The sequence below is a fragment of the Theropithecus gelada genome, chromosome 11 (genome assembly GCF_003255815.1).
Source record: "Theropithecus gelada isolate Dixy chromosome 11, Tgel_1.0, whole genome shotgun sequence".
NCBI lineage: Eukaryota > Metazoa > Chordata > Mammalia > Primates > Cercopithecidae > Theropithecus > Theropithecus gelada.
In genome coordinates this window covers 22,745,535-22,817,623 of record NC_037679.1, presented here as the reverse complement: position 1 = coordinate 22,817,623, position 72,089 = coordinate 22,745,535, and the positions used below count along the sequence as shown (strand labels likewise).

General features: G+C 39.0%; 1 protein-coding gene and 1 pseudogene across 3 annotated transcripts; both read right to left on the bottom strand.

Annotated features, from left to right (window-relative positions):
* Positions 1–6,880: 6,880 nt before the first annotated feature.
* On the bottom strand, positions 6,881–9,204 carry LOC112634599 (annotated as a pseudogene). The gene is made up of 2 exons (XR_003121795.1): positions 8,903–9,204; positions 6,881–8,569 (listed from the first exon to the last, which is right to left on the bottom strand). The product of XR_003121795.1 is annotated as a polyadenylate-binding protein 1-like (transcript).
* Positions 9,205–25,025: 15,821 nt separating this feature from the next.
* Positions 25,026–52,649, bottom strand: RXYLT1 (ribitol xylosyltransferase 1). 2 transcript variants are annotated; one of them, XM_025402230.1, is made up of 6 exons: positions 52,321–52,649; positions 51,271–51,426; positions 47,357–47,459; positions 30,770–31,084; positions 27,701–27,871; positions 25,026–25,460 (listed from the first exon to the last, which is right to left on the bottom strand). In XM_025402230.1, exons 1-6 carry the CDS (start codon positions 52,490–52,492, stop codon positions 25,043–25,045), a joined length of 1,335 nt encoding a protein of 444 aa, XP_025258015.1. In that variant the 5' UTR covers positions 52,493–52,649; the 3' UTR covers positions 25,026–25,042. The 2 variants fall into 2 exon arrangements, with proteins under 2 accessions (XP_025258015.1, XP_025258016.1); XM_025402231.1 differs by lacking the exons at positions 30,770–31,084; positions 47,357–47,459; positions 51,271–51,426; positions 52,321–52,649 and adding an exon at positions 27,957–29,460 and having other exon boundaries at positions 25,031–25,460; positions 27,701–27,899.
* Between the last annotated feature and the right edge of the window lie 19,440 nt (positions 52,650–72,089).

The window sequence follows — 72,089 nt, the reverse complement described above, 5'->3', positions numbered from 1 at the left end:
CTGCTGCCTTGGCCTCCTGAGTATCTGGGACTACAGGCATGCACCACCATGCCTGGCTAATTTTTGTATTTTTAGTAGAGATGGGGTTTCACCATGTTGGTCAGGCTGGTCTCGAACTCCTGACCTCAGGTAATCCATCCACCTCAGCCTCCCAAAGTGCTGGGATTACAGGCATGAGCTACCACACCCAGCTGAGGCTTTTATAGTATTCTCTGATGATAGTTTATATTTCTGTAGGATAAGTGGTGATATCCACGTTATCATTTTTTATTGTGTGTATTTGATTCCCCTTTATTAGTCTAGCTAGTGGTCCATCTATTTTGTTAATCTTTTCAAAAAAAAAAAACAGCTCCTAGATTTATTGATTTTTTGAAGGCTTTTTCTCGTCTCTATATCTTTCAGTTCTGCTCTGATCTTAGTTATTTCTTGTCTTCTGCTAGCTTTTGAATTTGTTTGTTCTTGCTTCTCTACTTCTTTTGTGATGTTAGGGTGTTGATTTTAGATCTTTCCAGACTTCTGTTGTCAGCATTTAATGCTATGAATTTTTCGTCCCCAGCTAATCAGCAGCACCCATTCCCTATCCACATGCACACCAAATTATCCTTAAAAACTCTAGCCTCTGAGTTACTGGGGAGCAGATTTGGGAAATATCTCCTGTCCTTCTGCTCAGCTACCTTGTGATAATTAACCTCTTTCTCTATGGCAACTCCTGCTGTTCTCTGTATCATCTTTTTTCGGCAGCAGAAAAGAAAAATCCATCAGACAGTTACACCCTTTTACCCCCCATCCTGCAAAAAAAGTTAACATCCTAATCCCTTGAATCTGTTGTAAGGGATCAGAATTTTCCGCCCCCAAATATTCTACCCTGACGTAAGTATTATTTCAAGTTGAAGGCAATTGAGAAAAAGTTCACTGCCCTCCTTCCATCTTCCTAAAAACAGGGTATACATTTTCCTTGTGAAGGTATCCCCCCCTTTCCGGTAGTAGAGAGAACAACCCTCAATGCCATAGACAGAAATGGTACCAGAAGAGTCACATAAAGAAACCTTACTGGCTAACCCTAGGGGGCTAACATGAATGAATCTCCTACATTTACCTTGTCACAAGTTACCACTGCTAGAACATTTAGAAACCTCTTTCCTTTGTCTTGTCATTTCTCTATACATTTGTCATCCTTTAAGTGGTAAAAAAAAGCCCCAAGTCTGGCTACTTCTTTGGGGTGGGTTGGGGGGGTTCTCTTCTCTATAATTTCTCCTTCCCATTTAAAACTTTTAAGATTAAATAAAATGTGTATGCTTTTCTCCTCTTAATATGTCTTTTATCAGTTTATTTCACAGACTCAGCCACTGACCCTAAGAGGGTAGAGGGAAATTATTATTATTATTTTTGCCCTGCATTGTGAATATGTTACCTTATATGGCAAAGGGGAATTAAGGTTGCAGATGGAATTGCTGGCTTTGAAGATGAAAGGAGAAGCCACACGCCCAGCAAGGCAGGTAGCATCTAGAAGTTGAATAAAACAAAGATATGAATTATCCCATATAGCCCTCAGGAAAAAACACAGCTGTCTTAGTCCATTTTGTGTTGCTATAACAGAATAGCACAGATCGTGTAACATATAAAGAAAAGAAATATATTTCTCATAGTCATGGAGGCTGGAAAGTCCAAGATCAAGGGGCCTGGCATCTGGCAAGGGCCTCTGGCTGTGTCATGCCATGATGGGATGTGAGAGGGCATGAGGGGTGAAAGACAGAGAGAGAGAGTGAGAGAGAGAGAGTGAGAATTCACAGCCTCAAGTCCTTTTCTAATCTGCGTTACCCTATTCATGAGGGTGGAGCCCTCATGATCTAAACATTTCCTATTAGGCCCCACCTCCTGACACTATTGCATTGGAGATTGAGTTTCTAACACTTACTTCTTGAGGGACACATTAACAACACAACAATCCTTCTGACATCCTGATTTTAGCTCAGTGAGTGCCATTTGGGATTTCGAATCTCTAGAAAGGTAAGAGAATAAATTTGTATTGTTTCAAGCCGTTAAGTTTTCAGTAATTGTTTTTGAGACAGGGTCTTGCTCTGTTGCCCAGGCTGGAGTGCAGTGGTATGAACATGGCTCACTGTAGCCTTGAACTCCTGGACTCCAGCAATCCTTCCACCTCAGCTTCCTGAGTAGCTGGGACTACAGGCATGCACCACCATGCCTAGCTAGTTTTTTCCTTTTGGTAGAAACAAGGTCTTGCCATGTTGCCCAGGCTGGCCTTGAAGACCTGGGCTCAAGCGATCCTCCTACCTTGGCCTTCCAAAGTGCTGGAATTACAAATGTGAGCCAATGCCCCTGGCCTATGATAACTTTTTTCTTTCTTTCTTTGAGATGGCGTTTTGCTCTTGTCACCCAGGCTGGAGTGCAATGATGCAATTTCAGCTCACGGCAACCTCCACCTCCTGGGTTCAAGTAATTCTCCTGCTTCAGCTTGCCGAGTAGCTGGGATTACAGGCACCCACAACCATGCCCAGCTAATTTTTGTATTTTTAGTAGAGATGGTTTCTAGTAGTAGTAGGTTTTTAGTAGTAGTAGGTTTCACCATGTTGGCCAGGCTGGTCTCAAACTCCTGACCTTAGGTTATCCACCTGCCTTGGCCTCCCAAAGTACTGGGATTCCAGGTATCAGCCACCATGCCTGGCCTGGTAACTTTTTAAATAGAAGCTGTAGAAAACTAGCACAGGATTTATTTACAGGTTTAGTTTATTCATTTTAATTGCTATCTAGAATTCCACTGTATGTGTCCTTTGCCTATTACTTCTCAAAATTGTATTTGGGAGATTCAATCATGCTGCATGTGCCCGTATTTTCTATAGTTTTATTAGCTTTCTGTTGAATGACTATACAGCATTTTATTTCCATTTTATTTCTTTATACTCCTGTTGATGGACATTATTTCCATTTTTTTTTGTTATAAGCAATGCTATGAAAATTTTTGAATTTGTTTTCTATGTATATGCACAAGAATTTCTCATAGGGGCTGGGCACAGTGGCTCACACCTGCAATCCCACATTTGAGAGGCCAAGCTGGGAGTATCACTTGAGCCCAGGAGTTCAAGACCAGCCTGGAAAACATAGCGAGACCTCATCTCTACAAAAAATTTAAAAGCTAGCCAGGCATACTGACATGCACCTGCAGTCTTAGCTACTCAGGAGGTTGAAATGGAAAGATCTCTTGAGCTCAGGAGGTCAAGGCTTCAGTGGGTGTTGATCGTGCCACTGTACTCCAGCCTGGGCAACAGGGCAAGACCCTGCCTCAAAAGAAACAAAAAGATTTTCTTAATAGGCCAATGGGTTGATAGCCCACTGGGATAATGAATCTAATGTGCAGCCGGGTTTTTAACTGAAGGGGAGTGGAACTGCTGGATTGTAGGGAGTATGCATCATTAACTTCATTATATGGACTAAATTGCTCTCCAAAGTGGTTCTACCAATTTAACCTCCTCTGGCAATGCATAAAGGCATCCATTTTCCTATAAATTCAAATTTGACTTTAAACTTTTTGCCAATATGATGAGCATAAATGGCTTCTCCTTTTTATTTTAATGTGCATTTCCCTGATTACTAGAAAGGATGAACATGTTTACATATGTTTATTGGCCATCTGCCTTTCCTGTTCCTTGAATTGTCTGGATAATGTGGAACAATATAAGAGACAGACCCGACATGCAGGACAACGCCAATGTGAAAATGTAATTGAACTTCCACAGGCCTTGATGGTTATTTAAGTAGTATTTATTAAATTTAAGTAACTTTAAGTGAAATTTATATGAGGAACTCATGAATGTATTATTTAATAAAATGTATCATGAATGTATCACTTAATAAAATCTAAGTAATAATATTTGTCTTTTCACGTGAAGAGTAATTTAAAGCTATTGAAACTCTGAGAAACTTTAATATGGCTCTTTTGACAAACACTTCCTACTTTTTTCTTTTTTTTTTTTTGAGATGGAGTCTCACTCTGTTGCCCAGACTGAAGTGCAGGGGCGTGACCTCGGCTCACTGCAACCTCTGCTTCCTGGGTTCAAACAATTCTCCTGTCTCAGCCTCCCAAGTAGCTGGGATTACAGGTGACTGCCCCCATGCCCAGCTAAGTTTTGTATTTTTAGAAGAGACAGGGTTTCACTGTGTTGGCCAGGATGGTCTCGATCTCCTGATGTCAAGTCATCCTCCCGCCTTGGTCTTCCAAAGTGCAGAGATTGCAGGCGTGTGCCACCGCATTCGGCCAACATGTCCTACTTTTTGTTTCTGATTTAGCACTCAAATGTCAAGAACATGAACCCATTTTTCATTAAATAATGAACACATGTTAGATTCTAACCAGTTTATTTAACAATGAACACATTTTAGACTCTAACCAGTTCATTTAAGAAGAATTAAAAACTTCTAGCAACAAGGATATCATCTTGATAATTACTGAATGTTTGGAAGTATTTAATTCTTAGGTTAAAGGAAAGGACTTAGGAAACCACAGAGGGGCATTGGTGGCTGGGCATTCTGCTCAATGGCTCTAAAGCTGCAGTGTGCGAGACAACCGCTTACTCCAAAGATCTGTTCATCCCACTGCTGATACTCTCCTTTCCCAGTTCCCTACTCTCCTCTGGCTCTTAAGTTGAGAAATATCAGAAGCAAAAAGTCAGAAAAACCATGATGCTATCTGTGATTTCACTGCTCCCTCTTTCGGACAGAGACTGCACCTGCACCATGAGAGTCATCCACTTTCCACGGCATAATAAAATAAGTGACTTTCATTTCTGTATTTCTACTTTGTAACCAAAACTATCAAAAGGTATTTAGTACATAAAGACTTCAAATTAATATCTTTTTATACGTTTACCTATTTAATTTAGATATATCTATCTGCCATAGCGATATAAATATAGACAGGTAGATGGATGAAAGAGAGATGGAGATATGGCTAGAGAGATAGATATAGGTGATAGGCTTGTTTTCCTTCTGTTTGTTTTTTCTAAGTCTTTGTGACATGGAATTTCCCTCCACAAAGCATTTAAAAATATTGTTATCAATTGACAATTTACCCTTGACTTGATGTCTTTTTATCAAATTCTATTTCATACCTTTTATTTTTTTTTATTTTTTATTTATTTATTTTTTTTTTTTGAGACGGAGTATTGCTCTGTTGCCCAGGCTGGAGTGTAGTGGCCGGATCTCAGCTCACTGCAAGCTCCGCCTCCCCAATTCACGCCATTCTGCTGCCTCAGCCTCCCGAGTAGCTGAGACTACAGGCGCCTGCAACCTCGCCTGGCTAGTTTTTTGTATTTTTTAGTAGAGACAGGGTTTCACCGTGTTAGCCAGGATGGTCTCCGTCTCCTGACCTCAAATGCACCCATCTGGGCCTCCCAAAGTGCTGGGATTACAGGTGTGAGCCACCACGCCCAGCCATATTATTATTATTTTTGAGACAGGCTCTGTTTCAAAGGGCTGGAGCTGCAATCACGGCTCACTGCAGCCTTAACCTCTTGTGCTCAAGTGATCCTCCCACCTCAGCCTCCTGAGTAGCTTGGTCTGCAGATGTGTGCCACCATGCCCAGCTAATTTTTGTAATTTTGCAGAGATGGGGTTTCTCCATGTTACCCAGGCTGGTCTCAGAACTCCTGGGCTCAAGTGATCTGCCCGCTTTGACCTCCCAAGGTGTTGTGATTACAGGTGTGAGCCACCACACTCAGCACCAACTTTATTATATCAGCCTATATTTTATTCCTTTCCTTTCTATTCTTCCCTCCCTCCCTTCCTACCTTTCCTGCTTTCTCCCCTATTTTCTGTGATCTTTTGTAACTGCTGAAATGATCACAGGTATTCCTTGCTACAGTGCAAGGTATATTGGGATAACAAAATATATGGGGAAGATAATAGCCATATATAAGTCAGAGGGTCCCTCTATTTTGTTATTCATTAAGTTGAGCCAAGGTTTTGTTGGCTTTACAATTCATTGGGAGATACAAGCATATGATGCAACATTCATGTGGTATCAAAATGTATACAGTGAGGGAAAAGTCTGTTTTACACATCAGCTTCCCGCCTAAGGGACAATCTCCGTTGCCTGTTCCTTAACACATGTATTTTGAAAGCGAAATCCTCTGCACATGGTTAACAAAATGAAGTGGAATTTCAGAGCGATATTATGTTCCTCATTTAATGGAGAGAAAAAAGAATATGCCCTCAAATATCCTTCTGCCTCCCCTTCCCTCTCTCCCTTCTTTCCTTCTTTTTTGAGATGGAGTCTTGCTCTGTTGCCCCGTCCCTCCCCTTCCCTTCCCTCCCTCCCTCCGTCCCTTCTTTTTTGAGATGGAGTCTTGCTCTGTCGCCCAGGCTGGAGCACAATGACACGATCTCAGCTCACTGCAACCTCTGCCTCCTGGGTTCAAGCAATTCTCCTGCCTCAGTCTCCCGAGTAGCTGGGATTACTACTGGCACTGGTACGGCATAGTGGCGCGTGCCACTATTCCCGGCTACTTTTTGTATTTTATTTATTTTTCACTGTTTAAGGAATTTTTATTAAAGTAATAATTTTATAATCTGAATTACGTTTCCTTGCTCAGTTAATTCTGTTACTTAACACAGAACTGACATTTTGAGCTATTCCACAGTAAAGAATTACAAAATTAAAGAAAGGAATGCTTTAAATTGTTGTACTTTACTGAAAATTCTTTTTCCCAGACTCTATAAAACATTAATGTGTTTTCATATTTTACTATTTTTGTGTGTGTGTGTTTTTAATTTTTAAATCAGTAAGTAGTCTAGGACTAGTGTTATGTTTGCTAGACTTGGCATTTGCTTGGTACATAAGGTTCAAAGTTTCTTTTCCTTTTTAAATTTATTTTATAATTTGCAATGTTTTTTCCATAATATTTACATTTTTCGATGTTTAGATATTTTTCTTCTGTGAAGTACAAGTTTCTTTTCGTGGTCCCTGATCAATTTTAAACAGTTGGAACACGGGTGGCACTGTGAACTGCTTTCTGGGCAGCCTCTTTAGCTTGGTGGGCTTGTAGTACAGCTACAGCTTCATCAGCCTTCGAACGGAGTGACTCTGGAGACTCCAGCATATGAAGAAGTTCTGAATTACCAATCTCCAACAACATGCCAGTGATTTTACCAGCGAGAGTAGGGTGCATGGCTTGAATAAGAGGAAAGAGCCGTTCACCCAACATTTGCTTTTGCTCTTAAGGATGGGCAGATACCAACATGGAAGCAGTCAAAAGGTTCCTGACCTTGTACATGAACAGCAGGCTGTTGCATTGTAACTTGTGGCTGTGCATTACGATGTTTCTGAGGATTTCGAACTCCTGCAGCATAGTTATAATGTGGAGTTGCACAGCAGCAGCTGCAGGACATGGACCCATTGTCTGTGTTGATGTGTTAGCAACACGCTGTGTTGACATGACTCGTGGAACCTGTGAAGAAGCTGGTCTTATAGTACCAAATGGTGGTCTAGGAGCAGCTGGGCGGATAGCACTGGGCATATTTTGGAATGGATGAGGTCTGGCCCCCTAGGCAATCCAGCGAGGACTTGGTCTTAGTTGAGCAATTTGGCTAGAAGGATGGTATGCAGCACCGTTCTGAGTCTGTGGGAGAGCTGCCATGAAGTAACCTGAAGGAGGTGCTGGCTGGTAGGGGTTGATTACAGGGTTGGGCATAGCTCATACACTTGCCATTCTCTGCATATACTGGTTAGTGAGGTGAGCCTGGCACTCTTCTTTGCGCTGAGCTAAAGCTACATACAATAGCTTTGTGGCCACAATTCTACCATTCATTTCTGTAACTGCTTTAGTAGCTTCTTCTGGTGAGGAGAAACATACAAAACCAAACCTTTTGCTGCGATCACCCTCCATCATAACCTTTGCACTAGTGATTGTACCAAATGGAGAAAACTCTTTCCGGAGACGTTCATCATCAATGCCATCATCAAGATTTTTCACATAAAGATTAACACCGTGGAATCTGGTGATCCTATCTTGCTTCATCTGTTCAAACTTGCGCTTAAGTTCTGTCTGCCGTTTCACTTTTTTCTGAGCTCTACCAACATAAATTTCTTTCCCACTGAGCTCCTTTCCATTCATTTCATCCACAGCTTTCTGTGCATCTTCAAGCCTTTCAAAGCTTACAAATCCAAATCCTTTGGGTTTTCCACTTTCATCAGTCATTACTTTCACATTTAAGGTAGGCCGAAACTTGCCAAAGAGATCCTTAAGGCGCTCATCATCCATGTCTTCTCCAAAATCCTTAACGTAAACATTGGTGAACTCTTTTGCCCTAGCTCCAAGTTCAGTTTCTCGTTCTTTATGAGACGTAAATCGTGCAACAAGTACCTTGCGATCATTTAGGAGCATTCCATTCATTTTTTCCATAGCTCTTCCAGCTGCTTCCTGTGTCTCAAAGTGTACAAATCCATAGTCCTTGGAATCATTTTCATCACAGACCACCTTACATGAAAGGATGTTACCAAAAGGAGAAAATGTATCATACAGTGCTTATTATCAATGGATTTGTCCAGATTTTTTTTTTTTTTTTTTTTTTTTTTTTTTTTTTTTTTTTTTTTTTTTGAGACGGAGTCTCGCTGTGTCGCCCAGGCTGGAGTGCAGTGGCGCGATCTCGGCTCACTGCAAGCTCCGCCTCCCGGGTTCACGCCATTCTCCCGCCTCAGCCTCCGAGTAGCTGGGACTACAGGCGCCCGCCACCACGCCCGGCTAGTTTTTTTTGTATTTTTAGTAGAGACGGGGTTTCACCATGTTAGCCAGGATGGTCTCGATCTCCTGACCTCGTGATCCACCCGCCTCGGCCTCCCAAAGTGCTGGGACTACAGGCTTGAGCCACCGCGCCCGGCCCCAGATTTTTAATATACGCAGCCCACTCCACTTCTGTGAAGTGATGGATCACGCTGAGACCACACGATGCCTACTGCCTTGCCCTTTATAACATCAAAATTCATAGTGTTCACAGCATGCTCCGCGTCCGCTGGCTGCTGGAAGTTCACATACGCGTAGCCCAAGGAGCAGCGGGTGATCATGTCCCTGCAGACCCGGATGGAGAGGATGGGCCAGGCCTGGCTGAACTTTAGAGCATCGCGTGGGTCACGTCGGGATGGAGGTCCCCCACGTAGAGCGAGGACGTGGGGTAGCTGGGGGCACTGGGGTTCATCTCGGCATAGCTGCCCGCAGGGCCACAGGCGGCGACCTTTCCGTGAGAGGAGGAGAGCCAATGCCGGGGCTGGGGGCCGGAGACGGGAGGCGGTGAGCGGGGGCAAGCGCAGAGGGCCAAAAATCACCCGGAATCGAAAACTACTCAACCGCCCCAGAGCGGTGTTGATCCGCTGCCGCTGGCTGCGGGCGGGGGTGGCGGTGTCAGTCCGGGCAGCGGAAGGCCTCGGTCGCTTGGTTCCTTCTTGGAGCTGCTGCGGGCGGGCGGCTCGGCTTCGGCTGCTTCAAGGCGTTATTTTATAAAAGAGGAGGAAAAAAAAAATAGAAGTGTACAGCAGGGGAGAGGCAGATTTTTTGTACATTTTGGGGAAGTTTAAAAAATTGTTTTTAGTTTTTTGTTTTTGTTTTTGTTTTTTAAATAATAAGTGTATGTTCCGAGCCTGGTGCACATACTCCGCACTCTCAGCCCTAACCGCCGGGGAGAAGGGGCTAATTGTGTATTTTCAGTACAGAAGGGGTTTCGCCATATTGGCCAGGCTGGTATGGAACTCCTGAACTCAGTTGATCTGTCCGCCTAGGCCTCCCAAAGTGCTGAGATTACGGGCGTGAGCCATCACACCCGGCCAGTTTTTCTTTTTTTCTGATGTAGGCACTTGTAGCTATAAAATTCCCTCAGTACTTACTGCTTTTGCTGTATCCCATAGATTTTGGTATGTTGTGTTTCCATTATCATTTGATTCAATAAATATTTCAATTTTCTTTTTAATTATTTCATTGATCCACTGGTCGTTCAAGAGTATATTGTTTAATTTCCATGGTGTTTATATAGTTTCCAAAATTCCTCTTGTTATTAATTTCTAGGTTTGTTTCATTGTGATCAGAGAAAATGTTTGATATTATTTCAGGTTTTTTTTTTTTTTTTTTTTAGACCGAGTCTTGCTCTGTCACCCAGGCTGGAGTGCAGTGGCGTGATCTCGACTCATTGCAACCTCTGCCTCCTGGGTTCAAGTGATTCCCTTGCTTCAGCCTCCCAAGTAGCAGAGACTACAGGCATGCGCCACCATGCCTGGCTAATTTTTGAATTTTTAGTAGAGATGGGGTTTCACTATGTTGGCCAGGCTGGTCTCAAACTCCTGACCTTGTGATCTGCCTGCCTTAGCCTCCCAAAGTGTTGGGATTACAAGTGAGAGCCACCACACCTGGCCCAGTATTTTTTTTTTTTTAATGTTTTAAGACTTGTTTTGTGACCTAAGAGTTGGTCTATTCTTGAGAATAATCTATGTGTTGAGGAAAATAATGTGTATTCTGCAGCCATTGGATGAAATGTTCTGTAAATATCTATTGGATCCATTTGTTTTATAATGCAAATTAGGTCCAATTTGTTAATTTTCTATCTGGAAGATCTGTCCAGTGCTGAAAGTGGGGTGTTGAAGTCTTCAGGTATTATATTGGGACTTATCTCTCTCTTCAGCTCTAATAATATTTACTTTATATATCTGAGTGCTCCAGTGTTGGGTACATATACATTTAAAATTGTATCCTCTTGCTGAACTGACTCCTTTATCCTTATATAGTGACTTTCTTTGTCTCTTCTTATAGATTTGTCTTGAAATCGATTTTGTCTGTTACAAGTATAGCTACTCCTGCTCTGTTTTGTTTTTTATTGGCAGGGAATATCTTTCTATCCCTTTATTTTCAGTCTATGTGTGTCTTTGTAGGTGAAGTGTCTTTCTTGTAAGCAACGGATCATGGGTCTTATTTTTTTTTAATCCATTTAGCCACTCTGTGTCTTTTGATTGGAGAGGTTAGTCCATTGGGGAGTTTGCATTCAATGTTATTATTGATAAGTAAGAACTTAACTTTTGCAATTTTGTTACTTGTTTTCTGGCTGTTTTGTGGTTCTTCTTTCTTTCTTTTCTTCCTGTTTTCCCTTAGTAAATGTTATTTTCTCTGGTGATATGATTTAGTTCCTTGCTTTTTGTTTTTTGTGTATTCATGGTATGTTTTTTGGTTTGAGATTACCATGAGGCTTGCAAATACTATCTTATAACCCATTATTTTAAGCTAATAAAAACTTATCACTGTTTGTATAAACAAACAAGCAAAAAGAAAGCTAATAAAAAGTTTACACCCTAACTTCATCCCCCCTTTTTGATTTTTTGTTGTTTCTATTCATATCTTATTGTACTGTTCATGTCTTAAAAAGTTGTCATAGTTATTATTTTTGATTAATTCATTATTTAATCTTTCTGCTTATGATAAGAATAGTTTACCCACCACAGTTACAGTGTTATAGTCTGTGTTTCTCTGTGTCCTTACTATTACCAGTGAGTTTTGTACATTTTCTTTCAAATTGAAGAACTCTCTTTAGCGTTTCTTGTAGGACAGGTCTGGTATTGATGAAATCCCTCTGTTTTTGTATGTCTGGGCAAGTCTTTATTTATCCTCCATATTTGAAGGATGTTTGCACTGGATATACTATTTTAGGATAAAACATTTTTTTTTAAATTCAGCATTTTAAATATGTCATGCCACTCTCCCTTGGCCTGTAAGATTTCCACTGAAAAGTCTGCTGCCAGATGTATTGGAGCTCCATTGTATGTTATTTGTTTCTTTTATCTTGCTGCTTTTAGGATCCTTTCTTTATCCTTGACCTGTGGGAGTTTGATTATTAAATGCCTTAAGGTAGTCATCTTTGGGTTAAATCAGCTTGGTGTTCTTTAATCTTCTTGTACTTGGATATTTATATCTTTCTTAATGTTTGGGAAGTTCTCTGTTATTATCCCTTTGAATAAACTTCCTACCCCTGTCTCTCTACCTCCTTCTTAAGGCCAATAACTCTTAGATTTTCCCTTTTGAGGCTATTTTCTAGATCCTTTAGGGATGCTTCATTGTTTTTTTTTTTTTCTTTTGTCTCTTCTGACTGTGTATTTTCAAATAGTCTGTCTTCATGCTAATTCTTTCTTCTGCTTGATTCATTCTGCTATTAAAGGCCTCTAATGTATTCTTCAATATGCCAATTGCATTTTTCAGCTCCAGAATTTCTGCTTGATTCTTCTTATTTCAATCTCTTTGTTAAGTTTTTCTTATAGAATTGAATTCTGAATTCCTTCTCTGTGTTATCTTGAATTTCTTTGAGTTTCTTCAACACAGCGATTTTGAATTTTTCATCTGAACATTCACATATCTCTGTTTTTCCAGAATTAGTCCTCAGTGCCTTATTTAGTTTATTTGGTGAAATCACATTTTCCTAGAGTGTCTTGATACTTAAGGATGTTTGCTTGTGTGTGGGCATTGAAGAGTTAAGTGTTTATTGTCTCACCTGAAGCCAGCAAGTCCCAGAGGTTCACTGTCTGGGCCAGACTACTGCAAGTGTTCCCTTAAGGCTCAAGGGCTCTTAAGTCAGCTTTTTGTTTGTTTGTTTGTTTGATGGTTCCTGGCCTGGGACTTGTCCTTCATGACGATGTTCTCCCCTTGGCCCAAGGCAGGTCCAGAAATGCCCACCAAGAGTCAAGTCCTAGAATTGGGGACCTCATGAGCCAACTTGGTGCTGCTCTACCCAGCTATGGCTGTGCTGTTATCTAAGGCGCAAGACAATGTCCCTTCATGTTTTCCTCTGCTTTTCGCAAGCAGAAGGAGTTTTCCCTGTAGCTACCACAGCTGGTAATATGCTGAGTCTCACCTGAAGCCAGCAAGTCCCAGAGGTTCACCAAGGCCCTTGATGTAGTACCTGGGTATAACTGGTGGTTATTCAGAGCCCAAGGGCTCTTCAGTTAGCAGGTGATGAATGCTACCAGGACTGGATCCTTCCCTTCAAAACAGTGGGCTCCCTTCTGGCCCAGGGCACGTCTAGAAATGTTGTCCAGGAGCTACGGCCTGGAACAGGGGCCTCATGACTCTGATGCTTTGTCCTGCTGTGGCTGACCTGGCATCCAAGATTCAAGACAAAGTCCTCGTGGTTCTTCCCTCTCCTCAAGTGGAAGGAAGGGGTCCTTTTGGAGCTGTAAGCTGTGCATCCTGGAGTTAGGGGAGGGGCGATGCCAGCACTCCCTTTGCTATGCCAGCTAATTTCTCAGTAGGTCATGTGAGCCCGAAGTCCACTGTCTCTGGGCCTAGTTCAGCACTAGGACTCACCCAAGAATTGCAATCCTGTGGCCAAGACTTCCTTTCAAGTTTATTTAGAGACCTAGAGCACTTTAGCCCTCAGTGGCAAGGTTTGTGGGAACTCAAGTTCAGATTGCTGGGGTTGGCAATTCCCCTCTGGCTAGGGCTGGTTGAAAGGCTCCCTCTGTGGGTGGATGCCAGCTGAGTTTGGTCTGGTTTTCCTTTCTGCTCCAACAGGACAGCACGGAGTTTAGTGCCTCATAATTGCTCTGTTTTCCCTCCCCCAGCACTCAAAGATGCTCTTTGCACCATGCCACAAATGCCATGGGATGAGGAGGGGTGGCACTGATGATTCAGAACTGTCTTCTCTATCTCTTCATTGCCTCTTTCAGCAATACAAAGTTAAACCCAGGTATGATGAGGGCTTGCCTGATTTTTGGTTCCTATGAATGTGTTCTTTTCTGTGTAGACCATTGTTAAATTGGTGTCTTTGCAGTGGGGGGTGGGAAGGAGATCGGTGAAGACTTCTATTCCACCATCTTGCTGTGCCTTCCCATATGCCATTACTGATAATGTATTGATCACTTGGTTAAGTTGGTGCTTTCTCGACTGTAAACTTGTATTTTTTTCCTTTGTAACTAGTTAAGTATACTGCGAGGAAATACTTTGAGACTATGTAAATCTCCTGCTTCTTATCAGACCACTAATTTTAGAAGAATTGGTTAACCTATCAGAGAAGAGTGATTATCTTTAATTTCCTAGAAATGCATAAGCCAGACAATAAGGGAAAGCATCCCTGAAAGCCAAATGTGCTAGTCAGGATGGGCTGGGTTATGCTGTGACAACAAACAACCCTCAAATCGCAGTGACTTAATACAGTAAAAGTTTATTTATCTCATTTTTCATGTTCATTGTGAGTTGCTGGGGGGTTCTTCCCACTCAGGGATGCAGGCTGACTGAGGTCCATTTGGACACAAGCTTCCCTAACTGGTGAGGTAGAAAAAGAGAATGAGAGACCGGGCATGGTGGCTCATACCTGTAATCTCAGGACTTTGAGAGGCTGAGGCAGGTGAATCACTTGAGGTCAGGAGTTCGAGACCAGCCTGACCAACATGGTGAAACCCAGTCTCTGCTAATAATACAAACATTAGCTGGGCATGGCGGCACATGCCTGTAACCCCAGCTACTTGGGAGGCTGAGGCAGGAGAATCGCTTGAATCAGGGAGGTGGAGGTTGCAGTGAGCCCAGATCGCACCATCACACTCCCGCCTGGGCAACAAGAGCAAAACTCTGTCTCAAAAAAAAAAAAAAAAAAAAGGAAGAAGAAAGAGGGAATGAGGTTGATCGCACTTTGGCTTCTCCCAAGGATTGAAACACGTTACCTACGGTATACTCTGTTGGCTAAAGTAAGCCTCAACAATAGTCCTATCGTCCAAGAGGTCCACTGAGTGTAATCCTAATATGTGCTCAAGAGAGTAGAACTGAAATGCTTGTGAATAGCCTCCAGGACTTTAACATCACGTCTCCTGTACTTCAGGTTTCACTAGTAGGGTGTGGTAACTCAGACTATTTCCAATATTTTCCCTCTTTCAGAAGATGGAGTATACACCTCCATCTCTTTGAGTTCAGGCTTGACCCTGTGACTGCTTTGGCCTTTGGAAACTGGGCTGAAGGGACAGGGTGTCAGTTCCAGGGAGAAACTTTGAGATCCAGGGCATGACTCATCACAAGGTACATCAATGATTGTCCCGTCTGGTTTTGACACTTCACTGTGAGAATAAAATATTTCAGAGAGGGGCTACTCCTTCCGCACGGGTTTTGGAAAGACTAAGACGTGTGGGACCAAGTTGAGCAGGGCCCAGCCGTGCCCTGCACAGTTGCAACAGATAGGCAACCTCAGTGTAATGAGGACAAGAAATACATGTCTGTTTTTGTACGCCACTGAGATATTGAGGTTGCTTATTGTCAGGCCAGGACTAGGGTACTGAGAGTAAAGCCCTCTCCTTGGGGCAAGCTTCAGAGGGCACCAAACAGCGTAGTAATCAAGGTGAGTGATATTTTCATGCAATTACTACCACCAAAAGTAATGTAAAATAATCCACGATGAACAAAATATCCAAAGTCGGAATCAAGACCAGATGAGCAGTATAGCTTAGCAAAAGCTCACTGAAGAAGAGTTTTTACGCAACCAAAACAAACTCTAGCTGGAGTTTTAGCAAGAGAAGGGAAGGAACAGAAAGCTGTTAGGAAATAATAAATTGTCAACAGCAGTTAGAAATGTGTTTCTGAGTTAATTATTCATTATTACATTTTCTGTTTTGTTTTATGAATTTTTAAAAGCTTTAAACATGTAAAGCATCTCAAACAACAGATTGCAAAAAGACAGTAAATCAAAGAGAGAAAAACACAAACAAGGAATGTTTTAGAAATTTAGGCCCAAGACTGGCACGGTGGCTGATGCCTGTAATCCTAGCATTTTGGGAGGCTGAGGTGGGTGGATCACCTGAGGTCAGGAGTTCAAGACCAGCCTGGCCAACATGGCAAAACCTCCGTCTCTACTGAAAAAAAAAAAGAAAAAAAAAAAAGTAGCCAGGCGTGGTGGCACATGCCTGTAATCTCAGCCACTCAGGAGGCTGAAGCAGGAGAATTGCTTGAACCCAGGGAGCAGAGGTTGCAGTGAGCTGAGATTTCGCCACTACACTCCAGCTTGGGTGGAAGAGCGAAACTCCGTCTAAAAAATAAAAAATAAAAAATTTAGGCCCAAACTGCACCTCCCTGGAAAGAATTAGGAGCCAATTTGGGGCGAGGTAGTGATGGTTTAGTGAGGCCCCTCCAGCCTGGCAGGGAAATTCCTCTTCTGCTATGTAGTTTTTAAAACCAAGGCTTCACTACCCAGGAAGTTAAGTTGCAACAATAGTGTTTTCCATTTTCATCTCAGAAAGGTAAATAAGATAATTTATTTAAAGCAATTCAAATCTATCTCAAGCAAGACAGACACATAGAAACCATAGTTGAATCAAAGATAAGTTTAAATACCAGGTTGATTTAGCCATCTGGATATTTTGAGCAATCAACAAACGGAAGCTTATTTGACTAACTTCTTTCAGTAAACAATCTGAGAATCTGTCATTTGTGTTGGGATTGATACAACCAGTTATCATAATGAAAGAGGCAAAATGTGTATTCTAGAAAGTAAATAAAAGACAAAGGCTTCAGCATCTGAGAAGATTTTCAAGTGCTTAATGTGTCAATGTGTGACTTTTTTTTTTTTTTTTTTAACCATTACAGACTGCAAAATTTAAAGGCCAACAATGAGTTTAAGTCCTAGAAACTGTGGTTTGCTGCCTAGAGCAGTACCTGCAACACAGTAACTGTTCAACAGGTTTGCGTAAAAGGAATGTTTTAGTGAAACTTTAGTGGAAGTTTGCCATACACCAGACTGTAAAAAATGTACTATATTCACTTGCATAATTTGCTCCTTTTTGGAAAAAGTTATTGTAACAGTAAAGAAGGACACATATGAATCTTTGCAATAAGATGTAGTTCAACAAAAACGCATCTCGACAGTTGAACAGCCTAGACCGTACTGTCCCCTGTTTTGGCTGCTTTGGCAACAACTTCACCTCTAGCACAAATGTAGGACTCCTAGGGAGTGAGACTGCAAGTCAAAAAGAAAGAATGCAGTTTCCTTTCAACTGGTAACTTTTAAAAAATCTGTATTTAAAAAAATCTGTATTTCTGCTACAGGAAATAACCCAACTACAATGTACAAAGCTAGAAGACACATTTTTGCCTAATTAGCTTACTTAAATAAAATAACTATAACTCTTAAAATAGTGTTTTAGGCCAGGTGCAGTGGGTCACCTGTAATCCCAGTACTTTGGGAGGCCAAGGTGGGTGGATCTCTTGAGGTCAGAAGTTCAAGACCAGCCTGGCCAAAATGATGAAAATCCGTCTCCAATAAAAATAGAATAATTAGCCAGGTGTGGTGGTGGGCACCTGTAATCCCAGCTACTTGGGAGGTTGAGGCAGGAGAATCGCTTAAACGCAGGAGGCAGAGGTTCCAATGAACTGAGATTGTGCCACTGCACTCCAGCCTGGGTGACAGAGACTCCATATTAAAATATACATATATAGTGTTTTAATTACTGCTTTCATGGTAACAAATATAATGAATGACTATCAATAATTGGTGATGCTTGTGAATACTGATTTTTCATAGACACTTAAGCTGTTGTTTTATATTTATGAAGGTCTTATGTTAGAAACTATTGATACTGTATTAAACTTTATATTTCAGAAGTTCTACTTGCTAGTTATGACTTTAAATCTCAAATTATTTTGTAGATTACATAATATATCTCATAGGTAAGATTTTTTTATACAACACCTGATTGTTTCTTCAATTTGTAATTAATCTCAGTAACATCAAATTGTTTTTGTGGTAGAAATTTACTACCTGAAAAAAAAATGACTATATTATTTAAAAATTTGCCTAAATATAAATTTGAAAAACAGTACAAGATTTCATGAATTTATTTATGTAATTTTTTTTTTTTTTTCCCCAGACAGGATCTTGTTCTGTTGCCTAGGGTAAAGTGCAGTGGCACGATCATGGCTCACTGTGGCCTTGACCTCCTGGGCTCAAGTGATCCTCCTGAGTAGTTGGGACTGCAGGCATATGCCACCATGCCCGGTTAACGTTAGTGTTTTTGTAGAGATAGGGTTTCACCATGTTGCCCAAGCTGGTCTTGAACTCCTGGGCTCAAGCAATCTGCCTGCCTTGGCCTCTAAAACTGCTGGGATTACAGGTGGGAGTCACCATGCCTGGCCGATTTCATCAATTTAAATGTATGAGTGTTAAAGAAAAGCACGAGTGCTGTTTAAGTTCTTCAGCTTTATTGTTACAAATAATCAAAAGGGAGAGTCGTTTGATTCATTCTTTCCCTCTAGGACAAAACATAGTCTCTGTTGTGAAATAAGAATTCACTCATGATGTGGACACATCTTCTTGGCCACCATGCTGATTAAAACATACTTTTAGAATATAATACCTCAAAAAATATGTTTAGATGTATTTGTTATGCTATAGATTCCATTACTTTGTTAGAGACTCAAAATTACAGTGGCTTATACGTGGTAAAGCTGAAAAAAAGTTCAAAGCTCCTTTTCTGCTAGAGTTTTATATTACAGTGGAAGGAGGTAAACTAACAAAGAAATATATCTAGTAACTGAATGAAACAAATGTTATTTAGCTACTAAAATCGTGGTATGAATGACACATTTTTATTTCAGAAAGAGAAAAAAGCTTATATAAAAGTATGCCCAAGAGAGTATGTTTACTGAACAGATAATGAGGGAAGGCTAGAGCACTTGTTGAGGGGTGGAAGAAGATAAGGCTGGAGAAATAGGTTGGAGTCAGATTGTGAAGGATCTTGGAATAACAATTTATAAAATGTTAATTTTAGCTGGGTGCAGTGGCCCATGCCTGTAATCCTGGCACTTTGGGAGGCTAAGGCAGGTGGATCACTTGAGTTCAGCAGTTTGAGACCAGCCTGGCCAACATGGTAAAAACTCCATCTCTACTAAAAATACAAAATTAGCTGGGCATGGTGGTGCACGCCTGTAATCCCAGCTACTCAGGAGGCTGAGGCAGGATACTTGCTTGAACCTGGTAGGTAGAGGTTGCAGTGAGCCAAGATTGCGCCACTGTACTTCAGCCTGGGCGACAAAGTGAGTGTCTGAAAAAGAAAAAAAAAAGGTAATTTTATGTTATAGGCAACAAAATGCCACAGGTGCCTTTAATTAGGATTGTGACCTGATAGTGTTTATATTTTAGGAGAATGTATATGTCTCCTTCTCCTCCTTCTTCTCCTTCTCCTTCTTCTTATTCCTCTTCCTCCTCTTCTTCTCCTTCTGCTTCTTCCTCTCTTCTCCTTCTCCTCCTTCTTCTCTTTTAAATACGAGATCTCACTCTGTCATCCAGGCTGGAGTGCAGTGGTGTGATCTTAGCTCATTACTGCTTCAGCCTCCCAAGTAGCTGGAACTACAGCTGCATGCCACAAAGCTTCACTAATTTAAAAATTTTTTTGTAAAGATGGGTCTCACTGTGTGACCCAAGCTGGTCTTGATTTCCTGTCCTCAAGTGATCTTCCTGCACTGGCCTCGCAAAATGCCTGGATTACAAGGCACAAGCCACCGAGCCTGACCTATTATTATTCTTTCATGGCATTTTTCCTTCAATGAACTTGACATTTCAGATTTAAAGTTTGTTGAAACTGGAAATGATTAACTTGCACCCATGAAACTAAGGCAGCGCTGGGAGTTGGAAAGGCAGGGAAGACACGCTGTTGTGGTTGTCCCACTGAGATGAGACAAAATCTGCAAATGAGGGAGAGGTGGGGATGGAGGGAGAGGTCTTATTCTACGAAGACTTGAGGGTAAAAGGCACAGAATTTGGTGATTAATTGGAGGAATAGGGAGGAATAAATATGATGTTACAGATTGTAGCTTGGGAAATAGCTAGTGAAACCATTTACTGAGATTAAAATGTTTGAGAGGAAACAGGTTTGTGTGTGTGTATTTTGGAAAAAGGCAATAACGAATAGTTTTAGTTATGTGGTTTAAGTGCCCAAAAGACATATAGGTGGGACTGAAAGAGCCATTTGAGGGCCTATGACACACTGAAGATGCCAAGTCTTATGCCAGAAAACTTACAGCAAGCGGGACTCTAATTCTTTCTGAAGATGCTAAAGAACTACAGTCATGCGTGGCTTAATGATAGGGATATATTCTAAGAAACACATCCTTACATGATTTTGTCATGCAAACATCATAGAATGTACTTATGCAAACCTGAATAGTACAGCCTACTACATACCTAGGCTACATGGTGTAGGCTGTGGCTCCTAGGAGGCAAACCTATATGTACAGCATCATGTCACTGTACTGAATACCATAGGCAGTTGTAACACAAATGTAAGTATTTGTGTAGCTAAACATAGAAAAGGCACAGTAAAAATATGATATAAAATATTAAAATGGCACATGTGTGTAGAGCTCTTATGAATGGAGCTTGCAGGCCTGGAAGGTGCTCTGAGTGAGTGAGTGAGTGAGTGGTGAGTGAATGTGAAGATCTAGGACATTACTGTAAACTACTGTAGACTTTATAAATACTGTGTATTTAGCCTATGCTAAATTTATAAAAAAAATATTGTTCTGGCTGGGTGTGGTGGCTCATGCCTGTAATCCCACCACTTTGGGAGGCTGAGGCAGGTGGATCACCTGAGGTTAGGAGTTCAAGACCAGCCTGGTCAACATGATGAAACCCTGTCTTTAAAAAACATAAAAAATTAGCTGGGTGTGGTGGCGGGTGCCTGCTATCCCAGCTACTTGGGAGGCTGAAGCAAGAGAATCGCTTGAACCTGGGAGGCGGAGGTTGTGGTGAGCTGAGATGATGGCACTACACTCCAGCCTGGGCAATAACAACAACTTCGTCTCAAAAAAATAAATAAATAAAAATAAAAAGATAAAATATTTTTCTTTCTTGATGAATAAATTAATGTTAGCTTACTGGCTTACTGTAAATTTTTACTTTATACACTTTTTAACCTTTTGATTATTTTGTAATAACACTGTTGAAAACACACATTGTACTGCTGCACAAAAATATTTTTCTTTTTTCTATCCTTATTTTATAAACTTTAGTCTATTTAAAAATTTAAAAAATGTATTTTGTTACTTTTTATTGTCTTACTTTTTGTTAAGAATGAAGACACAAACACCCGCATTGGCCTAGGCCTAGACTGAGTAAGAATCATTAACATCACTGTCTTCCACCTCCACATCTCACCCCACTACAAGGCCTTCAGGGGCAATAATAGGCATGGAGCTGCCGTCTCCTGTGATAGCAGTGCTTTCTTCTTCTGGATACCTCCTGAAGGATCTGACTGAGGCTGTTTAACTTTTTTTTTTTTTTTTTTAATAAGTAAAAGCAGTACACTCAAAAATAATGATGATATGGTTTGGATCTGTGCCTCACCCAAACCTCATGTAGAATTCTAATCCCCAGTGTTGGAGGCAGGGCCTGCGGGGAGGAGAGCGGGTCGTGGAGGTGGATTTCCCCTATGGTGCTGCTTTCCTGGTAATGAGTGAGTGCTCGTGAGATCTGGTTATTTAAAAGTGTGTAGCACCCACCCCCTTTTCCTTCTGCTCTGGCCATGTGAAGCCGTGTCTGCTTCCCCTTCACTTTCTGCCAGGATTGTAAATTTCCTGAAGTTGTCATGCTTCCTGTATAGCCTGTGAAAATGTGAGCCAATTAAATCTCTTTTCTTTATAAATTACTCAATCGCAGGCATTTATTTATAGCAATGCAAGAACTAATACAAATTGTAAAAAGTATAGTATAGTAAATACATAAAGCAGTAACATAGTCATTTATTGTCATTATTAAGTATTATGTACCGGACATAATTGCTGTACTTTTACTTGACTGGCAGTGCAATAGATTTGTTTACACCAGCATCATCACAAACACATGAATGATGTATTACACTACATATGTCATCACTAGGCTATGACATCACTACGTGACAGAAATTTTCCAGCTCCATTATAATCTTACGGGACCACTATCATATATGTAGTCCACCATTGACTGAAATGTCATTATGTGGCACATACATGTGTACACATGTGGTGCTACCACAATGAATCAGTTTTTGGTGATCCCCTCTATGATAAATTCATCCTCATGGATGGAGATGACTGCAGTTCTGTGCCTGCACAGATCAATGGTTCTACAGACCTAGAGGCAGTTAACTTGAATATCCTATTCTCATCTCCGGGAGCCTCAGTCTCCCAAACAAATGTACCTGTGCCTGGAAGTTCTCAGTCCTAATTAATTAGTTAATTAATTTTTAATAAACAGAGTCTTGCTCTGTCATCTAGGCTGGAGTGCAGTGGCACAGTCATAGCTCACTGCAGCCTCAAACTCTCGGGTTCCAGGAATCCTCCTGCCTCAGCCTCTTGAGCAGCCAGGACTACAGGCACATGCCACCACACCTGGCTAATTTAAAAAATTGTTTTCTTTTTGTAGAGACGGGGTCTCACTGTGTTGTGCAGGCCTTGAGCAATCCTTCTGCCTTGGCCTTCCCAAGTGCTGGGATTATAGGCATGAGCTACTGTGCCCGGCGCCAGTTGATTTCAGAGAAGAGAAAAATAAATGCTGCTCCAATATCTCTTTGCTGGTACTGAAAGATGCAACCAATTTATTCATCCTTTAAATTCCACTCAGGACAAGTCTGAAATCTATACCCCTGAACAGCCATTTCTCTGAGTTCCCACAGCTCTTCATAAATGTCTACACAAATTCTTAGAATGAACATTCTGTAATACTTACATAACGATCTTCCCCATCAGGCTGTGAGTCCTTGAGGACAGGACTAGTTTTTTTCTTTTTAAAAAAATTCCTAACATTTAGCTAAATTCCTGGTACATAGTGCGTATTATAAAATATTAAAAAATTAGCCAGGCATGGTGGCACATGCCTGTAATCTCAGCTACTTGGGAGGCTGAGGCACAAGAATTGCTTGAACCCAGGAGGCAGAGGTTGCAGTGAGTCCAGAGCACTCCAGCCTGGGTGACAGAGCAAGACACTTGATCTTAGCCAAAAGGCCAGGAAGAGATGAGATATATATTCTAAATAGCCATTAGATTTGAACCCAGATCTTGATGAGTTTTAGCGCTTCAAACTTTACGGACTCCGATTTTGTAATAAAACCACCAAAACTATGCAGGCAGATTTCTCACTAGTTTTAGAACCAACGGATGGCCTGGAGTTGGCCTCTTAGTTATCCAGAATCTCTATATAGTAAGAAAAGATGTTAGAGAACATTGGGAAATTTCTTTTGATATAATTCACTTTCTCTTGCCCCATGGTCTTGACATTGCAAAGACTTTGCTGGCAACCAATACATCAATGCAGAAAGCATTCTTGAAAAGATTATAGGCAACAGTAAGTCTCATATAGAGAAAGATGGTACAGTCTTGTTGGTGAAATACAGTACAGGGACTCCTTCTAGTCAAAGATCTGTATTAAAGCCTTAGACCCGGCACACATCCCTGTTCAAGGGGAAGGCAGAATGGAGACTCCGGAAGATGGAATATGTGGTCACTGTGTTGGACTCTTTTGGTTTGGAAGTCAGCTCAAGTAACCAAGGCAAGGAGGGACAGAAAACATAATTCTGATGACTTGCATGGGGGTAATAAAAATGCAGTCTCAAAACTCATGGGGGCTGGGGTAGTAAACCCATGGGGGCAACTCTGGGCACAGGATTGTCCCTCTCCTTGACCTTGTTGTTATCTTTACTTCTTTCATAGCCCTGATGCTAGTTCATAGCTCCTACTCCATTGCATCCTGTTTTGCTCTTATAGTTGATTCCCAGGTCCTCAGTATTTCCTAGTTCAAAATGCCTTGAACTTGTTTGCCTCATTTCTTTTTTGTTTCAATATCTGGGATCACTAGGAAGCCTATCAACAGGATGCCCTGAGTCAGTGCCCACAGCTGTGACATAAGGTGGGGACAGAAGCTGAGAGTCATCTGTGTGCATTGCCATTAGCAGGGGCTGTAGATGGGGCAACTTCCCTTAGAATTGGATAGGGTTGCAGTAGGCTCTCTGACTCTCCAACAAAGTTAAGGTCCTTTGCATCCAGGCTTCCAGACCTTCTGATGACGGGACACACATTTTTTTTTTTTTTTTTAAAAAGACAGGGTCCTGCTCTGTCCCCGAGACTGGAGTGCCTCTTAGTGACATGGCCATAGCTCACTGTAACCTCAGACCCCTAACCCTAAAATGGATTAAAAATCACTATTTTAGTTACGTGTGTGTGTATACACAAAGGACCTAGTGTATGTGCCCAGTGTGTAATATACACACACACGAGGTACTTTATATTTCATTTCATATTTACAACCAAACCTGTGAAGATAAATTATCTTCATTTTATAACAAAAGGAAGACTCAGAATGCTTAGGTGGCTTGCTCAAGGTCCTTGGTTAGAAGGTACAGAGGCAATGTTTTAACACAGATTTTGTCTGACTCCAAAACATGGCCTTTCAACTACATAATGCTGTGTCCTAGAGTGGGTTTATTTGTATTCTGATAGTTATTTACAAATTGACAGATAAAATAGTATGATTTACCATGTACAATATGTTTTGAAGTATATATATAGTTGATTGACTATAGCTAATTAACATATGCATTACCTCAGTTCTGTGGTGAGAACACTTAACATCCAATCTCAGCATTTTTCAAAAATGCAATATATTGTCATTAACTATAGTCATGCTGTTGTATAACAGATTTCGTGAACTTATTCCTCCTGTGTAACTGAAATTTTGTATCCTTTGACGGACATACCCCCATCTCTGCAACTGTTTCAATAACCCCAGCCCTGAAGCCCCCATTTTATAGAGTGGGTATGCATCGGTGAGAATAGTTGGTAAATGTTGACTCATTCAACTCTGTAGAAGTGAATCTCAGTAACAGTTTAACTACATTTTTAGCTTGTACACAGGAGTGGCCTAATAAGGGAGCACTTGGTCAGCGTGACATACATCATCTAGAGTTTTCAAGGCTACCTTAAAGAACATCTATACACACACAAAAACACACTTATACACTCAGTAGTCAAAATGATTTTAAAAATCACATCTTAGCTCAAAAAGATAATTAACTTTTATTTTTCATTAAAAATGAACTTTCTAAAATATTAGTAAATTTCATTTTAAGCTCTGCCTTGAAGTGCTGATACCACTGAAGTAACATTTTTCTTCTTTCAATTTTTTCTTGTAAAATTATAGTTTTCTCTTTTTCTAAAACAGCAGGGAGTTCCTTCCAGTTCTTGATAAAGATAAAGGGAGCGCCCATGGACTTGAGTAACTGCAGAGGAGCACTGTGGTGCAGAGATGTATTCCCACAGCTGCCAGCTGTCATTACGTCTTCCACCACAGGAATGGAGCCATAGGAGCAAGCCTCATAGATTCGATAGCATTCTGTGTTTACTCCGACCGGGCACAATGTGAGATCACTCTGAAGCAAGGCATCTTGGTAATTCTTAAGACTTTCATTTGTTTCCTGAGGCTGCCAGCTAAAAAATCAGAAAAACAACTGTAGTTTTCACTTTACTAAGTATGTATTTTGTGAACAGAAATACCTTATCTTTTAATAAAATCAGTTTCAGGAAATGGTGAAACTTATAGAGATGATAGGCATAAGAGATATCCAAAATCCTGGCCCAAATAGATTTCTTAAAAATGCTGAAGAATTTGAACATTTTACAGTTGTACATTTATAAAATCCAGTAGTCACCGTAACACTTCTGAATGGATAATGATAATTCAACCCATACTTTCGGAGTGCTAGGTCCTCTCCTCCCTACCTTACCCTCATGGAGCATATATTCTAGTTCTGGTGGTGGAGATGGATAGTGACCAAGTGAAGTCAGTAGATTATTTAGATGGGGTAGAATACTGTGAGAAAAAAGCACAGGAGTAAGTAGAGCAGGAGTTTCTGAGGGGGTAGGGTTGCAATCTTAAATAAGTGATGAGGGACTGTCTCACTGTGGCAGCATCTGAGCACAGAGTTGGGGATGAAGGAGCAAGCCATGTAGATCTTGGGGGATAAAAGAGCAAGCAAGAGTGAAGGCCATGAGACAGCATGTGCCTGGCATGCTCAAGGAGCTGCGGGGAAGCCAGGGTGGCTGAGGCAGGGTAACTGAGGAAGCAGGCACAGAAGATAAAGTCTGAATGGTCACACCGGACTCTATCATATCAGGCTTTTGATCGTGGGGTGACATGACCTGATATAGGTTTCATCAGAATCAATCTGGCTATTGTGTTGAGAATGGACTGTATAGGGGCAAGGGTAGAAGCTGAAAGATCAGTAAAGAAAGATAGATGTGGCTGGGCGTGGTGGCTCATGCCTGCAATCCCAGCACTTTGTGAGGCTGAGGCAGGTGGATCACCTGAGGTCAAGTTCGAGACCAACCTGGCCAACAAGGTAAAACCCCATCTCTACTGAATACAATAGCACAGGAACAACAGGGCCAGTATGTCTGGAGTAGAATGAATGAGGACAGTATAAAATAACAAAGATTATTATGGGAATAATTCTTGTAACTCCTCTCATACCATTGAGCCAGAAGTTGAGTAGATGTTTTCCTTGTTTCTCATTGTTGCTTCTAGACTATTCTCCCCTTTCCCTCCCTAATAATCCCAATTTTGAATCTCATGTCAGCAGACAAAACCATCCATCACCCTTACTCTCTGAAATCATGCACCTACCCTTGGGTGCATAAATGAAACCTTCTAATGAATGCCTTCCTTGGCTATTCCAAAATAGCAAATGCTCCACCACCAACACCCAAGCCCTCTCTATGCCATTCTTCTGCTTAATTTTTTACAGGGCATTTATCATCTTCTGACACACAATATATTTGACTTGCTTGTCTCCTCCAACAAGCATTTAAGTGCTAGGAAGGCATGGACTTTGTTTTGTTCACTGCTGTATTTACTGTGGGTAAACAGTTTCTGGCATAGAGCAATTGCTTGGTAAACACTGACTGAACGAATATGATATGGTTACATTAGCAATAAAGAGTACCTGTTATCATTTAAAAAGTAAAATTCCAGACCTAACCGGACATTTTTTAAGGCATTACTTCCCTGATGACTCTGCATTATGCTTTATTTGAAAACTTGATTTGCCTATTTAAAAACAAAATAAATGATTGCAAATTTACTTCCTTCACACCATGAATACCTGTTTCCTGGTTACTACACAAAAGAAGAAATTTAACCCTATCAAGTCTCCCTATCCAACCATTCATCTACTCACCATTTATCCTAGGCTGACTTGGTGCAAGGTCCTATGTTAGATCTGGGTATTCACAGAAGAAGAATACAATGTCCGTGTCCTGAAGATGGTGTCAGATTCCTGAATTCCTGAATTTGTGAGGGGTGCTGCACACCAGTCTTGGAACACTTAATTGGTCCATTGCACATCATCTCAGGGATGAACCTAAGTATCTCGTTAGCATTTATAATCTCCTGTGTGACTAACAAATATTACTGAGGAAACCCTAACAACTGAAATTTGCAAATGACAGTTGCCAGTGTTCCTCTTCAAGATGGACTAGTCATAGGAGGTTCTCCATATTTTAAATGTGTACAACCCAGTCTCTTCATAGTTTTAATTACTAATGTATCCTCTGGGGAAAGACTGGTACAGACAGAGTTACCCATGCCTCTTTGGAAACCTGTGTTTCTACATAAAGCAACTTTCAGACTGGGCAACAAAATGAATGAATTAAATAAGCATAGAACTTACTGTTCTCTTGCTGAAACCCAACAAAGCTTATCGTTCCCATCTTTTTTCAAAATGTTCATTAGTGCCTGTCTGGATGAATTTTCATAAATCGTTCCTAAGAAATTACATAAATATGGCCTCTCATCATGCAGCATTGACCAACTTGCCTCCACCACAGGAAAATTCCTGTATCTATAAAAATAAATACACATGAATTAATGTATCTCCACCACAGGAAAACTCCTTATTCTCTAAAAATAAATACACATGAATTAATATATGATACAGAATTGGCAAAAAATCCCCCTAACCCAACCTCTTAGGTAGCAAGAAGTACATAAAAGAGGTTTAAAATGTGATTTCTAAATCTCAAATTGTAATTTTCCATGCATACTTTGCAAAGCTCCCTGAATCTAGTAACTTAAAAAACTGAATTTCACATTGACATCTCTTATAAAATTGTCATAGAGATTTTGTGCCTAAAGTTCTTTGTTTTTGACATTCTTTAACTTGCATTACTCATCTGCAGCTGTTAGGCATGTTACATTCAAAACCTTCAAATTATAAAGACTCTTCTGTATTCATAATGATCGTGATTTAAGCAACATTTTAGCCAGGTGATGAAAAGATTACAGAATGCTCCAGGGGAGGCAGATGGATGGGGAAAAGGAAGATGTTGATCAAAGGGTATGAAGTTTCAGTTGGACAGGAGGAATAAGCTTTAGTGATCTATCACACAGAATAGGGTGACTATAATAAATAATAATGCACTGTATATTTCAAAATTGCTAAAACAGCAGATTTTATGTTTTTACTACAACAATTGTTAAGTATATAAGGTGATGGATTTGTTAGTCTGATTTAAGCATTCTACATTGTAAACATATTTCAAAACATCATTTGTACCCCATTAACATATACAATTACTATTTGTCAATTTAAAAAAAAGGAAAGATTTTATATTTTGCTATTGCAAAGGGCTCTGATAAATTAATCCCAAGGGCTTTTCAAGTAGATTAAAACAAACCGACAGATAACAAAACATGGTATGCCATACAGGAAAAGTTACCTCTTTTTATAAGCATTTGGAAATACCAGGGATTAAAAATGTGTACCTGAAATATAACCTTCACACGAGAACAAAATTTTACCTAACAGTTAGTATATAGCAGGGTTTCTTAACCTCAGCATTACTGACATTTTGGGTTAATTTTTTCTCGTGGAGGCTGTCCTATACATTGTGGGGTGCTCAGCTGCATCCCTGGGCTCTATCTGCTGGATACCAGTTTTGACAACCTCTTTCCTCCAGTTGTGACAATCAAAAATGTCTCCAGGCCAGGCACAGTGGCTCATGCCTGAAATCCCAGCACTTTGGGAGGCTGAGGCAGGCAGATCACTTGAGGTCAGGAATTTGAGACCAGCCTGGCCAACATGGTGAAACCCCCTCTCTACAGAAAATACAAAATTAGCCAGGAGTGGTAGTGCCCACCTGTAATCCCAGCTACTTGGGAGGCTGAGGCAGGAGAATCGGTTGAACCTGGGAGGCAGAGGTTGCAGTGAGCCGAGATTGTACCACTGAACTTCAGCTGGGGTGACAGAGCAAGACTTCGTCTCAAAAAAAAAAAAAAAAAAAAGTCTCCAGACACTGCCAAATGCCTCCTGGTCAGCAAAATTGCCCCTGGTTGAGAACCACTGACCTATATAAGAAATATACTGGCCTAGTGAAACAATACCGTGATTACCAAGAGGTTCCATCTTATACTATATGAAAACATTTTACAAATGCAGGCTCTGCCAAAAAATAGATTTTTAAGAGGGTCTTAATCCTGGCTTTACTTAACAAAAACCTTTTTGTCTGGCCCTACCCCAAACCTACTGAGTCAGGATATTATAGGAGTAGGCCTGAGAATACATCTCATTACTGGCACAGATGTGCCAGTGACATCTGTGTCACTAACTAGGCAGCAGTCTAAGGCCACATCCAGCAACCAGTGACAGAATAATGAATAATGAATGTATGATTCAAAAATCATGTCAGTGAGATTTTTCATAATTCATCCACTCAACAAATACAGAATGTCTACTCTGTGCAGGTGCTGTTTTAGGCTCTGTGGATAGAGCAGTGAACAAAAGAGAGAAAAATCCCTGCTCTCAGGAGGTTTATATACTAGTGGCAACTTACCTTAAAGTCAACTTGCTCTTAATTAAAAACATCCTATTAACAGAAAGATAAAAATATGCTTTTCATTTTATAGTTGGAGAAAAACTGTATCTTTTTGTTTTTTATTTTTTTTTGAGAGACAGTCTCATTTCACTCTGTTGCCCAGGCTGGAGTGCAGTGGTGCAATCTCATCTCAGCTCAATCTCCTGGACTTAAGTGATCCTCCCACCTCAACCTCACGAGTAGCTAGGACTACAGGTGCCATACAGGAGTCCATGCCACCATGCCTGGATAATTTTTGATTTTTTGTTTGTTTTTGTAGAGATAGGGTTTTGCCATGTTGCCCAGGATGTTCTTGAACTCCTGGACTCAAGCAATCTACATACCTTGTCCTCCCAAAGTGCTGGGATTACAGGCAGTGAGCCACTGCGCCTGACATAAAAGACTGTATCTTGAGAAACCTTAGCTATCATTTAATTAATCCCTCCTTTTATAGAAGGGATTTGTATAAATTCAGCCAGTCTCAAACACAATGGTACAGTATATTCCTGATATAATAATATTGCCTTTTTTTTTTTTTTTTTTACTATAAATAGATACTACCATTGTTTTTAAAAAAAGTCAATCTGCCATTTCTCTGCTAAATATCTTTTTATGGTACTCCTAATGAGCTTGAAAAATCCATTCTATGCCTTGGGGTTTTAAAAGAAAAAAGTAACTTATCTCCCCATTAAAGAATAAAATACTCTTAAAAACATCATAATTGTTATTGAAGGATGCAACCACACCCTATTTTTATCGCTGAGAAAGACTGTACCTGGCCTCAATAATCCCGGAAGAACTAAATTTATTACAATTTTGAATAAGTCTTCCTGGTTCAGAAATTCAGGTGTTAGGGTCTAAGAATGTTTCATCATATTTTTACTTACGTTGCTACTCCTAAAGGCCACTGAAAAACATCCACGTCATTAATCCAGGGGCTGTCATATATTATGAAAAGCAGCTCCACGAAGCCTCCATTTCTTTTGAGGAATGGGTTTATCCACTCATTATTACAATGTTCATTTCCGAGCAAAACAACAGCAAGATGCTGGAGTTTTTGAATTTGCACTAAATTTTGTGCATAAAGTAACCACTGGGTGGCATAAAAGATCTTTGCTTTTTCTCTTCCATTTAAAATGAGTACCACATTATTCACATCAACGGAGAAGTACCCCGGTATTACAGCTGGACCAGTGATGAAGCTGTTAAAAACAACACAACAAAAACAAGAGACAAAGCCTGAACAAAGGTATTTGGTATCAGAAGTTCATCATTTTATACAAAATCTACAATGAGATTTAATCCATATTCTTTCTAGAAGTACAATTTCTATAATACAATTTCTTTTGAACAAGTTTGAATGATGGGGCATAGCTGTAGATTAATGGTAAGCTTTGGTTGTAGACAGATCAATTTGCATATCATACAAAATGTGATTTTTTTTTTTTTTTGAGGCAGTGTCTCAACTCTTGTGGCTCAGGCTGGAGTGCAGTGGTGCAATCTTCGCTCACTGCAGCCTCAACTTCCCTGGCTCAGGTGATCCTCCCACCTCAGCCTCCCAACTAGCTGAGACTACAGGTGTGCACCACTACATGCAGCTAATTTTTTGTAGAGATGGGGTTTCACCATGTTGCCCATGCTGGTCTTGAACTCCTTGGCTGAAGCAATCCATCTACCTCAGTCTCCCAAAGTATTGGGATTACAGGCATGAGCCACCATGCCTGACCTTTTTTTCTGTTGTTGTTTTAACCACACTGAAAATAAATGTTGGCTAGAATTTAAACTCTTAAGCAAAGAAATATAATAGAATAGTATGGAACTCTTAAAATAATGGTGTAGTTCAAACCAGAAAGGTATTTAAAGCCAGTAGTTCTCAACCCTTTTATAGTGTGAGCTGCTATTACACTCTTCATCTGAATCAATGGATGAGAAACTGTTGACAAATTGAAAAATGAAGAATGGCATTATAAACATTCCATGAATGTTATATCTCAAAAATATAAGGTTAAAAAAAGCAAGGATTAGGACACTCACAAAATATAATTACACATAAACTTGAAAGTATAGTCATAAAAATTATTTATGCATATATATTTAGGATCAGTATTAATAGAAAAATTTGAATGAGAGGATCCACATCAAATTCATAATAGCGATTCTATCTGAGGAGGAAGGAAGAGGAAAGGGACTAGAAAAAAGTATAAAGGGAGCTTTACCCTTATTGAAAGTATTTAATTCTTTTAACAGGAAAGTTAAATATCTGAAGCATATATGACGGAGAGATGAAATTTGTTAGTTTTGAGTAAATGGGAATTTGTTGTATTACTCCTTTTTTTTTTTTTTTTTTTTTTTTGAGACAGAGTCTCACTCTGTTGCCCAGGCTGGAGTGCAGTGGCATGATCTCAGCTCACAGCAGCCTCCACCTCCTGGGTTCAATTCTCGTACCTCAGCTCCTGAGTAGCTGGGACTGCAGGCACCTGCCACCATGCCCAGCTAATTTTTATATTTTTAGTAGAGACAGGGTTTCGCCATGTTGGCCAGGCTGGTCTTGAATTCCTGACCTCAAATGATTCATCTGCCTTGGCCTTCCAAAGTGCTGGGATTACAGGTATGAGCCACCGCGCCCAGTCTACTCTCTTGTTTAAACTGTATTTTTAAAAAGTTATCATTAAAGGAATAGACATGTATCATAACTCATTTTTTTTTCATATTAAGTGCTGCCTAGAACAACCAGTACCATTGAAATATTTCCACCAGTATGAATTAAATGTAACAAATACCATTTAATTCATCTTAAAATCAGTCACTCTTATCCTGGATTCTTTACAACCTGCTTAAACCATTTCTTTATATCCTGATAGAATCTTTTAATTTTCAGCACAAACATGCCCAAATCCTGCTTTCATTGCTTCTTACTGCTGGGGATAAAAACTAACATTTGTTCAATGCCTTTTATATACATGATACATAAGCACTTTGCATGGGTCATCATCAACCCCCACAACAACTCTGAGGAGTTCATTATTCTCTCATTGGCATTTGTGAAATTGCACTTTAGCTGCACAGCCTGTAATGGCAATGCTGAGTTCTCAACCAAGCTCTGTCTCACTTCAGAGCTTAAGTTTTTCCATAACACCATGGTTAACAAACACTAGAGTAAACAGACATTAGTTAAAACACAAAACCTAAATATATATTTTACTATGTATACATGTACCATATGATTTATATGACATTATTCTAAAATTATATAACATACAGGGACCAGGACTATGTTTTCAGGACTATATTTGCCTTGGACAGTATCTAGCACTGGCAATGACTAATGATTCAGTGATCATTTAGTAATCTAAGATAATATGCAGAATCTGAGGGGCTAGAAAAACTAGCAATGATGATGATAATTATGGTAAGTTTAAAATATTTATTATTGATAGCATTTGAATACTTCATATTTCTCTTTTAGAAATATAAGCAGGTATAATTCTTAGAGCATGAGAAAGTCTTCCAGTCCTCCTTCCCCATGTTAGGCCAATTTTATGAAGGAAAAAAAGGAAATCGTGAGAGAGCTTCTATGACTTGCATAAAGCTAGCTGACACTAGATAGGAAATGGTACAGGTTGGACTCAAATTTGGTTGACATTAAGCCCATATATATCATGTGCCCAAACAATTTTAGAGTGCCATACAGCTGGGTGTGGTGGCTCATGCCTGTAATCCCAGCACTTTAGTCGGCTGAGGTAGGTGGATCGCTTGAGTCCAGAGTTCGAGACCAGCCTACACAATATGGTGAAAACCCATCTCTACAAAAAATACAAAAATTAACTGGGCATGGTGGTGCATGCCTGTAGTCCCAGCTACTCAGGAGGCTGAAGCAGGAGGATCACTTGAGTCCAGGAAGTTGAGGCTGCAGTGAGCTGAGATCACACACTGCACTTCAGCCTGGGTGACAATGAGACGTTGTCTCAAAAAAAAAAAAAAAAAAAAAACGGTTTTAGTCAATGTATATATGAAGTTATTCTCAAATGTAAGTTTCATGTGAAAGGAATATCTTTCTAATTTTATTGATCCACACAAATTAACAAAATGAAGTATGATTTGTTCAAGGGCACATTTATACTGTCTTGGTCTTGGATGTCCACAGCTCCCTGTGTTTTGGTAATGGTGAGAGCCAAGGGGTCAATACTGGGAAGCTAAGGTGTAGGTCAGAGGTTCGCAGCACCTTTAGTGTTCCTGTAAATTTTTCAGTGTCTCCCAAGCTAAAAGAAATGCTTAACAGTTCAATTTTTAAAGTCATTAGGTCTAAACAACCTAGTATCTATGTCCTAACAGCTTAAAAGTGACTTAAAAAATAATACACAGACACTGAAAGAAAAAATCATATTCCTATTTCATTCTTAACTAATCACAAGTATTTAATAGCATGTGTGCACCTGCTGAGCACCATACAACTTCTCAACCTTGAAATTCGTGGTCACTGTCAGTGTCATTTCCTATTTCACTATCACTTGAATTTTAAAACAGTGATTTGCTTTTCTCAATGTCTTGACATATATTTAATAATTAGAACTTATAATTTTTAGTATTCTCTCTTCTGCTACTGATGTAGTTAAAAACTTTCCTCCTAATAAGTACTTTTCAATACTTAGAAAGTCCAGAGAAATCATTCAAATACTGAGTTTAATGCTGATTGTGGAAACAATATATTTTTGGAATCCAATATACAGGTGACCCTTAACACAGGTTTGGAATGCACAGGTCCACTTATACACTGATTTTTTTTTCAACCAAATTGATGGGAAATACAGTATTAGCAGGACGCAAAACCTTACTAAAAGGTAGGACCAACTGTTCCTATACTGCAGAACTTGATTATGTGCAGATTTTGGCATACTGCCCCCGAATCAATCCCCCACATACACCAAGGGATCACTATATTGATTCATTCTTTTTTTTTTGAGATGGAGTTTTGCTCTTGCTCCCCAGGCTGGAGTGCAATGGTGCGATCTCAGCTCACTGCAACCTCTGTCTCCCAGGTTCTAGCCTGCCTTAGCCTCCCAAGTAGCTGGGATTACAACCGCGCACCACCACACCCAGTTAATTTTTTTTTGTCTATGTTTTCAATAGAGACAGGGTTTCACCATGTTGGCCAGGCTGGTCTCGAACTCCTGACCTCAGGCGATCCACCCACCTCAGCCTCCCAAAGTTCTGGGATTACAGGCGTGAGCCACCACACTTGGCCTGTTACTTACTTTTTAAAAAATTTTTTGCCTCCTAAACGCTTTTTTTTTTTTTGAGACAGCATTTCACTCTTGTCACCTAGGCTGGAGTGCAATGGTGCAATCTCCGCTCACTGCAACCCCTGCCTTCTGCGTTTAAGCAATTCTCCTGTCTCATCTCCCAAGTAGCTAGGACTACAGGTGTGTGCCACCACACTTGGATAATTTTTGTATTTTTTATAGAGACAGTTTCACCATGTTGGCCAGGCTGGTCTCAAACTCCAGACCTCAGGTGATCTGCCTGTCTCAGCCTCCCAAATTGCTGGGATTACAGGCATGAGTCACTGTGCCTGGCTAGCCACCGTACCCGGCCCTAAACTCTTCTAATAGTTGGTTTTTTTATTTTATCAATTTCTTCTTTTTTTATTGACAGGACTATTGCAGTAGGCTTTTTTTCTAATGAATGGTCAACACTAAAGTCTTACTGGGATTGCACTTTATTTTAAAATTTTTATCCCGTAATTCTGAGGTTTTTATGAGGTTTTCTTGGTTGTTTTTTATGTATTTATTTGCATATAACAAACAATTTAATTCTTTGTTCCAAAATAATTCATATATTCAAATTATGTGCTTTTATTTTGTTTCTTGAAATCAAAACGTTTAAGACTACTAAACATTTTACTCCTTGCCCTGAAGATGAGGCCTAATTTAAGAGATGAATAATCAGCTGATGACTGATTCAACAAATGGCATTTGTTTCATTATTTGTCTTTGGGTATTTATGTGGATGCTAAAATTTGCGGGTGAAAGGGAGATACTCTGGGACCTTGTAATCATATTGAAAAACAGGTTATTTACATGGTCCCAGAGAATCTCATAGTAAAAATGACAATGGAAAAAACAGTAACTTTACAGTGAACAAACCAGGCAGACTGCACCTTAGCCAAGTGATCAAAGTTAACATAATCAGTAATGGGAACAAATATGACACACCGAGGATGACACGATGTTGTTTCTGAGGTATTCGGAACCAAAATACATAACCTGAATTGAATTGTGAGGAAACATCAAACAAACCCAAACTAAAGGACATTCTACAAAATAAATGGGCAGTACTCTTCATAAGTCACAAGGTCAACAAAGACTGAGAAACTATCACAGACTGGCTGAAGCCAAGGAGATATGAAACCAAGCACACCATGTGACTCTGGATTGGAAACTGGGCCAGAAGAGAGACAGCAGTGGGAATGTGAGTATGTGTAAATTAGATAATAGTTTTGTATCAATGTTGTTTTCCTGAAAAAAATAATTATACTGTAATTATGTAAGATGTCAGCATTTGAGGAATCTGGATGAAAGGTATAACGGATTTTTTTGGTATCATTTTTGCAATATTTTTGTTAAGTCTAAAATTATTTCAAAAATAAGTTAAAAAAATTAAAACATTAAAAAACAATTTCCTATAATTTTATAGGAAATAATTTGGGTATATTTAAATATTAGCAGTTTAAATGGCTGTAGATTAAAGTTCATATAGATAAATGCTCAAATAGAGGAGAAATGAGTTTGGCGTTATATTTAACATTGGGTTCAATTATTATACATTTTGAATGACACAGCCTGTAAATTCAGCTCTCATTAAGGAAAGGTGTTACAAACATAGAAATAGCCCAACTTTTATATTTTAATAGTTTTTTTTTTTTTTGAGACAGGGTCTCGCTCTGTCACCCAGGCTGGAGTGCAGTGGTGCAATCTAGGCTCACTGCAGCCTTGACCTCGCAGGCTCAAGTAATCCTCCCTAGCAGCTGGAACTACAGGTTTGTGCTGCCACACACAAAGTTTTTGTGTTTTTTGTAGAGACAGGGTTTCACCATGTTTCCTAGGCTGGTCTTGAACTCCTGGGCTCAAGCAATCCTCCTATCTCAGCCTCCCAAACTGCTGGGATTCCAGGTGTGAGCCACTATGCCTGGCCCTTCTTCTTCATTTTTTGGCACAGGGTCTGTCGCCCAGGCGGGAAAGCAGTCACGTGATCACAGCTCACTTGCAGTCTTGACCTCCCAGGCTCAAGCTATCCTCCCACCTCAGCCCCACAAGTAGCTGGGACAACAGGCACTAATTTTTGTATTTCTTGTAGAGATACAGTTTCGCCATGTTGCCTAGGCTGGTCTCAAACTCCTGAGCTCAAATGATCTGCCTGCTTTGGCCTCCCAAAGTGCTGGGATTACAGGCGGGAGCTACCACGCCCAGTCTATATTTTGATATTTTAAAAATAAATTTTTAGCCGCCTCTGCAGCTTGTTCTATCACCCATATATTAACATACCAAAATACAAGTATTTTTTGCTTCCTAGGTGAGGTTATCATAAGATCTTGCTTTCACATATTTTGCTGACAAATCAGATATTTATTTATTCTACTACAGTGAAAACTATGGAAAGGCCCTCTGTTTTATTTTTAATTTTTTTTTAAATGAAAAAACATGGGGTTTCACTATGTTGCCCAGGCTGACCTCAAACTCCTAGGCTCAAGTGATCCTCCTGCCTTGGCCTCCCACAGTGCTGGGATTATGGGAGTGAGCCACCATGCCCAGTTGAAAGGCCCTTTAGGAATAAGATATTACGTATGTTGCTCCAAGCAGTACATAAATTAATAACTTTATAAATAAATCCACTACCCCCTTCAGTTATTAGTTTGTCTGAGTTTGCAAGGAGATACTAATGCCCATTTCCATAGACTAGGAAGGAGGAAAGGGGAAATTAAACATTAGGAGGTGCTCAACAATTATTTAGTAGAAAATGAATTAATGGATACTTTGATCTCTCAATTTATTTAATATTTTAATTTTGAAGAATTATACATTTAATGCCAGTATAAATACATTTTCCCAAGCTAGGGAGCAATGATATTTTGGTGGTCAAAGTTTTAAGCAATATGACTGACAACTTAGTAAGAAACTGAGAACAAGAACTGTGGAGAAACCATTTCCTTGGGTAATGAACAGAGCAGAGTGGACTATAATAGAGATCTGAGTGTCCTACAGCAGCTACACATCAATAGAGAGAGGAAATGGGAGTAAGGGCTAGACCTCCAACTGTGAATAGTCTACCTTATGATGTGGCATTTTGGAATTCATGCTAGGTGGATTTAGCTGGCCCCAGAAAATCCTACTGGAGTGTACCAGTAACATGAAAAGTTATCACTTAAAGGCTACAAGAAAGACCTTTCACTGATGGCGACCTCCTTTCTCTTATATCATACATAACCCTCCAAGCAAGGATCTCTTTGCTCTGTAGTTGAGGCCTAATTTAAGAGATGAGTCATCAGCCGATGACTGATTCAAGCAATGGCAATTCTCTTACTAAGTAGGCTTCAGTATTGTAAGAAGTTGTTTACTTGATGTTCTAATTTTTATCTATCCCAAAGTTCTTTTTAGGTAAGGGCGATAATCTAAAAAAATTATTCAGTGTTCATTCAGACTATTTATGATCCATTCTATGACAAATTGTGTTCTGAAGAGAAAATAAGATAATACTATCCCATATGAATCAAATTTATCTTTTCAAAGACAGCTAAGTTGTTATTCCTTTTGGTTGTAAATATTTGTTTTCCACCCCACTTCTCTCCATTTCTACTGCTATTTAGGCAGCTTACCTGTAGCTAAAGGCAATTTTAGTTTCCTAAGTATATAAAATCTCTTAAATGTATCACCAAGAGATGAATGTCTATTGTAGAAATATTATATATTAGATTTAGGGGAGAAAAGGTTTTCTTTTTTATTTGCTTCTATTATAATTTCATGCATCAGGTATGCTTTTATTGCAGCCCACTTCTCTTTTTTTCATAATTATGAGTATAGCAAAAGGGGGCTATTAATTTAGTTTGTGTAAGCAAAAGCATCAGAGAACCCTTCAAGTATATACATGCACTGTGCACCCTGTGCCTAAAATTCACTAAGTAGTAAACATAACCCTGAAAAGTCACACAGTTAAAAAAATTAAAAACATTGAAAGATAATCAAGAATTGGGCACATTAGATGTGCAAAAGTTAAATCACAGTTAACAGGGATTATGGCAAAATTATAATTAAATTACTATAAAGAGGATATTAAAATCTAAAAACATTTAAAAGTCAAGATGAGGTTATAACTGGGTTGTAGCAGATTAGGAAAAAAATTCTAGACCCAAAGCATTGATAAGAATTTCTAAAAATGACTCCATTTAAGAATTCAGCATGATGCCAGCCAGTGTTGCATACCTATATTCCCAGCTACTCAGAAGGCTGGGGCAGGAGGATCTCTTGAGCCCAAGAGTTCGAGGCTGTAGTATGCTATGATCTTGTCTGTGAACAGTCACTGCACTCCAGTCTGGGCAACATAGCAAGACCCCCATCTCTTAAAAAGAAAATAATTCAACATGAAATTATAGAATCGAGTATATTTAATATTGGAGGTGACTTCTAGATGATGTGGATTAATCTATCGTGTTAAAGGAAGGACCATGGCTCAATCCCATCTTTACTGTTTACTAGTCATTTACTCTCTCAGAACATCAAGGTTTTCATTTGCAAAATGGGAGTAATACCACCAGCTGCACAGGGTGGTTGTGAGGATTAAAATTCACTGAGCTAATATCTGTAAAAGCCCCTGGAACACAGCAACTACTTCAATGTTGCTGTTGACTCAGGATTCTTTCCATTTTAAAATAAGACAATAAGACCCCAGAAGGCTGGGAAATCTCATAGCATGCCAGCAGCAGACCTGGGACATGACTGTGGGCCTCAGTGTTTACTCTGCCAGGCTGGAAGCAAATCTCACCCACAGCTGGATGCCTTCTAAGCAGCCTGAGTACTCATTAATCTTTGAAGAGGCATAAGAGCCAAGAGCTGGCAATTTCTCATTTCTTTATCTTGACTACATGGGTTTGGGTGAGACTTTGGCTGAACAGGAGTGATGAGAGAGAAAGAGTTTCAGCAGCTGTCTTCTGTCAAACCAAAAATATATCAAAATAGTGCATTTTTAAAACAAGGTTTCTAAATATTACACTGGATAAAGTGTGAACTCAGAGTTGCTACTCTAGGACACTGCTTAGTTCATCAGTTCTTAGATTTCAAAATTCCACTTACTACAAAAAACTGAAAATGATCTTTAGGGACCAATACAGAATCATCAACTTTTTAAGACATTAAAAATAAAAATCCCGACTGCCTCTTACTCAGAATAGTCCCTTAGTCAAGAGTGTAGTGCTTGACTTTTGGCTTTACCCACTAATTAGAAGTACGTAACCTCACGCCAGGTACTTAGCCTTTCAGTGCTCAAACGAGGTAAGCACAGTACCTGCCTCATGGATCCCTGTGAGCACTGAATAATAGAGTCTCAAACATAGTAAGAACTAGGTAAATGTTAGATGTTATTTGTTATAATTATTAGTTTGTGGCTGTGGGGAAGTTATTTAATCTCTTTGTGTCTTAGTTTCCTAACTTGCAAAATGTAAACAATGATACTTCATTGGGTTGTGGTAAGGATTAAACAAATTAAGTTATTAAGTGTATATGTTTGGCGCATAGTAAGCTTTTTATAAGCATTGGCCTTCACTATCACTACTGTTTTTTAAAGGATATTTTAACATTAAAAGAATAAATGTGGCATTTTGAAAAACTGTTTTGTCTTTGTTTACCAATGAAATTTTATTTGGGATCTGCACTGATTTATGCTCCAGCATTTGACCTAAATAAATGTCATGTCATTAACCATTAATGTTATCTATAAATGCTTTCATTCATAGTGAGCTAACTTCTTACGAAAGTAATGTCTGGAAATTCTAAAAATGCCATCCGACATGTTTTATTCTATCATGATCTTTGGAAATAAGTTCAACTCTTTCATCAGCAGCAGATGCTCACTGAAGATGTTATAATCGAATCTTGATAACAATTAATAATTTATGATCTACCTTTTGTTTTACCAAATGGGTAGACATTTATATAGCCTGTGGTAATGACTATACAGAGAAATGATAGGATTCTGAAGGCAGTCTTTGGGGGATGAGCAAAAGCCACACTGAGTAGAAGTAAGGTTCCTCCTAAGAAATTAAAAATAAAATTGTCCTATGAGATTACACTATAAATCAACATATGATGATTATGAGTAGTGGTAGGCAAAGTTCCTTCAAGAGACAGAATGAGTCTCAGGCTAGCTTAAAACTGAATTGAACATATTAATATAAAGAATGTATCGGTAAGGCATTTGTGGGCAGGTACATGATGGAGGGATAAGAGACAGAACTAGAAACAGAAAAAGGAGAACTGCTTGTAGGAAGATGTTGCAGTACTTAGTTAAGTAATACTAAAAATAAGAAAATAGCAACAAGATTTCTATAGTGATTATTACGTATTAGATACTATTGTAAGCCCTGTAATTTATTAACACATTTAATATTTGGAATAATCCTGTGAAATATGAACTATTATTTGCCTTAAACGTGAGGAAACTGAAACAGAGAGGTTAAGAAACTTGCCCAAGGTCAGACAGCAAAGTGACAGAAGAAGAATTTGAACTAGGCCAGGCGTGGTGGCTCACACCTGTAATCCCAGCAGTTTTGGAGGCCGAGTCAGGCGGATCATGAGGTCAGTTAGCCGGGAGTGGTGATGGGCGCCTGTAATCCCAGCTATTTGGGAGGCTGAGGCAGGAGAATCGCTTGAACCCGGGAGGTGGAGGTTGCAGTGAGCCGAGACTGTGCCACTGCACTCCAGCCTGGGTGACAGAGCAAGACTCTGTCTCAAAAAAATAAAAGAATTTGAACTAAGATAGTCTCACTCCAGAGTCTGTGCTCTCAATAACTGAGTCACATGCGACGCTGCCCAGAAGTGACGGGGCTTCATCAGGCTCCTCCAGAAGTTCAGTTTGCCCTGTATGTATTCATGTATTAATATTCTGAGCACAGCCTATGGATGATGTTACGATTCAGCGGTGAACAAGGAGTCATATTTCTGTCTTTCTTTCTGAAATAGAGTTAAAAGCACTACATATAATTAAATCCCATATTATGGTTCCATATGTAATCAACCCTCAAATAATTGGTTATCACTTGTAGCCTGCCTATATTGAAAGAATGTGTCAGTCAAACCAATACAAACACATGGCCTGACTGACAGCTCTCTCTCCATTCTATATCATTTATTTGGTATGCTGGAATTCATTCTTTGGGCCTATGTGTTGATGAAAATCAGCATTCCTGAGCCTGATGAGCCCTGCAACACTGATGATATCCTTTCTACTTCTGTCTTAGAATTGTCTCGAGGCTACAATTAAATGATATAAGCTCATTTGTTTATTTAAACAAAATATATTTACACTTATTTTCAACAAGTATCTTAACAGTACTTAGAAATTCTTCCAATATCTTCAAGGTGAGCCATTACTTCTGATTCACTTTTGGTCAAATAAGGATGGTGAATGTGTGGAAACACTTAAGTTAGTACCCATGTAGCTGATTCAACTCAAGAATGCATAAAAGCTTATTAATTTTGGATAAATTATGTACGCTATTTTTCACGAACCTAACACTTTAATAAGCTGTTTCAAAAAACCTCATACAATGGTGACCTTTCTTGAATATAGTTCTCTTAAATCCTAAGAGGAAACGGTATTACTCTTTGGCCGTAATACCAGCACACCTTATTTTATTGTGCTTCACTTTATTGTACTTTGCAAATAAAGAGTTTTTTTACAAATTGCAAGTTTGTGGTGATCCCCAGTCAAGCAATTCTATTGGTACCATTTTCCAACAGCATGTGCTCACTATGAGATATGGTTTGGCTGTGTCCCCACCCAAATCTCATCTGGAATTGTAGTGCCCACAATTCCCACATGTTGTGGGAGGTGCCCGGTGGGAAGTAATTGAATCATGGGGGCAGGTCTTTCTTGTACTGTTCTCATGATAGTGAATAAGTCTCACAAGATCTGATGGCAAACTTAATAGATAAATGCTGTGTGTGTGGTCTAACTGCTCCACCAACCAGTATTCCCCCGTTTCTCTCCATCTCCTTGGGCCTCCCTATTCCCTGAGACACAACACTATTAGGCCAATTAATAACCCTATAATACCCTCTAAGTGTTCCCTATAATTAATAACCCTGTAATACCCTCTAGGTGAAAGGAAGAGTCGCAAGTCTCTCACTTTCAGGAGTGTCCGAGGGAGAGAATATAGGCATGGATTCTTAGTTTCTGTTTCGGGTTGGGTCAGTAAAGCCCCTTCCTTATCTCTCTTTTCTGCTTATTACTAAAGACAGAAACTAAAAGCCATGGCTTCAGGCTGCTAAAAGCCTAAGACAAAACAAAACAGAACAACAACAACAACAAAATAAAGTGGGTTGGAGAAGCTTGCAACCAAAAGCTAGAAATAATTAAGCTTAGTGAGGAAGGCATGTCAAAAGCTGAGGCAAGCTGAAAGCTAGGCCTCTTGTGCCAAACAGCCAAGGTGGGAATGCAAAGGAAAAGTTATTGAAGGAAATGAGAAGTGCTACTCCAGTGAACAACATGAATGATGTGAAGGTGATATAGTCTTACTGCTCATATGGAGAAAGGTTTAATAGTCTGGATAGAGGATCAAACCAGCCACAACATTCCCTAAAGCCAAAGCCTAATCCAGAGCAAGGCCTCCACTCTTTTCAATTCTATGAAGGTTGAGAAAGGTGAGGACGCTGCAGGAGAAAAGTCTGATATTACCAGAGGTTGATTCATGAGGTTTAAGGAAAGAAGCCATCTCCATAACATACAAATGTAAGGTGAAGCAGCAAGTGCCAATGTAGAAGCTGCAGCAAGTTATCCAGAAGATCTAGCTAAGATCTTCATTGCTGAAGGTGGCTACACTAGACAACAGATTTTCAATGCAGATGAAACAGCTTTATATCAGCAGAAGATGGCATCCAGGACTTTCATAGTTAGAGAGAAGTCAATGCCTGGCTTCAAAGCTTCAATAGACAGGCTGATTCTCTTATTAGGGGCTAAATGTAGCTGGTGGCTTAAAGTTGAAGCCAATGCTCATTTATCATTCTGAAAATCCTAGGACCTTTAAGAACTGTCCTAAATCTACTCTGCCTGTGCCCTATAAATGGAACAAAGCCTAGATGACAGCAACATCTGTTCACACCATGGTTTACTGAATATTTTAAGCTTACTATTGAGAAGTACTGCTCAGAAAAAAGGATTCCTTTCAAAATATTACTGCTCATTGACAATGCACCTGGTCACCCAAGAGATCTGATGGAGACGGACAGATTCATGCCCTCATACCTGCTAACAAAATATCCATTCTGCAGCCCATGGATCAAGGAGTAATTTTGACTTTCAGGTCTTATTTAAGAAATACTTTTTGGCCAGACACAATGGCTCACGCCTGTAATCCTAGCACTTTGGGAAGCTGAAGCGGGTGGATCACTTGGAGACAGGAGTCCAAGACCAGCCTGGCCAACATGGTGAAACCCCATCTCTACTAAAAATACAAAAATTACCTGGGTGTGGTGGCGTGTGCCCATAGTCCTAGCTACTTGGGATGCTGAAGCACGAGAATCACTTGAACCTGGGAGGCGGAGGTTGCAGCAAGCTATTACGACACTGCCCTCCAGCCTGGGTGACAGAGCGAGATTGTCTCAAAAACAACAACAACAACAACAACAAAAGAAATACTTTCATAAGGCTATAGCTGCCAGAGACAGTGGTTCCTCTGATGGATCCGGGCAAAGTAAATGAAAACCTTCTGGAAATGATTCATTATTCTGGATACCATGGACATTCATGATTCATGGGACGAGGTCAAAACACCAACATTATAAGGAGTTTGGAAGAAGCTGATTTAAACCCTCATGGATGACTTTGCGGGGTTCAAGATTTAAGGGGAGGAAGTCACTGCAGATGTGGTAGAAACGGCAAAAAAAGTAGAATTAGAAGTGGAACCTGAAGGTGCGACTGATTTGTTGCAATCTCATGATAAAACTTCAACAGATGAGGAGCTGCTTTTTATGAATGAGCAAAGAAAGTGGTTTCCTGAGATGGAATCTACTTCTGGTGAGGATACAATATTGTGAACACTGGTGAAGTGGCAATAAAGGATTCAGAATATTCAAAAAATGTAGTTGATAAAGCAGCAGCAGGGTTTGAGAGGACTGACTCCAATTTTAAGTTTCTTTTTTGAGACAGAGTCTCATTCTGTCACCTGGGGTTGGAGTGCAGTGGCATGATCTTACCTCACTGCACCCTCTGACTCCCAGGTTCAAGGATACTTTTGCCTCAGCCTCCCAAGTAGCTGGGATTACAGGTGTGTGCTGCCACTCCCGGCCAATTTTTGTATTTTTAGTAGAGATGGGGTTTCATGATGATAGCCAGGCTGGTCTCGAACTCCTGACCTCAAGTGATCCACCCACCTCAGCCTCCCAAAGTACTGGGATTACAGGCATGAGCCACTGTGTCCAGCCTAGGATTGACTCCAATTTTGAAAGAAGTTCTATGGGTAAAAATGCCACCAAATAGCATCATGTGCTACAGAGAAAACTTTTGTGAATGAAGAGTCAACGGATGTGGCAAACTTCATTGTTGTCATATTTTAAGAAATTGCCACGGCCACCCCAACCTTCAGCAACCACCACCCTGATTAGTCATCAACACCCTGATACATCAACATCGAGGCAAGACCCTCCACCAGCAAAAAGATGATGACTTGCTGATGGTTCAGATAACTGTTAGCATTTTTTAGCAATAAAGTATTTTTCACTTAAGGTACTTTTTTTTTTTTTTTAGGCATAATACTATTACACACTTAACAGACTACAGTACAGTGTAAACATAACTTTCATATGCACTGGATAATCAAAAAATTCATATGACTTGATTTAATGCAATATTTGCTTTACTGCAGTGCTGTGGAACTGAATACCCAACAGCTCTAAAGTATGCCTATAAAATCTCCCTCAAATATTTCAGAAGTAAAGGATACATTTGGCTTTCTTTTGGGAGTTAATGTTATTTGCTTAAATCTGTCACTATTATTATAGCAACAATGTATAATTTTAACCTTAATTTTAACCTTAAAGATAATAACGTCTTCATGAATTTTTTAATAACTTTTCTGAAAATGTTATATATTATGGATTAGACTAATATAACACACATTTACTTTTCAAATACCAAAATATTAGATTTATACACATAATACACATTTACTTTCAAACACCCAAATCCAACCATTGTAAGTTTAGGTCTATACTTAAGCTCTTGAATGGGATTAGATCAACAGAAGCATGAAGATGAAAGGAAAAATAATCACTACCAACGATAATTTTAAAAACCTGTTTACTTGTTAAGGATAACTTTGAAAAGATACATGCAATAAAATTGCTTTCCAAGTGTATATAAAGTAAAGAATTAAAGCTGTAGTAAAAATTAGAACAAAATTGACGCAGCTTTTCCTTTCCTGATTTCTGTAGAAAAGAATGAAATTCCAATAGAAAGCAGAATCTTTAGTTCACATTTTCCCCCTAATAATACAACTGTTATATAAAATAAGCATTTAAAAATAATTTTTTATTTTTAATTTCAATAAGAAAGCAAAATCTAATAAAACAGCATTTCATATGATAAAATTATAGTTTTCCTAAATAAAACAATCCTAATATACTTAAAAACACTCAGAAAATATGCAGTCATAGATAAGAGTTATATAAAAAGGCCAAAAAAGTCTAAGCAATACATTGGTTTTATTAAATCTAAAATAAAAAATAAATAATCTAAAATAAAAAATAAATCCTGATAGAACTCATCAAATTTGTTTTAATAAACAAAAATCTAAAAAGTGACAGCAACAGCTTTGATATCTAAATATTTAAGAAAGTGAACATGACTATTATATGAAAGAGAAAAATGAAAATACTTTTAGGTTTACATATTATTCCTCCAAGATACAAAATGTTTTAAATGGCTGTCACCATTCAAATGCTGTAAGATGTGGAGTATGAACTTTTCCATATAATTAGATAAAAATAAAACAGACATATGATTCCAAAAAAGGAGTATTCTGTAATATACAATTTCATAAGGTCCAAGTAAGCTTAATTATGAATACATATTCATGAGATTTACTTCTCTGTTCTTTACAAGTTGAAATAGAAATATTTTTACAAATATATTTTCCTATTATTTTTCTTTTAGTATTCATATAAAATATTGTAGAGCAAAACACCAAAGGTTAATGTTGCACAAACTAATACCTGTATTGTGTTCTTCCTACGATTGACTTTCCTTCTCTCCATTGAGCAGTCACATCGCTGGGATCAAGTAAGCCTTCAAAAATGTGCTCCCAGAGATACAAGCCTGGTAATTAACAACAAAAACAAAACCAAAACAATTTACTGTCTCATCTACTCTGGTGCATGAGACAAGTTTATGTTCTATTCTTTTACTAATTTGACTGTAAAACCAGAATGCCTCCCCTTAGGGCCGCTGGCAGGCAGTGCTACCAAGCAACAGCTCCAAATCAACATGGCAGCTAATGAGAGACAGAGCTCAGAAGCTGTCAGTGTGTAAAATGTGGCAAAATATGAGTTAATATTAAAGACCTCTCCTACTCCAGATTTGAGAAACCCCTAATTTATATAGATCTTTACACCTGTCTTATTCTGAAATGAAATGTATTATATTACAAAGTAAACTATACTATGTGGTTAGAACTATTTTTATAACAAATTAGGGGGAGTTGCCATTTTGTGCCAAATGGAGCCAGAGGAGCTCATGTATTTACATATATTAATACATTCAATATGTCAAGGGGACATTACCTCCTCCTCACTTGAACACCTATCCCTGAATGCATGATCCCCTTCACAGACAAATGCCACTGCATCTTTTCTCCTTATGGCAGCCCCTGATGTTTTATCATGATTTCACCTGAATGAAAGCTCTGAGAGTAGAGGAGAGCAGTGTTACTCAGAGAGGTACTATGGAGACCATACACCACTTCTGGGCACCCTGTTTTGGTTACACTCAAGAGGTTTTTGTTTCATTCTCATTGTACCCTGGTACTAAAGGAAACCCAAGCCACCATGTTTAAAATGTGGACAATTAGATAAAGCTTTCCAAATGTGATGGGTTGAATAATGTCTCCCTGCCCCACCAGCAAAGATGTCCATATTCTAATCTCTAGAATCTAGGAATATGTTACCTTACCTGGCAAAAGACACTTTAAAAATACAATTGAGTTAAGGATGCTGAGGTGAAGAGATTATTATAGATTATCTAGGTGGGCCCTATGTAATCTCAAGAGTCCTCACACAAGGGAGGCAGGAGGGTCAGAGTGAGGCAAGGGATATATAAAGATGGAAGCAGAGGTCAGAGTGATGTGGGGCCATAAATGAAGGAATGTGGGTAGCCCCTAGAAACTCTCAACGGTAAGGAAACAGGTTCTCCTCTAGAGCGTCCAAAAGTAACACAGCCCCCACACATTTTAGAGTTCTGCCTTCAGAAAAGTAAGATACTAAATTTGTGGTAATTTGTTACGGTTGCAATAGGATGCTATGGATTATACAGTTAAGATTATGGTACCTGGAAATGGGGTGCTACTGTAACAAATACTTAAAAATGTGGAAGTGGCTCTGAAATTGGGTAATGGGTAAAGGCTGAGAGAATTGTGAGGACATGATTTTAAAAAGCCTAGATTAGATTGCCTTGAATAACCTGCAGACAGAAATATGGATGTTAATGACTCAGCTAGTGAAGACTCAAAGTGAGGCAGAGTAGAGAAAACCTGTATTGTCTTAGAGGATATCTAAATCATCATAAGCAGATTGTTGGTAAGAATATGCAATTTTTAAAAAATTTTTATTTATTTATTTATTTAGAGACAGAGTCTCACTCTGTAGCCCAGGCTGGAATAAGGTGGCATGATCTTGGCTCACCGCAACCTCCACCTCCCAGGTTCAAGCAATTCTCCTGCCTCAGCCTCCTGAGTAGCTGGGATTACAGGCATGTGCCACAATGTCTGGCTAATTTTTGTATTTTTGGTAGAGATGGGGTTTCACCATGAAGGCCAGGCTGGTCTTGAACTCCTGGCCTCAAGTGATCCACCTGCCTCAGCCTCCCAAAGCGCTCGATTACAGGCATGAGACATCACTCCTAGAATATGTATATTAAATAAATTGTTGGTGAGAGCTCAGAATAAAATCAGGAATGTGTTATTAGAAACTGGAAGGATGAGGATCCTTGTTACATAACAGTAAAAAGCTTAGTTGGATTGTATCCTGCAGTTACGTGGAAAGCAGAACTTGTGATAAACTTCAATAATTAGCTGGAGGGTTCCAAGCAAAGTGAAAGGTGTGGACTGGTTTCTTCTTGGTGATTAATGAAATATAAGAAGAAAGAGATAGAAGGAAAAACTGTTAAGCAAGAGGGAACCAGAATTTGATGATATGGGAAATTCTCAGACCATTAAGATTGCAAAAGAGGTGAAAAATTAGGTTTACTGTCTGCAAAGGGTGTTCCAGAAAGAAGACCAAGGATGTGGCTGCACAACCTTTTGCTAGTGTCTCAGAAGGAACAGAAGATCTGAATATTCATTCACACAAAGGGCTCTTTGAAGAGATTACACATGTGACTTACAGGTCTCCTCAGCTATCTCAGCAGAAGCCAGAAATGGAGATGGGATTACTCAGAAAAGATCTGCAGAGGAGCTTCCCATCTAATGGAGTGAATCCTGTGACATACACAGGAGGCCCACAAGGTTCTTCAGAATGTTATATGAGCAGAAACACTGCCAGCTTGGACTAAAAAAGACAGAAAGAGGTCACAATGAAAGAAGACTGATGGGCTCTGAAAATTTTACCAGCTGTCAACAGGCTGATAAAGTTACTAAGCTGCAAACTTGTGTTACTTTTTATGAAAAAGGAAAAGATGACTTCAAGAGTATGGCTGAAATGCCAGAGGGCAAAGCTGTACAAGTCATACATTATTCCTAGGCCTGTAATATAATCAAATGGAGCTGACCATTCAGATGAAATTTAGATTTCAAAATTGCTTGGACCAGTGACACTTTTTCACTTCAATTTTTTCCCTTTTTGAATGGGAATGTCTATAATGGTATTTCATAACTGTGCCTAGAGAATAGGCTGATGAAAGTAGCATTTTTCCTGCCAGCAGAGGTGATAACAAAAAAAAAAAAAAAAAGGTAGCATTTGATGAAATTCACTTGGCCACTTTGCGCTCATCAGATTGAAAAGAGAGAAGTCTGGAAATGAAAATCTGGGATTTAAAAGAAGAAATCAGTATTAGGGACTTTATTTAAAAAATAATGGTCAGAACTTGATGACTGAAGACCTGGTTTCAGGTACTTGAAATTTAGAGACTGGTAGTAATCTTCCAGGATGTATACTTGTATGTAAGTATGAACGAATTTATGAAATACCGTGAGCAGAGGTCTATCCTCTGTACATTTTCCTTTCATCTGGTACTTTCTATCCATATCCTTTATTGTACATAAACCCAGCTCATGTTCAAAGGCCAAATAAAGTGCTAAGTCACTAAATTCTTTGTGACTGTTTGAACCCTCACAGCCCCATTCTCTAATTGAGCATAATATATATCTTAGAACACTACACTCTCATGATATTCACAGCAAAAACGCCTCTGTGTGCAATCAAGTTTAATCAACTACATACTATAATATATTCTTTTGCTGATACAATGAACACTGTCATATTAAAGGCTCTTGAGAAAGGCCTGCAATGAAGAACCTTAACTTTGTACTCTTCAGTGTTTCCCAAATGTGTCTGGCCCTCAAGGCCAGGGGCCACATCTTATATTTGTGTATCAAGTGTCCAAAAAATACACAGATTCATGAAAATTCAGTTGACATATGTTTTGCAATCTAATGACACTATACAGCCTACTCAATGTATCGATAAATGAAGCTGTGCTCTGCTAAAGACCAACAGTGGAACACGTATGTGTGTACATTTACAAACAGATGTTGTCTAATTGGAAGGAGAAAGGAATTACTGACAAAAAGTGAAAAAATATATCATGATGCCTTAATTAACAAGTTATGAAATAAATTATATTAAAATGAATTTCATATCAATAAAGTACATTTTACAATGCTTTTTACATGTCTTCCTTCTACATATTAACTTACCAATGGCAGCTTTGCCCCAGATTTGTACACTGAGGTCTGTTTTTCCTTTCGTGGATTTATTTAATACTTGAAGGCTAGTTTTAAATCTGTATTGTTGCTCATTTTTTTCATCTCCTTCCCAAGGATTCCATTCTTCACTTTCCAAAGTTAACTGTTCTGTTTTAAAAAGAGTAACAGTGTTTACCAGTTAGGTGTTATTGCAGCTGTAGGTAAATTCAAATCATTTAAATTAAGTGTTAGTTCTAATTTCATCCTAACTTTAATTTTTGAGAGATAGAGCAACTGAATTTAAACTGGTTATACACAATGATAACAAAAAAGAAACTATCGGCAATTTTTTTAACTGAACTTTTTTTACTTTGAAAGGTCTTAGAAATAAAATGCTAACTTGAAACAGGAAAATTCTCTTCCCCACAACAAAACCTTTAAAAATAACAGGATAATATGTATCAAGTTACAGGTTTAACTTCTGCAATTCTTTTTATCTATTGTATACAGGTAACCTATGCACAAAAAACTGACTTCAGAGTGTAGTGTTCACCAGTCTCAGATACTATCGTGCAAAATTCTGAATAAAGGGAGAGAGAAAGCTGAGTCTGATCTTAACACAAATTAAAACACCGGACAGGGGACCAGAATTTGGAGGTAAAGCCTGCCTTACGGTCACTGCAGGATTAGAGGGCTTTGTTTCAACATGGAAACGGATGTCTTAAATCTTGCGGCGATTTTGAGGCCTTCCAGGAGCACTCCCGCAAATCTCTGGCATTTGGGACGACGTCTTGCATTTTAACACGTGTTTGAAAGGCGTTCGCGCCTGTCACCCCCTGGGATGGGGGGCGGGGACAGCGTGTGAGATCTGGGTAAGAATTAACGGCCGGTCTCCAATCCCGAGCCAAGGGCTAGCTCGAGGGGCTGTAGGAGGCAAAGCGCGTCTCAGGCCCCGCGGGTAACCCCGGACTTGAGAGCGGGGTGCGGGAGCCCGGCCCCTGCCGCTCAGCAGCCCCTAGCCAGGCGCGCAGAGCCGGAGGGAAGCTGCAGCCCCAGTCCTACCTCGGCCGCGTCTCTCCCGCGCGGGGGCCACCGCCCCCTTCCTGAGGCCCCGCGGGGACCCCGCCGGCGCCTGGCTGCGGCGCCCGAAGAAGACGTGGTAGGCAGCGTAGAGGGAGAATAGGCAGTACAGGGCGATGAGAAATGAGCAGAGCCGCTTCCGCGTCAGCCGCATCCCACTCGGGCTTCCAGTCAGGCAGCCACCGCCATGGAGCCGGCGGAAACAGAAGCCGGGGCCCAGCGGCGTCCAGCGCAGGCCCAGGCACTTTCCAGGCCGTCCCCATCAAAGGCTCTTCCGCCCAGCGCCCGGTACAGCCCCGCCCCGGGCACGCCCACCTCCCGCCTCCCGCACAGGCCCCGCCCCCTCCAGTCCCGCCTCATCCGCCGGGCCCAAGGCCTGACTGCCCACCGCCGACCCCGGAATAGGGGGTCCAGGAGCGGCCACTACCCCAAGTGCTTCCAGACGCCGGGCTGGGTGGGAGCCTCTCTGACCTCTGCCGTGTACCCATTACACCTTTCAACCCTGCCACTTTTCCCAAGTACATAAAGCCTCGGGGGAAAAAGAGCACCCGTGGTAGTCCATGAAGGCCATGTGAAGGCATGGACCGTGATGTTTTTTGCTCTACATGGAATCCCTAGCGCCTGGGACAGTGCCTACTACATTGATGGATGAGTGGATATAAACGTCCTTTAAAAAAATTGATGATGGTCGCTCAACATTGTGAATGCAATTAATACCACTCACTTGTATGCATAGAAATAGTTAAAATGTCGAATTCGTGTTTTATATACCTTACTGCAATAAAAATATATATATATTTTTTTGAGACGGAGTCTGGCTCTGCCGCCCAGGCTGGAGTGCAGTGGCCGGATCTCAGCTCACTGTGAGCTCCGCCTCCCGGGTTTACGCCATTCTCCTGCCTCAGCCTCCCAAGTAGCTGGGACTACAGGCGCCCACCACCTCGCCCGGCTAGTTTTCTGTATTTTTTTAGTAGAGACGGGGTTTCACCGTGTTAGCCAGGATGGTCTCGGTCTCCTGACCTCGTGATCCACCCGTCTCGGCCTCCCAAAGTGCTGGGATTACAGGCTTGAGCCACCGCGCCCGGCAATAAAAATATTTTTAAAGTTCAATTTTATTGTTATGATGTGAGTTGAACGCACATAGGCATACAGTATTTTGTCAAATAGAGGCTGTAAATGTGAATGCTTCAATAAACCTTTTGTCCAGCCTTGGAAATATGGGCTACAATGTTCTGTCGGTTGCATCTGGTACTACTGCTCAAATTATCCCGCAGTCTTGCGGCGGTGTGTCCGCTAATTAGGGTGACCAGCGGTCCCAGTTTGCCCAGGACTGTAAAGATTCTCCAGTTGGAGGATTTTTAGTGCTAAAATTGGGAAAGTCCTAGGAAATCAGTAAAAGTTGGTCACTCTAGCATCGACTCTAAACAATTAGGTCAAACACTTTACCCAATCCCCCAAACAGTTCCCTGCCTCCAAAGACCTGTTTTAAACCATTTTTGCTCGAACTCCCTAAGTCCTATAAATATCACCCCAAACCTTCTCCTTCTGAGACTGCCAAGCTTCTGTCAAACTGTGGCCTCCCTTACTGTAGTAGATTTAGAAAATTTAGCTTTCCTTGATTAACAGGCTATTCTGGTGTCTTAGAGAGATGGCAGTTGTTTTATGTACACTGTATTGTTGGTTATCCTATTTTGTTGTGGAAATGACAATTATTTAAGGATAGGAAGTAATTACCTTATAATTACTAAAAAACACCCACTGTATCCATGTACATGCAGATGCTACTGACTAATAGTTTTACTATTGAGAAATGCATACAAGGTAAAACTAGTATGCGGCTGATGTCATCTTGAATAGGGGAGAGGGCCATGAAAATGAAGGTGTTGTTTTACCTCAAACTGCAAATGACTGCATAATTTGATTATAAACTTTTAAAAATGTATTTAGGTTACAAAGGAATCTTCTAATTGATCTAAGTCTAGCAGAGTTCATTTTCCTTTCTCTTGGTGTTTAATGATTGAGCTACAGCTGGGAGCTACTTTCAGTATATGCTCTCATCTCTTCAGGTGGATGGAAAGAGAGGGAAAGAGATGTGGGGAATGCAGCAGTGTGGAGGAGGAGACAAGGTTAAATATCCTCTTGGGGTTGAAGTTCCACATAGAGGGAACCAGACCTGAGAAGGAAAGATGGGGGAGGAAGGATAGAAATAAAGGAATATGAGATGAATTAAACTAAAGCAGGTCTAAAATCTTTACTTGGTGATATTTTCTACTCTGTCTGCAAAGGGAAGAACTATTAATCAACACGATATTGAGAAAATAGCCATAATAATACACGCTTATTCTTAGAAGTCTCCAATCCAAATTTCTTGTGATACCTGGTCAGAATTCTCTTCTTAGTTTATCAAGTCTCCAGTAATACTCAAGAAGTGTGTTAACTACTTTGAGAGATTTTTCACAGCTTGGCCAAGCTTCTGTGTCAAACACTTTGTAAGATATTTCTAGCAGGGCTTGACCGTGTAAGCTATAAACTAGCTATCTCAAATTTGTAAGAATCAGTCCTAAGAAGATACATTTTTCTTTTTCATGTGAGTGCAGTGCTAAAAAAATAAGCAATAAAACTCTACAGAAATATATTGGCATTGGGAAATAGTAAGCAAATTATAACGCCTTCTTTAAACAATCAATTAAACAAAATACTGATAACCAACCAAACAAAACTAGGGTGAAGGTTAAAGACAGAACAACCCTGAGGTGAAATTGAAGCAGATGAGCAGAAACAGAGTCTGTGCAAACATCACTTCTTCTGTAAATCTTTCCCTCGCCTATTTCCGTTTCCCCACACCCTCTGAACCCTATGCACAGTTTCATCATTGGTGTAAAATTTCATCACCAGTTTTGTTTATGCATTCCATGTGATCCACCAGCCTTAACTAGTGTGATAGTTGTCTATGGACTCCGCTCTACTAAAAGCCCTTATGAGTGGGTACCACCATGGTGATAGCCTCAGAGAGTGATTCAAGACAGTTTGAACCCATGTGACTTCATCTCTCATTTACCACTGACTTCATTTGCATATGCTGTTTTTCCAATGATATTATCATCAACTTGGGGTAGGAGGCTACTGAAAGGCCCCAGGAGTGATATAAATGTGTTTCAACCTCTTAAAAATTAAAAAAAAAAATTGTGAGTATATATTTATGGGTTACATGAGATTATTTTGACACAGGCATGCAATGTGTTATGATCACATCAGAGTAAATAGAGCATACATCCACTGAAACATTCATCCTTTGTATTACAAACAATGCAATTATACTCTTTTAGTTATTTTAAAATGTACAATTAAATTTTTTTCACTGTAGTCACCCTGTTGTGCTAGCAAAAACTAGATCTTATTCATTCTTTCCTACTATTTTTTGTATGCATTAACCATCCCCACTCCCCTGCCCTACCTGCCCACACTACTTTTCACAGCCTCTGGTAGCCATCCTTCTACTTTCTATCTCCATGAGTTCAATTGTTTTGTTTATTTATTATTTTAAAGTAGAGACAGGCTCTCATTATGTTGCCCAGGCGGGTCTCAAGATGCTGAGCTCAACTGATCAGCTTGCCTTGGCCTTTCAAAGTGCTGGGATTACAGGCGTGAGCCAATGTGCCTGGCCTCAGTTGCTTTAATTTGCAGCTCCCACAAATAAGTGAGAACATGCAAAGTTGGTCTTTCTGTACTTGGCTTACTTTACTTAACATAATGACCTTCATTTTCATCCATGTTGTTGCAAAATGCAAGTTCTTATTCTTTTTTAGGGCGGAATAGCACTCTGTGGTGCATATGTACCACATTTTCTTTATCCATTCATCTGTTGATGAACATTTAGGTTGCTTCCAAATCTTGGCTACTGTGAATAGTGTTGCAATAAACATGGGAGTGCAGATAGCTCTTCAATATTTTCCTTTCTTTTGAGTATATACCTAGGAGTGGGAATGCTGACTATCGTGGTAGCTCTATTTTTAATTTTTTGAGGAACCTCCGAACTGTTCTCCATAGTGGTTGTACTAATTTACATTTCCACCAACAGTGTACAAGGGTTCCCTTTTCTCCACATCTTCTCCAGCATTTGTTATTGCCCTTTCAACCTCTTTCAGTCTCATTTAGTGAAGTCTTTCTGTGCTTTTTGCTCACTTCATTTTTTATGGCTGCAAGAATGTAAATATTTGATGTATTCTGTCTCCTAATTTTGACTTTTCATTACAAGGCTTTGATGGCTTATACATATTCCTGTGAATCCATCAACTTCATGTATTCATATTTCTATTAACTCACACAGATAGATTTATTCTTTTCCAACAGAATAGACACATCTGATTAATAATGCACCTTCAATAATCTGAGATTTATCTTTATAAACTCTGCTATGTTTATCTTATATCAGGATTATTGCTAGCTGTCTCAAATGAGTTGGATAGCATTTCAGTCCTTGAACAGTTTGTATAGCATGGAAAATACTAAGTCTGTGAAAGTCTGCCTGCACTTTTCAGTAATATTCATTGGCCCTAGAACTATTTTTGGAGATAGTTCTTTAATAACACTCGTTTGGTTTATTCTTGCTTGTAATATTAATACTTCTTAAGTCTGTTTCGGCAATTTTTATTTTCTAAGAAACCAATTTACCTCATTAGGATTAAAAAGTATTCAGATATATCCCTTCTTTCATTTCTAATTTTATTCTTTTGAGCTTTTCTTTTTTGTATTGAAATTTTCAGATTTTTTTATAACTGAGTTTATGATTTTATTATTGGTTTTCCCCTCTCCTTCCAACTATCTTTGGATTTATCAATTTTGTTTGTCTATGTGGCAATTACTAGATTGTGCATTATTTTTTCATTATTTTGTTTTTTCTGTTTTCCTGTTTGTTTGGTATTTTCTCTAATTTTCTTAATTGGACCGTTGGTTTAACATTTTATCATTTCTTCTTAATAATGAAATCATAGAAGCTGATTAATTCACCTCTGCATCCTGAAAGTGCAGTATTTTTACTCTTTGCTATTTAGATTTTTTAATGTGATCCAGTAGAGATTATAGGAGAGTATGTGACATTTAATGACCAAATAGTAAACATTTTGTTAGATCAGCCTTTAAAATTTTTACCAATATGATGGCTGCAATGGACTTTTATTGTTGTAATTTTCATTTCCCTGGCTTATAATGAGGTTGAGTATCTTTTAATATATATATTTTTTTGTTTTTATCCTCTGTTTTTATGTTTTGTATAGTTTTTCATTTGTTGCTTATCTTTTACTATTGATTGCAGAATTTCTATTTACTTTATACAGCAATCATTTGTTTATGTATATTAACTATTTTCTTCCAATTTTTGGCTAGTCTATTTTATTTGTATATTTTTTTTATTTTTTCTTATTTTAATTTTTTATTTTTTTGGACAGAGTCTCGCTCTGTCATCCTGGCGGGAGTGTAGTGGTGCAATCTCAGTTCACTGCAACCTGTACCTCCCAGGTTCAAGCGATTCTCCTGCCTCAGCCTCCCAAGTAGCTGGGATTACAGGTGTGTGCCACCATACCAGGCTAATTTTTGTATTTTTAGCAGAGACGGGGTTTTACCATGTTGGCCAGGCTGGTCTCAAACTCCTGAGCTCCACCCACCTCGGTCTCCCAAAGTGCTGGGATTACAGGTGTGAACCATCACACTCCACCATATTTTATTTATATTTACTTTTATTGTAAAGACATTTTAAATTTTCATATAGCTAAATTTATCAGTCTTTTCCTTTACAGTTTGGAGGGTGTGTATGCATATATGGGTGTGTGTGTGAATATGTGTATTCTTTAAGAAAAACATGCCTGCATATTCCTATTAGAATCTTAATTAAAATTGCATTAAATTTATAGAATAATTTGGGTAGAATCAACAAGTTACAATATTGAGTCATTCCACCCAGATGTATTACAAATTATCCCAGCACCAATTATTGATAGGCTGTCCTTTAATGACTGATCTGCAGTGCCTCATCTGTCAACATGAGGCTTTCTTGTATGTGTAGTCTAGCTTTGACTTCTCTGTCTTTCTTGTCTCAATTTCATGCATCTTAGTTACTATAGCTTTATAAGTCTTCATATTTGGAAGGACAATATCTCCAATTTGCTCTTTTATTTTATTTTTAAAAACTGTCTTGTCTATTCTTAATTTCCCTATACATTTTAGAGTTAGCTTGTCGAATTTTATACTAAAAAACACTCATGAATGGTAATTAGCATTTTATTGCATTTGTAGGATAACTTTGGGAATATTTTACTTTTTATGTAATATTGAATTTTTAATTCTATTTATGGATACTCAACCTGTGCCAGATTTAATTTCATACAAGCAATGCTGCAGGAAACCCCATCGTGTTTTTCTCCTTGTTTCTGTGTGTGACACCCTCCAGGGCACAGCTCCCAATATGCACATGTCAACAGAAAAATGTGAAAAAAAATTACATTGATTGACAAAAGTAAGTCACAGAAGGAAATGGGTGGTAAGATAGTATTTAGGTGCAAGTTAATGTCTTTCAATACAGCTTTATAATTTTATCCATACAGTTTGCATATCTTTTATTGGATTTTCTATAATAGGATTGGCTATGTATAGCAGAGACTCAAAATACCAGTGATTTAAACAAAATAGAAATCTATTTTACACTACATTAAAGTTTTGAATGAAGTAAATTCTTCACTTGTCTCCTGTGATATTGTGATATATATGTTTGATTTTCCCCCTCCAGTTTCTTGGCATACAACTAAAATCCTTGGAATAAGTGTCTTTTTGAATTCTAATGAGATGACTGGTGGCTGGTAGCCCCTTAGGTAGCTTCAGGTTAGGTGCTGGTCACTGGAAAGACCAAGGCAGGGTTAGAAGGTTGGAACTTTCTTCTCCATCCCATAACCTCCAGGAAGGACGGAGGGGCTGAAGGTAAAGTTGATCAATGGTTAATCGTTTAATCAATCATGCCTATGTTTTCTTTCTTTCTTTCTTTCTTTCTTTCTTTCTTTCTTTCTTTCTTTCTTTCTTTCTTTCTTTCTTTCTCTCTCTCTCTCTCTCTCTCTCTCTTTCTTTCTTTCTCTTTCTTTTGTTCTTTCTTTCATTCTTTCTTTCTCTTTTTGATGGACTCTCACTCTGTCATCCAGGCTGGAGTGCAGTGGTACCATCTCAGCTCACTGCAACCTCTGCCTCCTGGGTTCAAGTGATTCTCATACCTCAAGCCTCCTGAGTAGCTGGGATTACAGGTGCATGTCACCACACCTGCCTAATTTTTGTATTTTTAGTAGAGATGGGGTTTCACCATGTTGGCCAGGCTGGTCTTGAACTCGTGACCTCAGGTGATCAACTCGCCTCGGGCTCCCAGAGTGCTGGGATAAGAGGCATGAGCCACCACACCCGGCTGTAATTAAACTTTCATAAAATCCCTAAAGGACAGGGTTTGGAGAGCTTCTGAATAGCTAAACATGAGGAAGTTCTTAGACGGTGGCATCCCAAGAGAGGGCAGGAAAGTGCCGTGCCCCTTCCCACATGCCTTTCTCCATGCATGTCTTCATCTGTATCCCTTGTAATACTCTTTAAAATAAACTAATGAAAGTGTTTCCCTGGGTTATAATGAGCTGTTTTAGAACATGCATCAAACTCGAGGAGGTGGTTGTGGGAACCTGGATTTATAGCCAGTGGGTCAGAAGCACAGGTAAAACAACCCAGAGCTTGCAGTTGGCATGAGAAATGGGGAGTAGTCTTATGGAAGTGAGCCTTAAGCCTGTGGGATCTGATGCTATCTCCAGATGTTGTCAGAATTGAAATGGGGGACATTCAGCTGGTGTCTGCTGAAGAACTGATGGATTGGTTGTTGGTGGGGAGAAATCTCCAGATACTTCTTGGTGACCAGGGGTCACAGAGGTCTTTTTTTTTTTTTTTTTTTTCTAAGGCAGCGTCTTACTGTGTCCCCCAGACTGGAGTGCAGTGGTGCAAACATGGTTCACTGCAGCCTCAACCTCCTGGGCTCAAGTGATCCTCCCACCTCACCACCTCAGCCTCCTGAGTAGCTGGGATCACAGGTATATACCATCATTCTTGGCTAAGTTTTAAAATTTTTGTAGTGACTCTTTCCTCTTGCCTTGGCCTCCCAAATTGCTGGGATTATAGGTGTGAGCCATCACTCCGGCCAACATGGAAGTCTTCTATGTTGCTTGCTGTTGAGTGAGACAATAGAAAAAACACTTTGGTTTAATTTGTCCTTATGTCTACAGACTCCACAGCCCTGAAGAAGAGGGAGTGAAAATAACAATTTTGAAAATTTCTATTGTGAGAATCGTCTGTTCTTTAATCAAAAACTTTCTGAACAAGAGGAATATCAGTATAACAGAACAAAAAATGATCCTGGGAACTGAATTGGAATCTTAATCTCTTCATGATGAAATGAAGGGAGACAAAGGTTAAGTCAGAAAGTCTTTTTTGGAAACAATCTATAGCTCGCTTTCTATAAAAAGGTACAATTCTTGAATCTTTTGTTGAAGAACAACAAGACACAAATGGTGTTCAAGATCTTCTCATGCTCATGAAGATGGAAAATATTTGGAGTTAGTTGATTTCTCTCCACTCACCATTCCCTTTGCTACTGTAGATTCAAAGACAGTCTTTTCAGCAGCTGGAGAAAACTTGCACAAAAATATGCTTAACAATGACAACATTAACACACTTTGTTTTTTTAAGATCACACTTTTCAAAAAAGGTCACGTAATATTTTATCTCTATTTATGATAAATTTTCTTTATTTTAATTAAATGTTTAGGCTACTTTTTAAAAAGTATTGTTATTATTTGCTAATAATTCATATTTGAATAATAATATAGTTTTACCATTTATTTTTAATTTACATTTTTACTTACTAGGTTTATAAATTTATACTTTTTTGTATTTAAAAATACCATTTTTCTAAGATAAAAAGGAAAATATAAGTTTTGTATTTGAAATATTTATTTTATGTTTGTATATATCATTTCATATTTGAAAATATAATTTTATATTTGAAAATATAAACATGTATCATTTTGTATTTGAAAATGTAAATATACAGCACTGAAAACAATGTACTTTCCTGCCTCTATGCTAATCAATTCTAGACCAAATCATACTTTTTTGTTTTTGACTAAGCAATAGTGGGGCAAGTCTAATATAGCTTAACTGCCTATTGTGGAAATAGTGGCTCCTGGAAGTTGACTGTAAACCAACTATAATAGCTTATGTAGAAAGTAAAAGTTCCGCTTCAAAGTTTCCCTTCTTGTTAAATAATAAACCATAAGTGTTAAAAATAATAGTTTCTTTTAAAAACTAACTTCCTTCAAGCCTCCTTGCTTTGTCCTAATAACCTTGTGTTAAGCCCCATCCTATGCAGCTGTTAAAAATGCTCATAGGCACGAGGTACATTCTATGTCCTTGTACCTTAACCAATATATTTGTGCTGGACATGCTCACAGGCACGTTCCAGCTCGCAGCCTATGCCCCTTTCCTATTTGGCATAAGCAACTTCCTCTTTTCCTTTGTCTTTCCATTACTTTTACCTATTTAGAAAAGTTTTAAACTGTTAGCCAATTGGGTTTTAGTTTAGATTGTGAGGTCTGGCTCCAGCCAATGGAGACAGAACACAGTAGCAGGGACGAACTGTGTAAGGGATAACAATTTGTTCAGGTGTGCTCTCACCATTGTTCCATCTGTGATGAGCACCCTTTCTGCAGAAAATAAAAATGACTTTGTTGAGACAATTAAATTTATGTTTGAGTGCTATTTCTTTGCAGCACCAGGGAACAAGCGTTCTATTTCTAAATAAACATTTTACATATAACACTTACTTATCAAGAACTTGCCTCATTATCGTAGTCTCACTGTTTGATTATCCAAAGCTATTATGTCATGAATTCTACCCAATCCCAACCAGTTCCCTGCTCTCAAGACCTACCTTAAAATCATCTCGCCCAGACCCTCAATACTGTGAGTATCCTGTCTTGATTTTCCTTGTCTGAGACTCTACTCAGACTATCAAGTTTGTGTCTTTTCTTATTTTAGGAAACCTAATAAACTTAGTTTTGATTGATCAACAGGTTTTTCTGGTGTTCTTTTTGGGACCTAAAAACATAAAAAATTTCTGTTACGCAGTACTGTTTTATCAATACCACTGTTGGTGTTTGTCATGTTTGAATGTTTCTATTTTTTTATTTTTTTCCCTGTGAGTTCATCATTGCTAAAGATTTTTTTTTTTCTTTCTCCCTCTGAGAGAGTTTAATTTGTCCTGGATTTAGGACAAATGAAAATGGCCCCGGGTTGTGAAAGTGTCACCAGAGAGTGGGTTTTGTTTTTCATTGAGTTTCAATAGATCAGCACCAGTTTTTCTCTTTTTTTTTTTTTCACTGAAGTATAACATATAATATGCATATTTACTAAAGTATAAAATGTAATGTCCGTGTGGAAAAGGACAATATCATCAATGTAGAGCTTCATGCATTTTCACAAAGTGAACACTATTCTGTGACTTTTACCTACATCAAGAAATAGAACATCACCAGCTCCTCAGAAGCCCCACTGAGATCCCCTGCAGCCAGTACCAACCTCCTACTGCATAGGAGTAATCACCATACTGCCTTTGAACCCTGTCCATCATGTGGTTTTCTGAATAGCTTCATTCTTTCCACATTGAACTTCTGAGGTTCATCTGTATTTGTGTGTGGTGGTGTTGATCATCATTCTCACGGCTGTATAATATTTCAGTGTGGGAAGGTACTACAATTTATTTACCTGGATTAGTTTTAATATTTTTCTTAGCTTTTGATTCTTAATCTAAACAGGTCTTTCTATTTTCTAGGTGGATTTTATTTTCTTCCAAGTTTCTGAGCAGCTCACAAACTAATTTATATCCTCCTAGTACTCTCGGAAGAATTCCTCATTTTTCATGAGTGGGATGAACTGATATTCTAGATATTATGCAAGAGGTTCACTTCTACTCCCTTGCTTCAAATAGGCCTGAAGTTATATCTCCTGTTGTGTAGGGGACATATTTGATATGTGTTAGTTAATAACTATTTTCTCTCTATTGTGAAATTTTATTTTTCTTATTGTAAAATTACCCTGTTTATTCCATTTACTTCTTTGATTTAAACTCTACCTGAATTAATATTTCCCTGTTGGCTTTTGTGATAGACTGAATGTTTGTGTCTTCACAGAATTTATATGTTGAAATCCTAATCCCCAGTATGATGGTATTAGGAGGTTGGGCCTTTGGAAGGTAATAGGTCATGAGGATTAGGCCCTCATAAATGGAATTAGTGCCCTTATGACAAAGACCTTAGAGATCTCCTCCACCCCTTCTGAAAAGATGGCTATCTCAATCAAGAAGCTGTCTCTCCCCAGACACTGAATCTGCCGTTACCTTCATCTTGGACTTAGCCTTTAGAACGTCGATTATTTAAGCCACCCAGTCTATTGTAGTTTGTTATAGCAGTCCAAAGAGATTATGACAGCTTTCTGTTTGTGTTTACAAATTGGATCTTCTATTCCTTGATTTTTATTTTTATTTTTTGTTTTATTTTACTTTAGGTTTGTCTCTCAAGCAGCACATGCTTGGTTCTTACTCTTCAGTATTTGTCTTTCATTATGAGATTTTATACCTTTTGTGCTTGAGGATATAATGCTACATGTAATGTGCTATTTTTTGCTAAGCTTCATATTTCTTATGTATCCTTGCTCTTTCTTTTGTTTTTGATATTTTGCTACATAAGTTTAATTTACTTTTGTCTTCTCCAATGACCTGGAAGGAACTCTGAAATTTACAATTCTTGAATAGTTTTCATAAGTTGTGTTTTAATGAAAAGAACATTTAGCTCATATTTCTCTAATTGTCAAAACAAAAACAAAATGGTATATTTTGATCTTTTTCTTCCTACTCTTTGTGAGAATAATCTGGGTTTAGAACCAGATGCCAAGAAATGACTGACTTGACATGATGCAGTGTATTGGCAGTGGTAGGATGTGTTACTGTTCACAATATTTGTGTCACCTGCTCACAGGAGAATTACACATGCTTGCCCTAGTGTTTGATTTCAGGCATGGCCACGTGACATGCTTTGGCTAATGAAATTTTGAGTGGAAGCATCCATGTGCCACTACCTGTAGAGCTTCAGGAGCCTGCACATGCTCTGCCATACTCTTGCCCATCGGTCACTGTGGTTGCTACTTTCTAGATGGTTTCTATTCCCTCAGCTGGGTGCTGCTGCACTGTGTGTATTATGAACAGAGCCCTCCTGCTGAGCAGCCATTGACATATGCCATGAACAAGAAAAATTAACCTCAGTTTTTATGGGCCATTAAGATTTTAGGATTACTTGTTACTTCAGCCTTACTTAGCTTCCCCTGCCTGATATGATGATATTTGGAGAAGTCTGACAGGAGCTTGGGAATGAGTTTGCTAACAGAAAACTAATATGGTAAAATCTACTCACAATGTGGTGACCTATCTATTTTAGTGATCAAGCCAGAGATTGTAGATGTGTGTCTGGAATGTCCAAGAACTGTTGTGGAGCAAAGTCGTTCTACTTTCCAGGACAGAAATTAGTGGTACCTTCAAGAGACAGAGTTACAGAGGCCCTTGTGAACTAAGTATTCAAGAAGGAAGAGTTTTGTCTCTACCCTGAAGGCAGTGGGAATCTGTTGTATGGTCTTAAGCGTTCATTTATTCATTCAACAAATATTTATCAAACAATGATTATGTGCTCATTACTATTTTTACTCATGGGGCACCTGCTGTGAGCAAAACAGAGTTCCTGCTCAAATTAGTTTTCTTCTTTTTTTTTTGTTAAATTATTTTTTTCTTTTTGGGAAGCTCAAGCGATCCTCCCATCTCAACCTCCTGAGTGGCTGGGACCACAGATGCATGCCACCACGCCTGGCTAATTTTTTTTTTTTTTTTTTGTAGAGACGGGGTTTTGCCACATTGCTCAGGCTGGCCTTAAACTCCTGGAATCAAGTGATCCTCCTGCCTCGGCCTCTCATAGTGCTGGGATTAAAGGTGTGAGCCACCATGCCTGGCCTTCAAATGAAATTTCTTTGTGGCAAAATGGCAAGCTATGTCCCTGACACTATGGTAATCCCCGCACAGCCAACTCAATAGCTTCAGACAGGACTATCCTTGCTTATTGTCTTAAAAGTTACTATGGGTAATGTTTGAACAACAATTGGCTTAATTCATATCATAAGTATGTATGTAGCTATGTGCAAAACGTGTCACACAGTCAGCCTGAACAAATGATAGCTGAATCATATGACCCAATTTTCTAGTTTAAACAAAAATAGTATAGGCTTAAAATTTATCTATGATTCAAATAAATGTTGGGGGTTTTGATGTGGGAAATTTAAATACATTTTGTAGTAGATTTTGTGCTCCTTGCTCTGACATCGTAGCTTCTTGAGTTAGCAAAAGAGAAAAGTTAACAAAGGTGGCACTGTCCAAAAAAAATAACCAAAAATTTTGGGACAAAACAATACTGTCAAGATGAATTATTCCAAAATGCAGTTTTTAAAAACTGCATTTAAAGAAAGTAAACAGAGGAGGGAGCTGTAGGTAGAATTTTAACCACACGCATACCACCATTTTTATATTAGAGATTTCTGATATATGCTAAAATGAATGTACACATTACTAAAAAATATTACACATAAAAATTATATGCTTATGTATCTGTGAATTGGAGATGTTTGCTTGCAGGTTAAGAAAAGAATGTTATAAGGTTAATTCTAGGTTTGTTATTAAAGATACCTGTGTTCACAATGATGTCCCTTTTTTAAAATTCTTTTTTTGTGAGGTCACTTTTTAATTTAATTTAATTTTAATTTTGAGACAGGGTCTTGTTCTGTTATCCAGACTGGAATGCAGTGGTGTGATCATGGCTCACTGCAGCCTTGACTTCCTGGGCTCAGGCAATCCTCCCACCTCAGCCTCTTGAGTAGCTGGGACTATAGGCAAGTGTCACCATGTCCAGTTAAATTTTTTTTTTTTTTTTGGAGATGGGGTCTCTCTATGTTGCTTAGGCTGGTCTTGAGCTTCTGGACTCATGCAGTCCTCCCACCTCAGCCTCCCAAAGTGCTGGGGTTACAAATGTGAGCTACATGCCTGGCCAAGGTCACTCTTTCATAAGTAAACCACGTTTCTCAGGTTACACCAATCAAGTGGGCAAAAATGAATTAATAATAACAATTTTAAAAAAGAAAGATTTCTCGGCTCTGCCGCTATCACTTTGCACGAACACTTGTCTCCTCCTTTATATTCCTGCTACAAATATCTCTTCCCCTGTAGCCTTTGTTATTCACCTCCTCCTTCACCTTGGTTTGCTGTGGTGCCATCTTTGTCTTCTGTATGAAACACCTAGGTAAAGCTCAGTGGAGTTGCCTTCATTACTGCTGCTGGGAGATGTCTACACTGACACTTCCCTGCCATATTGATACAGGTGGTACTGATATTAATATTGGTGCCAAGAGTCTCTTGCCACTGCCAATACTGCTGGTATGGTATCCACTGACTATGCAAAATATTGTCAACAGTGCTGCTTATATACAGCTCCTTTAGCCTCTGCTGATTTTCCATCCTAAATAGATCTCTTTAGTTTTATTTCCAGCAGGCCTTAAAATATGCCCAGTCTTGCCCGTATAAAGGCTGTTTAGAATCAAGCTTGGATCTTACAAAGATTTTGGGGACAATTGTATTGCCATTCTTTGCAAAAGCAAGAGAGGGAGGGGGGACCCCTATTACTGTGTATATCTGAGATAATATAATCTAGTTTGAACTTGTTCATGGAGCTGAAGATAAATGTATCTTCAGCAACCATTCATCGAATAACCTATTCTCTATAATTTTTTTTTTCCGTTCAGATACGTAAACAGATCTGTGCTATATTGCTGTCTGGTCTTACATCAATTCTATTCTATACGTATGAACAAGTTCAATTTAGGCAATGTTTAATTCTAGAGATAATTTGTTCCCTTTGGAATGTGTATATAAAAACTTTCAAATGCTGTAAACCCTTCCTTCCTTCTTTTCATCCCTTTTTTCCTTCCTTCCTTCCTTCCTTCCTTCCTTCCTTCCTTCCTTCCTTCCTTCCTTCCCTCTTCCCTCCCTCCCTGTTTTCCTTCCTTCTTCTCTTTCAACAATTTTCTATGGGTCTCTCATGTTTCTATATGTCTTGTGAGGAAAGGCGTTGGGCCATCTTTGTTCTGGACTGTTTTCTCAAGGATGTTTGTTAGCAAACAGCCTTGGAAGATGGAGGTAGTGTCTTCCTATGGAGAAAAAAAAGCCAAGGTTATTTACTGCCCAGTATCATAAAGATAATGACTTTTTTTGGGGCGAAAAATTCAAGCAGGCTTACTGCCCATCATAAAAGATTTGGGTTTCCCAAGCTCAAGGATCCTCAGCTGTGAGGCAAACCCACTGCATGAGCAGTATCCACTTGGAGCCCTCTGGATTGCCTGGCAGAGGTAGAGGCAAGGGGAACTGGCACGAAACATGATCTTTAGGCTACTTTCTGTGCCTTGGTCTTTGACCCAGGAGTCTTGTATCTTCTGCCAGCATCTGTGGAACTCTGGCAGGCTAATTTATTAGCTTACGAGTAAGATGAAACCTCAGACCCTTCACAGTTTCTGATTCTGTCTTCCCAGCATTAAGATTCTTTTTGAAGAATACCAGGTCCATATGAAAGATTTTATAAATAATAATGCATAAGTACAGATTCATTAGTGTAGGCTGTTTAATTGTTGGCTGATTTCTGATGGAAAATCTGTGACAAGATATTCACAGATCATATTTTCTGAGAGTTTCAGTTTTTGACAGATTGATCTTTTAAAATATTAGGTTGTTGAAATTCTTATTTTCTTATTAATCTCCTATTAATATTAAACTACATTGGGACTTTATCTTCCTAAAATATATATATATAACTCATAAAGTTACACACAGTATTTTAAATATTTGAAGTCATCCATGATAGTCTATTTTATCTCCATGAGACTCCTATATGAGCTAAAATTTTTCCAGTTGCTTTAAGTGGCGTGGTTTTGAGTCTGATCATCATCCTATACTTTCCTCTGAAAAAGTTTCACTATAAAATGTGGCATCTAATTTTTCTTTTCCTTCTTTCCTTTCCTTTTCTCTTTCCTTCTTTTCTCTCCTTCCTTCCTTCCTTCCTTCCTTCCTTCCTTCCTTCCTTCCTTCCTTCCTTCCTTCCTTCCTTCCTTCCTTCCTTCCTTCCCCTCTCTCTCTCTTCTTTCTTTCTTGACAGTATCTCACTCTGTCACCCAGGCTAGAGTGCAGTGGCATGATCATAGCTCACTGGACCCAAGAATTCCTGGGCTCAAGTGATCTTCTTGCCCCAGCCTCCTGAGTAGCTGGGACTATAAGTGCATGCCACTATGCCCAGCTAATTTTTAACATTTTTTGTAGAGATGGAGGTCTTGCTTTGTTGCCAGGCTGGTCTTGAACTCCTCGGCTCAAGTGATCCTCTTACTTCGGCCTTCAAAGTGCTGGGATTACAGGTATAAGCCTCTGTGGCCAGTCCCGTATTTCTATACACTAGCAATGTATGGTTGTAAATGGAAAAAATATTAATAACTATACAATTTACAATAGTTCCCTGCCCCTTTGAAAAGAAAGAATTTAAGTATAACTCTAAATTAGAAGTATCCAGGATATGGATGCTGAAAACTAAAAAAAAACACTACCTGCCTAGGCGACATGGTGAAACCCCGTCTTTACCAAAAATACAAAAATTAGCCAGGTGTAGTGGTGCACGTTTGTAGTCCCAGCTACTCGGGATGCTGAGGTAGGGGGATGGTTTGAGTCTGGGAGGCTAAGTTTGCAGTGAGCTGTGATTGTATCATTGCACTCCAGCCTTGGTGACACAGCCAGCCCCTGACTCAAAGAAAAAATAAAAATAAAAAACACTAAAGAACAAAATAAAAATGAAAGACCTAAACAAATAAATGAAGAGTGATAACTGTGTTCATGGATTGAAAGACTTAATTAACATATGAATCATTCCGTAATTGATACATAGATTTTAACAAATTCTAATAAAAATCCAAGCAGGATATTTTGGAGAAACAGACAAGCTTATTTTAAAGTTACATAAAAAAGACAAAGGAGCTGTAATAGCCAAAACAATTTCAAAGAAAAAAAAAATAAAGTTCGAGGAAGTACCAAATTTAATTTTAAGACTTCTGATAAAGTCACAGTAATAAAGGCAGTATATTTGTGAAACCATGGGCCCATAGATCAATGAAATGGAATAGAGCCCAAAAGTAGGTGCATAACTAGAAAGTTAATTGACTTTGACGAAGGTGCAAAAGCAATTCAATGAAGAGTATTTTCTTTCAACAAATGATGTTGGAATAATTGCACATCCTTATCCAAAAAAGTCCTAATTTTTATACCTTATACAAAAGTTAACTTGAAGTAGATTGTAGATCTAAATGTAAAATTATAAAGGTTTTAGAAGTAAATGTAGAAGAAAATCTGGTCGACCTTGGGTTTAGCAAAAAGTTTTTAGATATGACATCAAAAGAATAATCTCCAAAAAAATTTGATAAATTGGACTTCATACAAATTAAAAACATTTGTTCTGCAAAAGACATCTTTAGGAGAATAAGACAAGCTACAGATTGGGGAAAAATTCACAAATCATAGATATAAAATCATAGATATAAAATATATATAAAAAACTTCCAAAATTCAATGATAAGAAAACAAATGCCAATTAAAAAATGGGCAAATAATTTGAACAGTCATTGAATAAGACATACGGATGGCAAATAAGTATGTGAAAGATGCTCAACAAAAATTAGCCATTAGGGAAATGCAAACTAAAACCACAATTGATAAAACCAAAACCATCCCAAACAATACCAAGTGCTAGGAAGTGCAGTAACTGGAACTCTCATATATTACTGTTGGAAATGCAAAATGCAAGATGGAAAATAGTTTGTCAGTTTCTTATAAATTGAAATATACATTTACAATATGACCCAGAAATTTTATTCCTATGTATTTATCCCAGAGAAATGAAAACTTATGTTCACACACAAAACTGTACAAAGAGGTTTATAACAGTTTTATTATTTTACTGCCAGATACTGGGAAGAACCCAAATGCCTTTCAGTGGGTGAATGTACAAACTGTGGTATGCCCACATAATATAATGGAACTTAACAATAAAAAGGAATGAACTATTGATGCACACACATGAATAAATCTCAGGAGCATTATGCTGAGTGAAAGAAGCCAGTCTCAGAAGGTTACACTGTATGATTGAATCAAAATGACATTCTGGGCAAGGCAAAACTGTTAGAACAGAGAACAGACCAGTGGTTGTCAGGGTCTAGGAATCTGGGAAGTGCTTGACCACAAAGGGAGAGCATGAGGGAATTTTTTGGGGGTAATGAAATTGTTCAGTATCTTGATTGTGAAGATGGTGACGTAAGTCTATACTGGTCTTAAAACTCATAGATCTGTGCTCCAAAAATACTCTCCCAAATCAACACCTATAATCCCCCAATGACCATGCTTTATATACATTTGTGTAACATATATGTGCATATACATAAATGTATGCATGCATACATATCTTGATTATGTTGGTGAGGTATGCTTAGATGTATGCATTTGTCAAAACTCATCAACCCGTAAAATGAGTGTGTTTAATTGTATGTAAATTGTACCTTATACAATTTTTAAAAATTTGTAATAAAATTTGATCAAAAATGTGGTCCCAGAACAGAAGAGAACATGCTGCTTTGGTACTAATTAGCATTATTTAGAACTGGACTGTTCTCTACTTTGCTATATGCTCTATGGAATTTCATGAATATGATTAACAAATTATGCAAAAATATTTATTGAGCAACCACAATGTGCAAAGTCCTGTGCTTTGAGTGCTATCAGAACTAGATATGGTTTCTGCTTTTTGAAATATATTCACATAACCATAATAGAAATAGTCTGTGTATGTCATGTGGAAATAAAACACACAATACAAATTAGGGGTGCTGTGTTTTTTTGCCTTACTTATGAGGTTAATAAACTCTGAATAGCAACAATTACTAGCAAGTGCAAACTACTTTTTAAGAAACTAATTGTACTAATTCAACTAAACAAAACTAAGTGTCATTTAAAGACACTTAAAGAGTTTGAAGTGAAAGCAAGTGACAGAAATGGTAAGCTCGTTTTTTTTCTGACGGTGATGACCTCCCCAGGAGAGTATGCCTCTTGGGAAGGCTTTCCTTCATTGTTCTCCAGAAATGGAGAGGAGGCAACACAAGAAGCAGGGCCTGGTGCACAGCCTCAATTCCTACTTCATGGATATGAAATGTCTAGGATGTTATAAGATCGGCACCATTGTTAGCCATGCACAAATAGTAGTTTTGTGGGTCGTCTGTTCCACTGTCCTCTGTCAGCATATAGGAGGAAAAGCAAGGCTTACAGAAGAATGTTCCTTCAGGTGGAATCAGCACTAAGAGGAAGATAAATAGGAAACCACCCCAATACACACATTTTGGATGTAGAAACTACTAAAAACAAACAAAATGTAAGCTTGTAAGATTAGTTGGTATGTAAGAGCTTCTGAACCCATGCATCTCTTTCAGGGGAAATAAATTGGATTCTGTTAATGTGGACACTGACTACC

What these genes read in the sequence shown, in the direction of transcription:
- RXYLT1 (XM_025402230.1), bottom strand. Translation starts at nt 52,492, where the DNA reads ATGCGGCTGACGCGGAAGCGGCTCTGCTCATTTCTCATCGCCCTGTAC. An exon ending in CTGGGGCAAAGCTGCCATTG is followed by an intron (nt 47,460 to 51,270) that starts GTAAGTTAATAT and finishes GTTAATTACCAG; the next exon opens with GCTTGTATCTCTGGGAGCAC. An exon ending in TGGGTTTCAGCAAGAGAACA is followed by an intron (nt 25,461 to 27,700) that starts GTAAGTTCTATG and finishes CTGATTTTTTAG; the next exon opens with CTGGCAGCCTCAGGAAACAA.